Here is a 71903-nt window from a genome sequence, read left to right as displayed (position 1 = left end):
GTTGTGCTAGCCTGGTCCCAGATCTGCTTGTGCTGTTGTGCTAGCCTGGTCCCAGACCTGTTAGTGCTGTTGTGCTAGCCTGGTCCCTTACCTGTTAGTGCTGTTGTGCTAGCCTGGTCCCTTACCTGTTAGTGCTGTTGTGCTAGCCTGGTCCCTTACCTGTTAGTGCTGTTGTGCTAGCCTGGTCCCTTACCTGTTAGTGCTGTTGTGCTAGCCTGGTCCCTTACCTGTTAGTGCTGTTGTGCTAGCCTGGTCCCAGATCTGTTAGTGCTGTTGTGCTAGCCTGGTCCCAGATCTGTTAGTGCTGTTGTGCTAGCCTGGTCCCTTACCTGTTAGTGCTGTTGTGCTAGCCTGGTCCCTTACCTGTTAGTGCTGTTGTGCTAGCCTGGTCCCAGATCTGTTTGTGCTGTTGTGCTAGCCTGGTCCCAGATCTGCTTGTGCTGTTGTGCTAGCCTGGTCCCAGATCTGTTTGTCCTGTTGTGCTAGCCTGGTCCCAGATCTGCTTGTGCTGTTGTGCTAGCCTGGTCCCAGATCTGCTTGTGTTATCATGTCAAGCCATGCCAAGTGACAAGGAGTGGACATGATAGCGCAACGAGATCTGGGACCAGGCTTTTTTGAACCAGTTGAATGGATGAATCTCTTTGTCTTGGGTTGATTGTTTTTAGGGATTGAGTCCTGGATGCTATGACACCTATAATGCCGATATTGACTGCCAGTGGATTGACATTACTGATGTGACACCTGGGAAGTATATCCTTAAGGTTTGTTGCCATACTTTGTTCTATATTATTAGCTGAGGAGGTTTCTAATCCTGTTTTTATATTGTATGCCATTAAATAAACATTTTTGATATTACTGTTGTAGCAACACGATGTGAATGATTCCTAACCTAACATACTTTATGCCTTCATTTTATTATTATATATATTTTTTTACAGATCACTGTAAACCCAGGTCACCAGGTCCCAGAGTCCAACTTTGACAATAATGTTGTTCGTTGCAGTGTTCAATACAGTGGCACCTCTGTCCAGGTTTCAGGGTGTACTGTTACATCGTGAGTGCTGTCTTTTTTACAATATGGGGGGGGTATCTATGTCCTTTTTCCCCCCTTGTGTCCCGACTCATCACATCCTTCTCAAAGCACATTGTAGCAGAAGATCAGAGGTTCCGCCCCTCAGAGGAGGAACCTCAGTGCCAAGGAGAGAGAGGACACAAGGACTTAAGATTTGCCTCTGTAAAATACAATACTGAAAATGATTGCTGGCATGATGTGTTTTCCTATCTATCTATCTATCTATCTATCTATCTATCTATCTATCTATCTATCTATCTATCTATCTATCTACCTACCTCACCATCTATATATCTACCTACCTCACCATCTATCTATCTATCTATCTATCTATCTATCTATCTATCTATCTATCTATCTATCTATCTATCTACCTAACTATCTATCTATCTATCTACCTCACTATCTATCTATCTATCTATCTACCTATCTATCTATCTATCTATCTATCTATCTATCTATCTATCTATCTATCTATCTATCTATCTATCTATCTATCTATCTATCTATCTATCTATCTATCTATCTATCTATCTACCTATCTATCTATCTATCTATCTATCTATCTATCTATCTATCTATCTATCTATCTATCTATCTATCTATCTATCTATCTATCTATCTATCTATCTATCTATCTATCTATCTATCTATCTATCTATCTATCCAGGTACTAAGAACAAAGGAAACACCACCGAAGAAGCTTTACGATGATTTGCAAAACAAGACGACAACCAACATGGACGGACGATCAAATATGAAGACATTATTGTTTACAGTATTTTATGGTCTGAGTTTCCTGCAATGCGTAAAACATATTTCTTTATTTTATTTTTTACTTTATGAATATTCCTGGTTTAAACAATATCATATTACACTATTCACCTTTCTTTTTTTAAAGCATAATGTGCAAAGTTGATAGAGACAAAGGTCATGGATGAGAAAGACTGTAGTAAGTATTTCACTGTTGACGAAGCATGTGACATAACATTTGATTTTAAATTTCATCATCACAAGCATCATTTTGTTTGGAATGGTAAAAGGTTTCATTGATTTGTTGTGGTATACATTATACATAAAATGGTTGTTTCGGTGCTAATTTAAGATCGTTACTGTATGGAAGTTTTAGTATAATGGATATATTTAATCAAATGTTGCCATTTTAAACAATGTTTACAATATACGTGAAATATTGGTGCTACATTTACTTGGGTTATGTAATAAATAAAACTTCACAGTATATTCTTCTTATTGAGAGGGTTTTGAAATATATTAACTCATTTTAAAGCATATAGGCATTCACAGGAAAAGCACATGTAGATTGACTGACTTTTTATTTTACCTTTATTTAACTAGGCAAGTCAGTTAAGAACACATTCTTATTTTCAATGACGGCCTAGGAACAGTGGGTTAACTGCCTGTTCAGGGGCAGAACAACAAATTTGTACCTTGTTAGCTTGGGGATTCGAACTTGCAACCTTTAGGTTACTAGTCCAACGCTCTAACCACTAGGCTACGCTGCCACCCCGCACTGCTGAGCTGACCTGACCTGACATTTAACTCAGAGTCAATGAAAAGTCCTTTTTCCTTCATGTATTAATGGTTTAGGTCTTCTCCTCACACTGTTCCTGACCCTGGCAGTCATTATGAATGCAGGTTGTGGGTGAATACAAATTCCACCTGTTGGATATCCTAACTCAGAATAATGTGAATTGCAGGTAGGGTTAAAAAAATATATTTGAAATTTGCCAGGTTTTCCAGAGATCCCGTTTGGAAGATTCTTGGATTGATTTATTTTCCTGTATATTTTGCAACCCTACTCGCAGGCCTGATGTGACCTGTACACCATGAGTATCAAGCCATTGTATTGAGGGTAAAGCATGGCCTCAAAATATGGCCTGATGAGATATGTAATGTATTGTCACAATGAGTTGAATTGTAATGATCATGTGCCACTTGGTGAAGGAAACAGGACTGAAAATGAACCAATTCAACAACCATGTATGTCTCGGTCACTAACAAACACAGTCACCGGCAGGGAAGTGGATTATGAACAGGTTCTGAAAGAGGAAACATTAACTACTTGACAAAGGAAGGTTAGCTTATTGTAGCTATTAGAAAGCTATTCATCACGAAACTTGAACAAAAATGGATTTTCATGACATTTACTCCACAGATGGATTCTATAGAGGAAGGATTGTTGACATATTTGACATTTGTATTATTTCAACTAATTGAAGTTCATGACTCGGTCACAAACAAACACAGTCACCGGTGGCAACTCTACCATTCACTCAAAAAGGCAAGGCATAGTTTATCATAGCTGATATAACGCACACCTGGAACCCCTACATGTTCACAGCGACTATCGGTTTGTGTAACGACTACAACATCACTAGGTAACTAACTGTACTCAGATATTTTAGGTGTGAAGGGTGTGTGAAGATCAATGTCTCCCAGGGATGACTCCATGAGACTGCTGAAGTCAGAGAACAACATTGAATTTACCGATTGAGCTTTGACTTCTAGCACCACAGGGCTTTTACTCCTTATGATTAAAAACTTTTGGACACAGTAATGCACACTCGGAAACAATCCATTTTACACAGCGTGTGTGTGTGTGTGTGTGTGTGTGTGTGTGTGTGTGCATGACTGTACGTGTGTGTGTGTGTGTGTGTGTGTGTGTGTGTGTGTGTGTGTGTGTGTGCATGACTGTACGTGTGTGTGAGTGTGTGTGTGTGTGTGTGTGCATGACTGTACGTGTGTGTGTGTGTGTGTGTGTGTGTGTGTGTGTATGACTGTACGTGTGTGTGTGTGTGTGTGTGTGTGTGTGCATGACTGTGTGTGTGTGTGTGTGTGTGTGTGTGTGCGTGACTGTACGTGTGTGTGTGTGTGTGTGTGTGTGTGTGTGTGTGCATGACTGTACGTGTGTGTGTGTGTGTGTGTGTGTGTGTGTGTGTGTGTGTGTGTGTGTGTGTGCATGACTGTACGTGTGTGTGTGTGTGTGTGCATGACTGTACATGTGTGTGTGTGTGCATGACTGTACGTGTGTGTTCAGGGGAGAATGATCTACGCAAACCAAGAGACACCCAGTACCTCCAACTCAACCACACCCTGGAACTGACAGGAAACATCACCATCAACAGATATGGAGGAAAGAGATGAACAAAGAGCTCAACAACCAATCTTATGATGACATTCCACATCCACAGTTATTCTCCTTGACCATGACTTACTGGCTCTATAGCCATGTTGACTTACTGGCTCTATAGCCATGTTGACTTACTGGCTCTATAGCCATGTTGACTTACTGGCTCTATAGCCATGTTGACTTACTGGCTCTATAGCCATGTTGACTTACTGGCTCTATAGCCATGTTGACTTACTGGCTCTATAGCCATGTTGCCTTACTGGCTCTATAGCCATGTTGACTTACTGGCTCTATAGCCATGTTGACTTACTGGCTCTATAGCCATGTTGACTTACTGGCTCTATAGCCATGTTGCCTTACTGGCTCTATAGCCATGTTGACTTACTGGCTCTATAGCCATGTTGACTTACTGGCTCTATAGCCATGTTGACTTACTGGCTCTATAGCCATGTTGACTTACTGGCTCTATAGCCATGTTGCCTTACTGGCTCTATAGCCATGTTGACTTACTGGCTCTATAGCCATGTTGACTTACTGGCTCTATAGCCATGTTGACTTACTGGCTCTATAGCCATGTTGACTTACTGGCTCTATAGCCATGTTGCCTTACTGGCTCTATAGCCATGTTGACTTACTGGCTCTATAGCCATGTTGACTTACTGGCTCTATAGCCATGTTGACTTACTGGCTCTATAGCCATGTTGACTTACTGGCTCTATAGTCATGTTGACTTACTGGCTCTATAGCCATGTTGACTTACTGGCTCTATAGCCATGTTGACTTACTGGCTCTATAGCCATGTTGACTTACTGGCTCTATAGCCATGTTGACTTACTGGCTCTATAGCCATGGTTTACTTACTGGCTCTATAGCCATGGTTGACTTACTGGCTCTATAGCCATGTTGCCTTACTGGCTCTATAGCCATGTTGACTTACTGGCTCTATAGCCATGTTGACTTACTGGCTCTATAGCCATGTTGACTTACTGGCTCTATAGCCATGTTTATTTACTGGCTCTATAGCCATGGTTTATTTACTGGCTCTATAGCCATGGTTTATTTACTGGCTCTATAGCCATGTTGACTTACTGGCTCTATAGCCATGTTGACTTACTGGCTCTATAGCCATGTTGACTTACTGGCTCTATAGCCATGTTGACTTACTGGCTCTATAGCCATGTTGACTTACTGGCTCTATAGCCATGTTGACTTACTGGCTCTATAGCCATGTTGACTTACTGGCTCTATAGCCATGTTGACTTACTGGCTCTATAGCCATGTTGACTTACTGGCTCTATAGCCATGTTGTCTTACTGGCTCTATAGCCATGTTGACTTACTGGCTCTATAGCCATGTTGACTTACTGGCTCTATAGTCATGTTGCCTTACTGGCTCTATAGTCATGTTGACTTACTGGCTCTATAGCCATGTTGCCTACTGGCTCTATAGCCATGTTGACTTACTGGCTCTATAGCCATGTTGCCTTACTGGCTCTATAGCCATGTTGACTTACTGGCTCTATAGCCATGTTGACTTACTGGCTCTATAGCCATGTTGCCTTACTGGCTCTATAGCCATGTTGCCTTACTGGCTCTATAGCCATGTTGCCTTACTGGCTCTATAGTCATGTTGCCTTACTGGCTCTATAGCCATGGTTTCCTTACTGGCTCTATAGCCATGGTATATTTACTGGCTCTATAGCCATGGTTTACTTACTGGCTCTATAGCCATGGTTTACTTACTGGCTCTATAGCCATGGTTTACTTACTGGCTCTATAGCCATGGTCTCCTTACTGGCTCTATCGCCATGGTCTCCTTACTGGCTCTATAGCCATGGTCTCCTTACTGGCTCTATAGCCATGGTTTCCTTACTGGCTCTATAGCCATGGTATCCTTACTGGCTCTATAGCCATGGTCTCCTTACTGGCTCTATAGCCATGGTCTCCTTACTGGCTCTATAGCCATGGTTTCCTTACTGGCTCTAAAGCCATGGTCTCCTTACTGGCTCTATAGCCATGGTCTCCTTACTGGCTCTATAGCCATGGTTTCCTTACTGGCTCTAAAGCCATGGTCTCCTTACTGGCTCTATCGCCATGGTTTCCTTACTGGCTCTATAGCCATGGTTTCCTTACTGGCTCTATAGCCATGGTTTCCTTACTGGCTCTATAGCCATGGTTTCCTTACTGGCTCTATAGCCATGGTTTCCTTACTGGCTCTATAGTCATGGTTGCCTTACTGGCTCTATAGCCATGGTTTCCTTACTGGCTCTATAGTCATGGTTGCCTTACTGGCTCTATAGCCATGGTTTATTTACTGGCTTTATAGCCATGGTCTCCTTACTGGCTCTATAGTCATGGTTGCCTTACTGGCTCTATAGTCATGGTTGCCTTACTGGCTCTATAGTCATGGTTGCCTTACTGGCTCTATAGTCATGGTTGCCTTACTGGCTCTATAGCCATGGTTTCCTTACTGGCTCTATAGTCATGGTTGCCTTACTGGCTCTATAGCCATGGTTTCCTTACTGGCTCTATAGCCATGGTTTACTTACTGGCTCTATAGCCATGGTCTGCAATGACTTCATTGACATGGAACTGAACTGACCTCAGCTCTGATGGGGTGAGAAATGTGTAGGTGTAGGTAGGTGTGTGTGTGTGTAAGTCATCCCCTCTGCAAAACATTAAACAGTAAACTTTCTAGTGGGAATTGGGGAAGGCTTTTAAGGGCACAACGGTGGATCACAGATCAGTCCAGACATCTCATTTACACACAAGACTATGGTCTCTCACACTGAGTGCTCATGCAGGAGTCAGAACCTAACCTACACACAAGACTATGGTCTTGTGTGAGAGCATGTCTCTCATTATGTCAGAAACTAGAATAGTGCACAGTATCGGCCTACGATGGACAACATGGAGACACAGGAACTAGAATAGTGCACAGTATCGGCCTACGATGGACAACATGGAGACACAGGAACTAGAATAGTGCACAGTATCGGCCTACGATGGACAACATGGAGACACAGGAACTAGAATAGTGCACAGTATCGGCCTACAGTGGACAACATGGAGACACAGGAACTAGAATAGTGCACAGTATCGGCCTACGATGGACAACATGGAGACACAGGAACTAGAATAGTGCACAGTATCGGCCTACGATGGACAACATGGAGACACAGGAACTAGAATAGTGCACAGTATCGGCCTACGATGGACAACATGGAGACACAGGAACTAGAATAGTGCACAGTATCGGCCTAATGGACAACATGGAGACACAGAGACTAGAATAGTGCACAGTATCGGCCTACAGTGGACAACATGGAGACACAGGAACTAGAATAGTGCACAGTATCGGCCTACGATGGACAACATGGAGACACAGGAACTAGAATAGTGCACATTATCGGCCTACGATGGACAACATGGAGACACAGGAACTAGAATAGTGCACAGTATCGGCCTATGATGGACAACATGGAGACACAGGAACTAGAATAGTGCACATTATCGGCCTACAGTGGAAGTGTTTTGAATGCCCATCCGTTGTACTGTGAAGGAAATGCTGCTCTGTCATCGCTCATCCATATATTTATATGTATATACTCTTATTCCATCCCTTTACGTAGAGTTGTGTGTATTAGCTAGTTGTTGTGGAATTGTTAGATTACATGTTAGATATTGCTGCACTGTCGGAACTAGAAGCACAAGCATATCGCTACACTCACAATAACATCTACTAACCATGTGCATGTGACCAAAAAAATGTGATTTGATTTGACATGCAGGAAATAACCCGATGTAACGTGTCTGAAACCAGTATAAGGGAACTAACGGGACTGGCCCGGAGGAGCTCCTGATCGACGTGTGTACTTGGTGCATTGAGTTGGTTGGAACCTCACCAGCATGATGATAATAAACAATGATTAATTTAGGATTGACTTAGAGTGTCCCTGTGTAAGAATTTCCACGACAGTACCATTTGTAAAATAGGCAATTGCATTGGCTTTATTAGCAGGCCCGCTGACTCCTGACAAAAGCTTAAGACTACTTTTTTTTGTTATTCGTCCCAAAAACTTCACTAATGACTGTCGACTATATAGCCTTAACCATATCTACATGTACATCCACCCACCACCCACCATGCAAAACCAAGCCTCTAATTGAGGGGTAGGCCAACCTTGTGATAAACATATAGAAGAAACAAACACAGGCCCGATTCTTACCTTATCATATAGAAGAACCAAACACAGGCCCGTTCTTACCTTATCATATAGAAGAAACAAACACAGGCCAGATTCTTACCTTATCATATAGAAGAAACAAACACAGGCCAGATTCTTACCTTATCATATAGAAGAAACAAACACAGGCCAGATTCTTACCTTATCATATAGAAGAACCAAACACAGGCCCTTTCTTACCTTATCATATAGAAGAAACAAACACAGGCCAGATTCTTACCTTATCATATAGAAGAAACAAACACAGGCCCTTTCTTACCTTATCATATAGAAGAAACAAACACAGGCCAGATTCTTACCTTATCATATAGAAGAACCAAACACAGGCCCTTTCTTACCTTATCATATAGAAGAAACAAACACAGGCCAGATTCTTACCTTATCATATAGAAGAACCAAACACAGGCCCTTTCTTACCTTATCATATAGAAGAAACAAACACAGGCCCTTTCTTACCTTATCATATAGAAGAAACAAACACAGGCCAGATTCTTACCTTATCATATAGAAGAACCAAACACAGGCCCGTTCTTACCTTATCATATAGAAGAAACAAACACAGGCCCTTTCTTACCTTATCATATAGAAGAAACAAACACAGGCCAGTTCTTACCTTATCATATAGAAGAAACAAACACAGGCCCTTTCTTACCTTATCATATAGAAGAAACAAACACAGGCCAGATTCTTACCTTATCATATAGAAGAAACAAACACAGGCCAGATTCTTACCTTATCATATAGAAGAAACAAACACAGGCCCTTTCTTACATTATCATATAGAAGAAACAAACACAGGCCCTTTCTTACCTTATCATTTAGAGGGGAAAAACAGATCCAATTATGTAAAGTGATCCATAACAGCGCTTTGATCCATGATAGAAACTAGATGGAAAAGACCTGGGATATACTTGACTCCAATGCATTATGGGGAAATCATTGAGGCTGAGCTACAACCTTCTATAGCAGAGGAGACCAGAAATAGACTTGCACGTTGGGAAGTAATCTAAATCTGTCACTATCAATTGATGCCACTATTCACTTTCTGTATAGTAGAAGAGGTTTAAACCCAGACAGCTTTTGGGGAAACACTTGTGACCTCCTCTCGGGTTAAACCACAGAAGAAGAGTAGCCAGCCGTTAGTTAATAAAGCTTACATAAAGCTTACCCTGCATGGGGTGGAAAGGTGTGGCTAACTATTGAAAGTGTGTGTCAAGGTGTCATTCAAAAAAATACACCCGCCTCCCCAACTTAAAATATATTTTATTTCTGCACCAACTGTCAGAAACCGTCTCAGGGAAACTCATCTGCGCGCTCGTCGTCCGTCAGCAGGGTCTTGAGCTGACTGCTGTTCCTGCATTGTGTCCGACTTCCGTGGGATAATGCTCACCTTGATGACCACTGTCACGCTGGCGTGTGCTCTGCACGAATGAATCCCGGTTTCATCAGTAAAGGGAAGATGGTGTCGTGTGGGCGAGCAGTTTGCTGACGTCAACGTTAGAACAGAGTGCCCCATGGTGGCGGTGGGGTTACGGTATGGGCAGGCATAAGCTATGAACAAATCTGCATTTTAACGCTGGCAATTTGAATGCACAGAGATACCGTGATGAGATCCTGAGGCCCATTTGTCAGGCCATTCATCCGTGGTCACACCAGATACTGACTGGTTTTGTGATCAACGACCCTCCCTTAAAATAAAAAAGGTATCAGTGACCAACAGGTGCATATCTGTATTCCCAGTCATGTGAAACCCATAGATTTAGGGCCTCATTTATGTGTCATTAGACAGGATCTCTGTGTTTCCCTGTGTCATTAGACAGGATCTCTCTGCTAGTCCCTGTGTCATGAGGCAGAATCTCTGTTTCCCTGTGTCATGAGTCAGAATCTGTTTCCCTGTGTCATGAGGCAGGATCTCTCTGCTAGTCCCTGTGTCATGAGGCAGAATCTGTTTCCTGTGTCATTAGACAGGATCTCTCTGCTAGTCCCTGTGTCATGAGGCAGAATCTGTTTCCCTGTGTCATTAGACAGGATCTCTGCTAGTCCCTGTGTCATGAGGCAGAATCTGTTTCCCTGTGTCATTAGACAGGATCTGCTAGTCCCTGTGTCATGAGGCAGAATCTCTGTTTCCCTGTGTCATGAGGCAGGATCTCTAGTCCCTGTGTCATGAGGCAGAATCTGTTTCCCTGTGTCATGAGGCAGGATCTCTCTGCTATCCCTGTGTCATGAGGCAGAATCTGTTTCCCTGTGTCATGAGGCAGGATCTCTCTGCTAGTCCCTGTGTCATGAGGCAGAATCTCTGTTTCCCTGTGTCATGAGGCAGGATCTCTGTGTTTCCTCGTGTCATTAGACAGGATCTCTGTGTTTCCCTGTGTCATGAGGCAGAATCTGTTTCCCTGTGTCATTAGACAGGATCTATGTGTTTCCCTGTGTCATGAGGCAGGATCTCTGTGTTTCCCTGTGTCATTAGACAGGATCTCTGTGTTTCCCTGTGTCATTAGACAGGATCTCTGTGTTTCCCTGTGTCATGAGGCAGAATCTGTTTCCTGTGTCATTAGACAGGATCTCTGTGTTTCCCTGTGTCACGAGGCAGAATCTCTGTTTCCCTGTGTCATTAGACAGGATCTCTGTTTCCCCGTGTCATTAGACAGGATCTCTGTGTTTCCCTGTGTCATTAGACAGGATCTCTGTGTTTCCCTGTGTCATTAGACAGGATCTTTGTGTTTCCCCGTGTCATTAGACAGGATCTCTGTGTTTCCCTCTGTCATGAGGCAGAATCTCTGTTTCCCTGTGTCATTAGACAGGATCTATGTGTTTCCCTGTGTCATGAGGCAGAATCTCTGTTTCCCTGTGTCATTAGACATGATCTCTGTGTTTCCCTGTGTCATGAGGCAGGATCTCTGTGTTTCCCTGTGTCATGAGGCAGGATCTCTGTGTTTCCCTGTGTCATTAGACAAGTACAACAGCCCGATTTGATTTTATTCAAACCACCGGGCCATTCTAGTCAAGAACACATTTACTTGAACTTAGCAGACTCACATTATCCTATGTTTAGAAGACCAAAGTAAAGTCTCTTATTGACCAGATGCAGTATTCTCTCTTTTCAAGTCGGCTAAATATTGAGATATTTGAAGCAGTGATCTGATTGGTGTAAAGAATGATGTGTCTATTCGAATGGGGAAGGCGGCTGCTCTGGCTGTTTCTCAATACAGCCGGACAGTCCTGAAGGAACACAGCCAGACAGTCCTGAAGGAATACAGCCGGACAGTCCTGAAGGAACACAGCCGGACAGTCCTGAGGAATACAGCCAGACAGTCCTGAAGGAATACAGCCAGACAGTCCTGTAGGAATAAAGCCAGACAGTCCTGTAGGAATACAGCCAGACAGTCCTGTAGGAACACAGCCGGACAGTCCTGAAGGAACACAGCCGGACAGTCCTGAAGGAATACAGCCAGACAGTCCTGTTACAGCCAGACAGTCCTGTAGGAACACAGCCGGACAGTCCTGAAGGAATACAGCCAGACAGTCCTGAAGGAATACAGCCGGACAGTCCTGAAGGAATACAGCCAGACAGTCCTGAAGGAACACAGCCGGACAGTCCTGAAGGAACACAGCCGGACAGTCCTGAAGGAATACAGCCAGACAGTCCTGTAGGAATACAGCCAGACAGTCCTGTAGGAATACAGCCAGACAGTCCTGAAGGAACACAGCCAGACAGTCCTGAAGGAATACAGCCAGACAGTCCTGTAGGAACACAGCCGGACAGTCCTGAAGGAATACAGCCAGACAGTCCTGAAGGAATACAGCCAGACAGTCCTGTAGGAATACAGCCAGACAGTCCTGAAGGAATACAGCCAGACAGTCCTGTAGGAATACAGCCAGACAGTCCTGAAGGAATACAGCCAGACAGTCCTGTAGGAATACAGCCAGACAGTCCTGTAGGAACACAGCCGGACAGTCCTGAAGGAATACAGCCAGACAGTCCTGTAGGAACACAGCCAGACAGTCCTGTAGGAACACAGCCGGACAGTCCTGAAGGAACACAGCCGGACAGTCCTGAAGGAATACAGCCAGACAGTCCTGAAGGAACACAGCCAGACAGTCCTGTGGAACACAGCCGGACAGTCCTGAAGGAACACAGCCGGACAGTCCTGAAGGAATACAGCCTGACAGTCCTGAAGGAATACAGCCGGACAGTCCTGTAGGAATACAGCCGGACAGTCCTGTAGGAATACAGCCAGACAGTCCTGTAGGAATACAGCCAGACAGTCCTGAAGGAATACAGCCAGACAGTCCTGAAGGAATACAGCCGACAGTCCTGAAGGAACACAGCCAGACAGTCCTGAAGGAATACAGCCAGACAGTCCTGTAGGAACACAGCCGGACAGTCCTGAAGGAATACAGCCAGACAGTCCTGAAGGAATACAGCCAGACAGTCCTGTAGGAATACAGCCAGACAGTCCTGTAGGAACACAGCCGGACAGTCCTGTAGGAATACAGCCAGACAGTCCTGTAGGAACACAGCCGGACAGTCCTGTCAGCCAGACAGTCCTGAGGAACACAGCCAGACAGTCCTGTAGGAACACAGCCGGACAGTCCTGAAGGAACACAGCCGGACAGTCCTGAAGGAATACAGCCAGACAGTCCTGAAGGAACACAGCCAGACAGTCCTGTAGGAACACAGCCGGACAGTCCTGAAGGAACACAGCCGGACAGTCCTGAAGGAATACAGCCTGACAGTCCTGAAGGAATACAACAGCCCTGTAGGAATACAGCCGGACAGTCCTGTAGGAATACAGCCAGACAGTCCTGTAGGAATACAGCCAGACAGTCCTGTAGGAATACAGCCAGACAGTCCTGTAGGAACACAGCCGGACAGTCCTGTAGGAATACAGCCAGACAGTCCTGTAGGAACACAGCCAGACAGTCCTGAAGGAACACAGCCAGACAGTCCTGAAGGAATACAGCCAGACAGTCCTGAAGGAATACAGCTTCCTGTAGGAACACAGCCAGACAGTCCACAGGAATACAGCCAGACAGTCCTGTAGGAACACAGCCAGACAGTCCTGTAGAACACAGCCAGACAGTCCTGAAGGAACACAGCCAGACAGTCCTGAAGGAACATAGCCAGACAGTCCTGAAGGAATACAGCCAGACAGTCCTGTAGGAATACAGCCAGACAGTCCTGTAGAACACAGCCAGACAGTCCACAGGAATACAGCCAGACAGTCCTGTAGGAACACAGCCGGACAGTCCTGAAGGAATACAGCCAGACAGTCCTGTAGGAACAACTACCATATCTATCAGTGCTCTGGTCACTTTCAATAGACAGTAAACGTAATACCTTAACCGACGTCCTGTAGTCCACCACTCCAACGGCGCACACACACAATCCGTCTCAATTGTCTAAAGCCTTAAAACTACTTCTTAAACCCGTCTCCTCTCCTTCATCTACACTGATTGAAGTGGATTTAACAAGTGACATCAATAAGGGATCATAGGGTTCACCTGGATTCACCCAGTCAGTCTGTGACATGGAAAGAGCAGGTGTTCTTAATGTCTTGTCCACTCAGTGTGTGTGTGTGTGTGTGTGTGTGTGTGTGTGTGTGTGTGTGTGTGTGTGTGTGTGTGTGTGTGTGTGTGTGTGTGTGTGTGTGTGTGTGTGTGTGTGTGTGTGTGTGTGTGTGTGTGTGTGTGTGTGTGTGTGTGTGTGTGTGTGTGTGTGTGTGTGTGTGTGTGTGTGTGTGTGTGTGTGTGTGTGTGTGTGTGTGTGTGTGTGTGTGTGTGTGTGTGTGTGTGTGTGTGTGTGTGTGTGTGTGTGTGTGTGTGTGTGTGTGTGTGTGTGTGTGTGTGTGAGACTCTGGATGGACACTGGATGGACACTACATTTACTGAACCCCCGAGTCTCAGATTTATTTGATAATTCTACAGGTGAAACTGTTGTCAGGGTGAAAAGTTGGATGGACAACGATAAAAAGCTATTAACACATTCAATACAAACACATGTTAATAACAATAATATCAAAATCAAGACCCAGGTTTTACTCGCCAGTCGCTGAGTTTAATTTAAATACACATACTTTACCCCCCTCCCATCCCACCTCTATTTTTACCCTCCCTCCCTCTCTCCCTCCCTCACAGAGAAAGATGGTGTCTCAAATGGCACCCTATTCCCCATATAGTGCACTACATTAGACCAGGGCCTATAGGGCTCTATAGAGCACTACATTAGACCAGGGCCTATAGGGCTCTATAGTGCACTACATTAGACCAGGGCCTATAGGGCTCTATAGTGCACTACATTAGACCAGGGCCTATAGGGCTCTATAGAGCACTACATTAGACCAGGGCCTATAGGGCTCTATAGTGCACTACATTAGACCAGAGCCTATAGGGCTCTATAGTGCACTACATTAGACCAGGGCCTATAGGGCTCTATAGTGCACTACATTAGACCAGGGCCTATAGGGCTCTATAGAGCACTACATTAGACCAGGGCCTATAGGGCTCTATAGAGCACTACATTAGACCAGGGCCTATAGGGCTCTATAGAGCACTACATTAGACCAGGGCCTATAGGGCTCTATGTAGGGAATACGGGGACATTTTTAATGCAGCAAAAGCATATCTGGCTTAAAAAATAAAATAAAAACACAGTCTAATTGTGCAGCTTTTTAAGACATTTGCGAACATAAATTAAATCCTACAGCATTTTGTTTTGTTGTAGCTCATTTTCCTTCTGCTCTCATTTCAGACTGTTTTGAACAGAAATAAACCTAAAAACACAGTGAACCCTCCATCTGTCTACATGAAAGGAGGCATCCACCCCTTCCACCCACTACATGGTATATTCCCCACTTACATCCTACACAGTGATCCGTACCATGTCGCTTGAAATGGGGGAGGTTCCCTGGAACGTCTATAGGCTTCAATCAAAATACAGTACAGTTAAGTCCTGAGTGTAGCCAATTGTTTCGGCGTTTGCAGGGTGTGTCACACATCTGATGTCTTAATCTTTATTCTCCAATTGATTGAGATAAATCAGTCTTTGTTTCACTACTGCTCCTCTGTCTCTTCTTCTCTCCAGTTAAATACAGTTTGTGTTTTGTCCCTCCCCCCTTTACTGGGATGTGCTTGTTTAATGCTCTTTTACAGTCCTCTTCTCCCAATGTGTGCTCCATTAGCGGCTTGCCGGCTCCCTATTGGCTGGCTGATTGAGGTGGCAGGGTTGTCATTGGTCCACCGAGGGGGTGAGAGGGCAGGTGCAGGCAGAGTGAATGAAGGACAGTGTGTGTGAAACGAATGGCACTAGAGTACAACTGGTTTTTAGGTTAGTCACAAGGCATGTTAACACTCAACTCTAGACAGAAGAGTGGTCATGTGTACACACACACGAGATTAGCTTGGGTGCAAGTATCGATCAATGCTTGTTGTCTGTGCATGTTTGTATGTATGCATAAGTATGTGGACACCTGCTCATCAAACATCTCTTTCCAAAATCATGGGCATTAATATGGAATTGTCCCCCCCTTTGCTGCTATAACAGCCTCTACTCTTCTGGGAAGGCTTTCCACTAGATGTTGGAACATTGCTGCTATAACAGCCTCCACTCTTCTGGGAAGGCTTTCCACTAGATGTTGGAACATTGCTGCAAGGACTTGCTTCTGTTCAGCCACAAGAGCATTAGTGAGGTCGGGCGCTGATGTTGGGCGATTAGGTCTGACTCGCAGTCGGCGTTCCAATTCATCACAAAGGTGTTTGATGGGGTTGAGGTCAGGGCTCTGTCCAGGTCAGTCAAGTTCTTCCACACCGATCTCGACAAACCATTTCTGTAGGGACCTCACTTAGTGCACGGGGGCATTGTCATGCTGAAGCAGGAAAGGGCCTTCCTGAAACGGTTGCCACAAAGTTGGAAGCACAGAATCATCTAGAATGTCATTGAATGCTGTAGAGTGAAGATTTACCTTCACTGAAAAACAGCCCCAGACCATTATTCCTCCTCCACCAAACTTTACAGTTGGCCCTATGCATTGGGAAAGATAGCTTTGTCCTGGCATCCGCCATACCCAGATTTGTCCGTCAGACTGCCAGATTGTGAAGCGTGATTCATCACTCCAGAGAGCGCGTTTCCACTACTCCATAGTACAATATAGGCGAGCTGTATACCACTCGAGCCGACGCTTGGCATTGCGCGTGGTGATCTTATGCTTGTGTGTGCGGCTGCTTGGCCATGGAAACCCATTTCGTGAAACTCCTGACGAACAGTTATTGTGCTGACGTTGCTTCCAGAGGCAGTTTGGAACGGACTGTTGCAACCGAGGACAGAGGAGTTTTACACGCTACCCGCTTAAGCACTCGGCGGTCCCGTTCTGTGAGCGAGTGAGGCCTACCACTTGGCGGCTGAGCCGTTGTTGACCGGGGCTAGCTCTACCTGGGCATACATTTGACAAACTCACTTGTTGGAAAGGTGGCATCCTATGACGGTGCCACGTTGAAAGTCTCTGAGCTCTTCAGTAAAACATTGGCAGTAGAATGGCCTGTCTATGGAGAATGCATGGCTGTGTGCTCGATTTTATACACCTATCAGCAACAGGTATTGCTGAAATAGCCGAATCCACTAATTTGAAGGGGTGTCCACATACATATATACACTATATATAAAAATGTATGTATGTATGTATGTATGTATGTATGTATGTATGTATGTATGTATGTAGGTAAAGTCTATTCAAGTTTTCTCGTCGATGTACTGAACAGTCTGTCTATGCCCTATTCCGGGCTGCGTTAGGGGTCAGGGATTAGGAGCCGTAGGGTCACACACGGGGGGAGTATTTGGGGTTTCTTGGCACCTCGGTGAAAGATTTGAGCTCGTAAGGGATCCCCGTGTCCACCTCGATGGACTTGCGGGAGAAAAGCAGCCGGATATCGTTGTGCAGGTAAATGTTCCCAGATTTGGAGCTCTGGAATCTACAGAGTCAAGAGAAAACAAAGAAGAAGCCTCACCGTCAGTAGCCTGTGTAAAGCTTCTCTACTGAAACAAGGCACTGACCAGCAAACAATCCTAAAGACACTAAGTAAATGATTACTTTAGAAAACATTTTTTTTAAATCCTGCATTTGAAATGCTATAAAATGAATCGTGGTTTCGTACAAACAAAGCAATAGACGGATGAGTGGGAATAGAAGGATGAGTGGGAATAGATGGATGGGAATAGATGGATGAGTGGGAATAGACGGATGAGTGGGAATAGACGGATGAGTGGGAATAGATGGATGGGAATAGATGGATGGGAATAGATGGATGAGTGGGAATAGACGGATGAGTGAGAATAGACGGATGAGTGAGAATAGACGGATGAGTGAGAATAGACGGATGAGTGAGAATAGACGAGTGAGAATAGACGGATGAGTGGGAATAGATGGATGAGTGAGAATAGACGGATGGGTGAGAATAGATGGATGAGTGGGAATAGATGGATGGATGAGTGGGAATAGATGGATGAGTGAGAATAGATGGATGAGTGAGAATAGACGGATGAGTGAGAATAGACGGATGAGTGAGAATAGACGGATGAGTGAGAATAGACGGATGAGTGGGAATAGACGGATGAGTGGGAATAGACAGATGAGTGGGAATAGAAGGATGAGTGGGAATAGATGGATGAGTAGGAATAGATGGATGAGTGGGAATAGATGGATGAGTGAGAATAGATGGATGAGGTTGGACTGGATGGACAGACATTCCTAACAAAAGATATTGCTCACGCCATACAAACCGTACAGAAAAATACAATTCCACAACAAACTGAAACTTAAAGGGATAATCCACCCAAAACAACAAATTGTTTAAACATGGTTACATAACACTAGACTGTGAAAACAATATTTTTTGAGAACAAACGTTTCAATGAGTCATTTATTACAATATTGGTAGCAACATGTGAAAATCGGTGTTTGAAATCTATTGCTGCTCATGTTGACTACAAAACCCACAATGCAGTGCTCTCTCTCTGGGCTGGATGGCTAGTTAGCAAACGTGGCTACACACAATAATACTACACACAATAAAAGTCAATATTAGCATGTGAGGTAACTAGCTAGCTGTAAAAAAAATGAAAAAAAAGTTAATTTTTTAATTTTTTAAATCGCCCAAACAAACTGCATTATTTATCTCGCAGAGTTCAACATGCAGTTCCTCTCAGCCCAGAGCGAGCGCAGGGTATGTTGCTATGGCAACACCGGTCTTTTACCATGTTTCCCCACAGACACACAGGGTAGATTGGGAGACAGTATTTGATGGAGAAACTAAATTGAATAATTTGGGTACACCGTTTAGATTGAGCACGTCTAAGGGAAATACTGTACACATTGTCATGGCGATATAAATGGATAGATGTGTTGTAGACACACAATGTGTACATACCAAATATTGTATGATTTGGCCATCTGGAGTCCAGGTAATTGTTTTAAAAGCGTTATGACGAGAACCATGTACAGAGCCTTCAGAACCATGTACAGAGCCTCCAGAACCATGTACAGAGCCTCCAGAACCATGTACAGAGCCTCCAGAACCATGTACAGAGCCTTCAGAACCATGTACAGAGCCTTCAGAACCATGTACAGAGCCTTCAGAACCATGTACAGAGCCTCCAGAACCATGTACAGAGCCTTCAGAACCATGTACAGAGCCTTCAGAACCATGTACAGAGCCTTCAGAACCATGTACAGAGCCTTCAGAACCATGTACAGAGCCTTCAGAACCATGTACAGAGCCTTCAGAACCATGTACAGAGCCTTCAGAACCATGTACAGAGCCTTCAGAACCATGTACAGAGCCTTCAGAACCATGTACAGAGCCTTCAGAACCATGTACAGAGCCTTCAGAACCATGTACAGAGCCTCCAGAACCATGTACAGAGCCTTCAGAACCATGTACAGAGCCTTCAGAACCATGTACAGAGCCTTCAGAACCATGTACAGAGCCTTCAGAACCATGTACAGAGCCTTCAGAACCATGTACAGAGCCTTCAGAAACTATTCACAGCCCTCGACTTGTTCCACATTGTGTTGTATTACAAACTGAACTTCAAATGGATTAAATTGAGATGTATTTGTCACTGGCCTATACAAAATTGCCCTTAATAATAAAATGGAATGATGTTTTTCTAAATTTGTACAAATGAATAAAAAGCTGAAATGTCTTGAGTCAATAAGTATTCAACCCCTTTGTTATGGTAAGGAGCCTAAACGAGTTCAGGAGTAAACATGTGCTTAACAAGTCACATGGACTCACTCTGTGTATAATAGTGTTTAACATGATGTTTGAATGACTACCTCATCTCTGTACCCCAAGACATACAATTATCTGCAAGGTCCCTCAGTCGAGCAGTGAATTTCAAAACACAGATTCAACCACAAAGACCATCAACATTTTCCAATGCCTCGCAAAGAAGGGCACCTATTGGTAGATGGGTAAAAAAAACACACAAAAAAAAAACAGACATTGAACATACCTTTGAGCATGGTGAAGTTATTAACTACACTTTGGATGGTGTATCAATACAAAGTCACTTACAAAGATACAGGCGTCCTTCATAACTCTGAAACACCTCAGGGATTTCTACATGAGGACAATGATGACTTTAACATTTGTTATAGTTTAACGGGAGAAAACTGAGGATGGATCAACAGCATTGTAGTTACTCCACAATACTTAAGTCAGGAAAACCTTGTTCAGTCTAGGAGATGAATTCACCTTTCAGCAGGAAAAAACAAGGTAAAATCTACACTGGATTTGCTTACCAAGAAGACATGGATTGTTCCTGAGTGGCAGACTTACAGTTCTCCTTAAAAAGGAGAGACCTGAAAATGGCTGTCTTGCCATGATCAACAACCAATTTGACAGAGCTGGAAGAATTGTCTAAAGAATAAATTGGCAAATTTTGTACAATCCAGGTGTGGAAGGCTCTTAAGAGACGCAGAAAGACTCACCGCTGTAATCGAAGACAAAAGGTGATTCTAACAGGTGTTCATAGGGGTGTGAATACTTATGTAAATGTGGTATTTCTGTATTAAATTTTCAATACATTTGCAAAAATGTCCAAAAACATATTTTCATGATTGGATAGTGTGTAGATGGACGAGAGAAAAAAAAAATATATTGAATCCATTTTGAATTCAGGCTGTAAAACAACAAAATGTGCAATCAGTCAAGGGGTATGAATAGTCTCTGAAGACACTGTAGCTATGACACGTTCCTACACAATTTCCTGATTTCACAGACTGACCACTTAGAAGTGAAGCCAAAGGGTACATTTGTTCAACAACCACTGAGAGAACGTAGGCGTTTCATGATTTTTTGGGGGGTAAATTTGTTCAACAACCACTGAGAGAACGTAGGCGTTTCATGATTTTTTATTTCTGGGGGTGGATTAACTCTTTAAAAACAAACAGCAAATCACCAGATAGACATACCTGAGGTGTATCAAGTAGCAGAGAATCTTCTTCCTCTCTGTGGGTGTTGCCCTGGGCTCTGTAGGCCCCTCCCCCTTCCCACCTGGCCCCGCCTCCTCCACGGGAACCAGGAAGATGCGGTGACGCAGGAAGGTCATGTGATTGACGGGCATGTCCCCAAAGTTATAGGTCACGAGGAACATCTTCACCACAGTTTTATTGGGGTTGAATAAGGTCTGGAGGGAGAGAGAGAACAGTTTTATTGGGGTTGAATAAGGTCTGGAGGGAGAGAGAGAACAGTTTTATTGGGGTTGAATAAGGTCTGAGGGAGAGAGAGAACAGTTTTATTGGGGTTGAATAAGGTCTGAGGTGAGGGAGAAAGAGAACAGTTTTATTGGGGTTAAATATGATCTGAGGGAGAAAGAGAACAGTTGTATTGGGGTTAAATATGATCTGAGGGAGAGAGAGAACAGTTTTATTGGGGTTAAATATGATCTGAGGGAGAAAGAGAACAGTTTTATTGGGGTTGAATAAGATCTGAGGGAGAAAGAGAACAGTTTTATTGGGGTTGAATAAGGTCTGAGGGAGAAAGAGAACAGTTTTATTGGGGTTGAATAAGGTCTGGAGGGAGAGAGAGAACAGTTTTATTGGGGTTGAATAAGGTCTGGAGGGAGAGAGAGAACAGTTTTATTGGGGTTGAATAAGGTCTGGAGGGAGAGAGAGAACAGTTTTATTGGGGTTGAATAAGGTCTGAGGGAGAGAGAGAACAGTTTTATTGGGGTTGAATAAGGTCTGAGGGAGAAAGAGAACAGTTTTATTGGGGTTGAATAAGGTCTGGAGGGAGAGAGAGAACAGTTTTATTGGGGTTGAATAAGGTCTGGAGGGAGAGAGAGAACAGTTTTATTGGGGTTGAATAAGGTCTGAGGGAGAAAGAGAACAGTTTTATTGGGGTTGAATAAGATCTGGAGGGAGAAAGAGAACAGTTTTATTGGGGCTAAATATGATCTGGAGGGAGAGAGAGAACAGTTTTATTGGGGTTAAATAAGATCTGGAGGGAGAGAGAGAACAGTTTTATTGGGGCTAAATATGATCTGGAGGGAGAGAGAGAACAGTTTTATTGGGGTTAAATATGATCTGGAGGGAGAAAGAGAACAGTTTTATTGGGGTTAAATATGATCTGAGGGAGAAAGAGGACAGTTTTATTGGGGTTAAATATGATCTGAGGGAGAAAGAGAACAGTTGTATTGGGGTTGAATAAGGTCTGAGGTGAGGGAGAAAGAGAACAGTTTTATTGGGGTTAAATATGATCTGGAGGGAGAGAGAGAACAGTTTTATTGGGGTTAAATATGATCTGAGGGAGAAAGAGAACAGTTTTATTGGGGTTGAATAAGGTCTGGAGGGAGAGAGAGAACAGTTGTATTGGGGTTGAATAAGGTCTGAGGTGAGGGAGAAAGAGAACAGTTTTATTGGGGTTGAATAAGGTCTGAGGTGAGGGAGAAAGAGGACAGTTGTATTGGGGTTGAATAAGGTCTGAGGTGAGGGAGAAAGAGAACAGTTTTATTGGGGTTGAATAAGGTCTGAGGTGAGGGAGAAAGAGAACAGTTTTATTGGGGTTAAATAAGATCTGGAGGGAGAGAGAGAACAGTTTTATTGGGGTTGAATAAGGTCTGAGGTGAGGGAGAAAGAGAACAGTTTTATTGGGGTTGAATAAGGTCTGAGGTGAGGGAGAAAGAGGACAGTTGTATTGGGGTTGAATAAGGTCTGAGGTGAGGGAGAAAGAGAACAGTTTTATTGCGGTTGAATAAGGTCTGAGGTGAGGGAGAAAGAGGACAGTTGTATTGGGGTTGAATAAGGTCTGAGGTGAGGGAGAAAGAGAACAGTTTTATTGGGGTTGAATAAGGTCTGAGGTGAGGGAGAAAGAGAACAGTTTTATTGGGGTTAAATAAGATCTGGAGGGAGAGAGAGAACTGTTTTATTGGGGTTGAATAAGGTCTGAGGTGAGGGAGAAAGAGAACAGTTTTATTGGGGTTGAATAAGGTCTGAGGTGAGGGAGAAAGAGGACAGTTGTATTGGGGTTGAATAAGGTCTGAGGTGAGGGAGAAAGAGAACAGTTTTATTGGGGTTGAATAAGGTCTGAGGTGAGGGAGAAAGAGAACAGTTTTATTGGGGTTAAATAAGGTCTGAGGTGAGGGAGAAAGAGAACAGTTGTATTGGGGTTGAATAAGGTCTGAGGGAGAAAGAGACCAGTTTTATTGGGGTTAAATAAGGTCTGAGGTGAGGGAGAACAGTTGTATTGGGGTTGAATAAGGTCTGAGGTGAGGGAGAAAGAGAACAGTTTTATTGGGGTTGAATAAGGTCTGAGGTGAAATAAGATCTGGAGAAAGAGAACAGTTTTATTGGGGCTAAATAAGATCTGGAGGGAGAAGAGAACAGTTTTATTGGGGTTGAATAAGGTCTGAGGTGAGGGAGAAAGAGAACAGTTTTATTGGGGTTGAATAAGGTCTGAGGTGAGGGAGAAAGAGGACAGTTTTATTGGGGTTGAATAAGGTCTGAGGGAGGGAGAAAGAGAACAGTTTTATTGGGGTTGAATAAGGTCTGAGGTGAGGGAGAAAGAGAACAGTTTTATTGGGGTTAAATAAGGTCTGAGGTGAGGGAGAAAGAGAACAGTTGTATTGGGGTTGAATAAGGTCTGAGGGAGAAAGAGACCAGTTTTATTGGGGTTAAATAAGGTCTGAGGTGAGGGAGAACAGTTGTATTGGGGTTGAATAAGGTCTGAGGTGAGGGAGAAAGAGACCAGTTGTATTGGGGTTGAATAAGGTCTGAGGTGAGGGAGAAAGAGAACAGTTGTATTGGGGTTGAATAAGGTCTGAGGTGAGGGAGAAAGAGAACAGTTGTATTGGGGTTGAATAAGGTCTGAGGTGAGGGAGAAAGAGAACAGTTGTATTGGGGTTGAATAAGGTCTGAGGGAGAAAGAGAACAGTTTTATTGGGGTTAAATAAGGTCTGAGGGAGAGAGAGAACAGTTGTATTGGGGTTGAATAAGGTCTGAGGTGAGGGAGAAAGAGGACAGTTGTATTGGGGTTGAATAAGGTCTGAGGTGAGGGAGAAAGAGACCAGTTGTATTGGGGTTGAATAAGGTCTGAGGTGAGGGAGAAAGAGGACAGTTGTATTGGGGTTGAATAAGGTCTGAGGTGAGGGAGAAAGAGACCAGTTGTATTGGGGTTGAATAAGGTCTGAGGTGAGGGAGAAAGAGAACAGTTTTATTGGGGTTAAATAAGGTCTGAGGTGAGGGAGAAAGAGAACAGTTTTATTGGGGTTGAATAAGGTCTGAGGTGAGGGAGAAAGAGAACAGTTTTATTGGGGTTGAATAAGGTCTGAGGTGAGGGAGAAAGAGAACAGTTTTATTGGGGTTAAATAAGGTCTGAGGTGAGGGAGAAAGAGAACAGTTTTATTGGGGTTGAATAAGGTCTGAGGTGAGGGAGAAAGAGAACAGTTTTATTGGGGTTGAATAAGGTCTGAGGTGAGGGAGAAAGAGAACAGTTGTATTGGGGTTGAATAAGGTCTGAGGGAGAAAGAGACCAGTTTTATTGGGGTTAAATAAGGTCTGAGGTGAGGGAGAAAGAGAACAGTTTTATTGGGGTTAATAAGGTCTGAGGTGAGGGAGAAAGAGACCAGTTGTATTGGGGTTGAATAAGGTCTGAGGTGAGGGAAAGAGAACAGTTTTATTGGGGTTAAATATGGTCTGAGGGAGAAAGAGAACAGTTGTATTGGGGTTGAATAAGGTCTGAGGTGAGGGAGAAAGTTTTATTGGGGTTAAATAAGGTCTGAGGGAGAGAGAGAACAGTTGTATTGGGGTTGAATAAGGTCTGAGGTGAGGGAGAAAGAGGACAGTTGTATTGGGGTTGAATAAGGTCTGAGGTGAGGGAGAAAGAGACCAGTTGTATTGGGGTTGAATAAGGTCTGAGGTGAGGGAGAAAGAGGACAGTTGTATTGGGGTTGAATAAGGTCTGAGGTGAGGGAGAAAGAGACCAGTTGTATTGGGGTTAAATATGATCTGAGGGAGAAAGAGAACAGTTGTATTGGGGTTGAATAAGGTCTGAGGGAGAAAGAGAACAGTTTTATTGGGGTTAAATAAGGTCTGAGGGAGAGAGAGACCAGTTGTATTGGGGTTGAATAAGGTCTGAGGGAGAAAGAGAACAGTTTTATTGGGGTTAAATAAGGTCTGAGGGAGAAAGAGAACAGTTTTATTGGGGTTGAATAAGGTCTGGAGGGAGAAAGAGAACAGTTGTATTGGGGTTGAATAAGGTCTGAGGGAGAAAGAGGACCATGAGACTCACCACTTGGATGGTCCCTGCTTTGGGTACGCTGTATCCCTTCTTTCCAAGAGGCTCCAAGGAGATCACTCCCTACAACAGAGAGATGATTTTACATCATGTCACACGCAGACGCAGACGCACACGCACACGCACACGCACACAGACACACACACACACACACACACACACACACACACACACACACACACACACACACACACACACACACACACACACACACACACACACACACACACACACACACACACACACACACACACACACACACACACACACACACACACACACACTAACCAGGAAGGGTGAGGGTGCGCTGTGCTCTGAGATGTCGTAGTAGGTGACGTGTACAGGCAGAGTGGCGTGTTGAGGGCAGTAGGATCCGCTGGCACCGATCTCTGCTGTGAAGCCCTCGATACGACCCGACGGAGAGAAACGATCCTTCAAGATCGACTCCTGGAGAAGAAACCACGAGAGGGAACAGTGAGGAGGATCAACACACAGATACTTCAAAAACAACAAGAGGGAACAAAGTAAGATCCAAGATTCAACAACTGAGACATAAACTGAACACGTTCCAGACATGTGACTAACAGAAATGTAATAATGTGTCCCTGAACAAAGGGGGGTCAAAATCCAAAGTAACAGTCAGTATCTGGTGTGGCCACCAGCTGCATTAAGTACTGGAACACATCTCCTCCTCATGGACTGCACCAGATTTGCCAGTTCTTGCTGTGAGATGTTACCCCACTCTTCCGCCAAGGGCACCTGCAAATTCCCTGACATTTCTGGGGGGGGGGAAAATGGCCCTAGCCCTCACCCTCCGATCCAACAAGTCCCAGACGTGCTCAATGGGATTGAGATCCGGGCTCTTCGCTGGCCATGGCAGAACACTGACATTCCTGTCTTGCAGGAAATCACACACAGAACGAGCAGTATGGTTGGTGGCATTGTCATGCTGGAGGGTCATGTCAGGATGAGCCTGCAGGAAGGGTACCACATGAGGGAGGAGGATGTCTTCCCTGTAACGCACAGCATTGAGATTGCCTGCAATGACAACAAGCTCAGTTCGATGATGCTGTGACACACAGACCATGACGGACCCTCCACCTCCACCTCGATCCCGCTCCAGAGTACAGGCCCTGATGTAACGCTCATTCCTTCGACGATAAACACGAATCCGACCATCATCCCTGGTGAGACAAAACTGCGACTCGTCAGTGAAGAGCACTTTTTTTTGTCAGTCCTGTCTGGTCCAGCGACAGTGGGTTTGTGCCAATAGGCGATGTTGTTGCCTCATTCCAGCCTCTCTCAGCCTATTACGGACAGTGATGGAGGGATTGTGCGTTCCTGGTGTAACTCGGGCAGTTGTTGTTTCCATCCTGTACCTGTCCCGCAGGTGTGATGTTTGGATGTACCAATCCTGTGCAGGTGTTGTTACACGTGGTCTACCACTGCGAGGACGATCAGCTGTCCGTCCCGTCTCCTTGTAGTGCTGTCTTGGGTGTCTCACAGTACGGAGATTGCAATTTATTGCCCTGGCCACCTCTGCAGTCCTCATGCCTCCTTGCAGCATGCCTAAGGCACGTTCACACAGATGAGCAGGGACCCTGGGCATCTTTCTTTAGGTGTTTTTCAGAGTCAGTGGAAAGGCCTCTTTAGTGTCCTAAGTTTTCATAACTGACCTTAATTGCATACAGTCTGTAAGCTGTTAGTGTCTTAACGTCCGTTCCACAGATGCATGTTCATTAATTGTTTATGGTTCCTTGAACAAGCATGGGAAACAGTGTAAAAAAACCTTTAGAATGAAGATCTGTGATCTGATTTTTATGAATTATCTTTGAAAAACGTTTCTTTTTTTGCTGAGTTTATGTAGGAGCGTATTCAAAGTCTGGATGAGAAACCACTAGAGGAAAGAGTGAAGAAGATCAAGTACAAAGCACTGCTACTTCTATGACCAGGAGGAATTTAGAAAATATCTCTAAATATTTGGTAGAAAGTTCTGACAAAATACCTTTATACTTTACGAAACATTTTCACAAGGATGATATATGTCTTAATTGTGAACCGTCGCTTCAGGTAAGAATGTACTGTAATATGTAGTCTGTTTCCTGGATATACATTTCAGGTGTCCACAAGCATAGTAAAACAAGTATGTTATACCTCAAAGTTGCCCAGTAGTGACCGGCTGATTGAGGAAGAGGGCCGAGCAGAACGACACAAGGTGTCTGTGCGCCGTCCACTACGCAGCTGTCGACTGCACACACACACGTAAACATACACATGTAAACACACACGCAAACACACACACATACACATGTAAACACACACGTAAACACACACACGTAAACATACACATGTAAACACACACGTAAACACATAAACATACACATGTAAACACACACGTAAACACGTAAACATACACATGTAAACACACACGTAAACACACACACACACGTAAACATACACATGTAAACACACACGTAAACACACACACACACGTAAACATACACATGTAAACACACACACACACACACGTAAACATACACATGTAAACACACACGTAAACACACACACACACGTAAACATACACATGTAAACACACACGTAAACACATAAACATACACATGTAAACACACACGTAAACACGTAAACATACACATGTAAACACACACGTAAACACACACACACACGTAAACATACACATGTAAACACACACGTAAACACACACACACACACGTAAACACACACATGTAAACACACACACACACACACACACGTAAACATACACATGTAAACACACACACACACACATGTAAACACACACGTAAACACACACACGTACACACACACGTAAACATACACATGTAAACACACACACGTAAACATACACACGTAAACACACACACACAGATAAAACAACAATGGATAGTTTAGCCATGGTTACAGTCACATAAGTCACAATCAAATATGATGTTTTTAAATGATGAGTAGTAAGTAAAGGAATCAACTAAAGTAAACATACCTTTTCAGCCTCCTGCTGGTTCTGCTGACTTCTGATACACTCTGAAGGAGGACAAGAACGAGAGTGAGAGAGAGAACCAGAGAGAGACAGACAGACAGACAGACAGACAGACAGACAGACAGAGACAGACAGACAGACAGACAGACAGACAGACAGACAGAGAGAGAGACAGAGAAAGAGACAGAGACACAGAGACACACAGAGAGAGAGAGAGACAGAGAGACAGAGAGACGGACAGAACCAGAGAGAGAGAGACGGACAGAACTAGAGAGAGTGTACCAGTGTGTGTCTGTGTGTGTCTGTGCCAGTGGGTGCCTGTGTACCAGTGTGTGTCTGTGTGTGTCTATGTGTGTGTGTACCAGTGTGTGTGTGTGTACCAGTGTGTGTGTACCAGTGTGTGTGTGTACCAGTGTGTGTGTGTGTACCCGTGTGTGTCTGTGTGTGTGTGTGTGTGTGTACCAGTGTGTGTCTGTGTGTGTGTGTGTGTGCCAGTGGGTGCCTGTGTACCAGTGTGTGTCTGTGTGTGTCTGTGTGTGTGTGTAGCAGTGTGTGTGTGTGTGTGTACCAGTGTGTGTGTGTGTACCAGTGTGTGTGCATGCGTGTGTGTGCGTATGTATGTGTGTGTGTGTGTGTGTGTGTGTGTGTGTGTGTGTGTGTGTGTGTGTGTGTGTGTGTACCAGTGTGTGTACCAGTGTGTGTACCAGTGTGTGTTTGACCTGTGTAGTTTGGTAGGGGGTTCTATCGGGCGACAGCAGCACAGGCAGGCAGAACACGTAGCATAGGGAGAACAATACAGGCTCTCTCAATAGACATTCTGGAGCCACTCGGCTGTCAAATGACTGTTACATTAAAAAGGGAAGCTGCCTGCCACAATGACACGCCTGACAGCACAAACTACGAACAGGGTATAGTCTTCTGTGTGTGCTAGTCTGTACTCCTCACCTTGGCATGGTCCCGGCCCTGTGCGTTAGGCAGCAGGTGGCTCCAGAAGGAGGCAGCCTTGGCATCGGTGCCCCTGCAGGAGGCCAGCCCTAAGCCAGGGGCCAGCAGGGCCAGCCGGCTCCTCTTAGAGGTAGAGGGGCCCTCATCCTCCGAACACGACTCTGCTGTGTCGCTAGAGGATAGAAGTTTCTTCTTAGCAGGGCAGGGGACCGAGGGGACCCCACGGAACCCGCTGGTGCTGGGAGTCTTCTCCAGGGAGGCCAGCTCGTTGGTGGATGCTGTGGTACTGGGACGGGGCGGGGTGGATTCTAGTTCGGCCCCACACTCACTGCCCTCCCCGGGACCCTTGGGGTCTGTGGTGAGAAGGTAGTGGGGGGAGAGGGAGCCTGTAGGTTCGAGGGGAGGTCCAGGGGGATTTGGGGTTTCGAAGGCTCCGGGGGCCCAATAGGAACCCTCGTCACTGCAGGAGTTGGGCTGACGCTGTCCCAATGAGGAGCCACTACTGCAGCCCGTCCCGGACCCTCCAGGATCAGAAGGAGGCTCTGTGCTGGGTAAGGGGCTGCGGGAGCCAGGGGAGCTGTGGGGAGACAGCGGAGCCCACAGGTCCGGGACTGGCCTGTCGTGGTTGTGCTGGGCGGGGCGTCGGGCGGGGGTGTGGCCGGGGGAGAGGGGTTCAGGTGGGGGGGATCTAGGTGACAGGTCCCCATCTGAGTCTCTGTGATCGACCATGACGCAGGAGAATACCTGCCCTACCCCTACCCCTACCCCCATCCCAACCCCTACCCCAGGTCCTGGCCCACACAGAACCCCTTCTTCCAGGGTGTCACCATCTCTGTATGTGTCCCCAGCCAGGTGGGGCCATTTGTGGCTAAGCTTGGGCTCCTCCAGGCCCCTCTTGACCCCCTGCCTGGCTATCCGAGGGGCCTGTCCCGGCTGGGCCTCACTTGTCCTGGGGGGGTCGGAGGTTGAGAACCCCCCCAGCTGGGAGAAGATAGAGAGCTGGTAGACCTTCTGGAGACGCAGCTGCTCCTGACCAAAGTGCCTGGAAACCCCAACCATCACCCCAGGATCAGGGCCCTGTGAGGGGGCTGCAGGAGAAGACAGGTCCCCCTCGTGGGATGGAAGCTCCACAGGAGCCAGTTCCTCCTTGCTGCCGCGCGTCAGATCTACGTGAATGTGCCTCATGGCTGCTTGGGGTTCAGAGGTTAGAGGTCAGAGCCTTAAGAGTGTCTAAGAGATGTTGTGCAAGCAGCAGCAGGAAACAGGAAGTTCTAGAAAGTGCAAGGAGGCTGATGTTCTACAGGCAGAGAGGTCCTATACTTCCTTCTGTGACATCATCAGCACACGGTAAACCAGGAAGTAGAGACGCATAGCACCTGAGAAGAGGAAAAGGTGTGACACACTCAGCAACAAGTTATCAATGATGAAACAGGACATGCCCTGATAACTATCCCACTAATACAATGTGAATGTAAACACGCTTCCTGTCTCACCTCTGTGCCCGATGATACCCTCCTGACCCGTCAACACCTGGCACAACATCAGAAAGCTGTGCCCACAGACTCCTACCACGGTTACCTATCTATCACCATGGCTACGACATGTGGCAGCTAGCGCCAGTATCCCCACACAGCCACACGGGAAGGGGCGGGGCTTCAGGAAGAAGAGGAAGTGATGGAAGGTGTTGGATACAGGAACTACCTACCGCCTGGAGCACTGAGTTTTTTTTATAAAGAACTGGAAACTGTGTCCGATATCTCCGCCCGTTGTCTGAGAGGTAATCTACTCAAGTGAGCATACGCCGATTCATGGACTGTCTATATCCGGGTTGCATCCGGTTTACACAGACTAACATCACATGCACTAGCACTCAGTGTGCACAGGGAGCCGTGCGAGCAGCGACCACTTCATCACGTCATCCGAGAACATGACAATTATTTTAATAATTCAATATTGCTTTGTGCACAAAAGGGATGACGAAAGTATCTAACTGGAAATGGGTGTTTCTGGACCTGGTGTCAGTTAAACTGCAGTACCTAAACAAACCTGTAGGGGCAGTCGAAACCTTCTTCCAGACCGGAATCCTGGCACTTCGGCCTGGAGAGAGAAAATAGAGAGAGAGACAGAGACATAGCGACAGAGACATAGCGACAGAGACGGAGACAGAACAAAAGAGAGAGAGACAGAGACAGAACAAAAGAGAGAGAGACAGAGACAGAACAAAAGAGAGAGAGACAGAACAAAAGAGAGAGAGAGACAGAACAAAAGAGAGAGAGACAGAGACAGAACAAAAGAGAGAGAGACAGAACAAAAGAGAGAGAGAGACAGAACAAAAGAGAGAGAGACAGAGACAGAACAAAAGAGAGAGAGACAGAGACAGAATGAAAGAGAGAGAGAGAGACAGAACGAAAGAGAGAGACAGAGACAGAACGAAAGAGAGAGACAGAGACAGAGCGAAAGAGAGACAGACGGACAGAGAGCGAGAGAGAGACAGACGGACAGAGAGCGAGAGAGAGACAGACAGACAGAGAGCGAGAGAGAGACAGACAGACAGAGAGCGAGAGAGAGACAGACAGACAGAGAGCGAGAGAGAGACAGACAGACAGAGAGCGAGAGAGAGACAGACAGACAGAGAGCGAGAGAGAGACAGACAGACAGAGAGCGAGAGAGAGACAGACAGACAGAGAGCGAGAGAGAGACAGACAGACAGAGAGCGAGAGAGAGACAGACAGACAGAGAGCGAGAGAGAGACAGACAGACAGAGAGCGAGAGAGAGACAGACAGACAGACAGACAGACAGACAGACAGACAGACAGACAGACAATAAAAGATAGAATGGAGTTAGATTCTCTACTAAGAAGTGTTGGCTGAAAGTAGCCTACATTGATTGAGTGGCAAACTCACCAAGGGGGCGGGACGTCAGTGAGGCTGGAGGGTTCCGAGAGGAAGTATTGATGAACACAAACAGGAAGTGACTATCCTAAAGCACCTTCTGTGATTGGCCGACGGCCGGAGACACCCTCCCTCGTCACCTGGGTGCGGGGTGAGACTCAACGACTGCATCATGACACGGTCATTCCACAGAGAATCCCTAGAGACACAAGAGAGAGAGAATTAGCTTAATCAATTAACTGATTTATCACAGTCAACCTATGGACAATTCTATCAGGACCTTGCAGTGAGGGAACCCCTCAGTAGATAATTCTGGCCATCAGGGAATTCCTGAGAATGAGATTTTTTATTGCAGAGATTAACCAGTCAAATAAGCTGAACCTTTGGACCAGAACATGCTCCCATGAACAAGCTGCTTCCATGGCAACCTGCAGCCTTGACAACAGGCCCTTTGTGCTCCTCCACAGAGAGAGAAAGATACTGTTCCAAGAAAACATCCTATAACGAAACAAGATGGCCGCTGCAGAAGGTCAACGTGACATGGGCACCATAAATGTGAACAGAATATAAATGAAAAATCTTGCTGGGATTCCAACAAATGCAGAGAAATTATATTTATATTACAGTGATTCAAAATACTACCGCCAACATCTCCTATTGGCAGAGATGAAATTACCAGCAGATCAGTTTCAACTTCAGTAATGTTGCAACGAGCAACCAAGTACTGTCTTAAATGGAATATGGAACACGAGCAAGTTATCATGTGAGAAGAGAAGAGAAGAGCTGACGATGACAAGATATTTATGAACGCCTGACATATCATATATAAATAGAGAGAGAGGTAGAGAGAGAGAGAGGTAGAGAGAGAGAGAGAGAGAGAGAGAGAGAGAGAGAGAGAGAGAGAGAGAGAGAGAGAGAGAGAGAGAGAGAGAGAGAGAGAGAGAGAGAGAGAGAGAGAGAGAGAGGTAAAGAGAGGTAGAGAGAGGTAGAGGTAGAGAGAGGTAGAGAGAGAGAGAGAGAGGTAGAGATAGAGAGAGAGAGAGAGATGTAGAGAGAGAGAGGTAAAGAGAGGTAGAGAGAGGTAGAGGTAGAGAGAGGTAGAGAGAGAGAGAGAGAGAGAGAGAGAGAGGGGTAGAGATAGAGAGAGAGAGAGGTAGAGAGAGAGGTAGAGAGAGAGAGGTAGAGAGAGATAGGTGGAGAGAGAGAGAGGTAGAGAAAGAGAGAGATAAAGAGAGAGAGGTAGAGAAAGAGAGAGATAAAGAGAGAGAGAGAGGTAGAGAGAGAGAGAGGTAGAGAGAGAGAGGTAGAGAGAGAGAGGTAGAGAGAGAGAGAGAGATAAAGGTAAAGAGAGAGAGAGAGGTTTTAGAGAGAGAAAGAGAGAGGTAAAGAGAGAGAGAGAGATATCTACCTCACCTGCTTTGGCAATGTTAACACATGTTTCCCATGCCAATAAAGCTCCTTGAATTGAAGTATATATACCCCGGTACTCCCTGTATATAGCCATGTTATTACCTCGTACCCCTGGTACTCCCTGTATATAGCCATGTTATTACCTCGACCCCTGGTATTCCCTGTATATAGCCAGATTACCTCGAGGTACTCCCTGTATATAGAGCCATGTTATTACCTTGTACCCCTGGTATTCCCTGTATATAGCCATGTTATTAAAGACCCCGAGTACTCCCTGTATATAGCCATGTCTATTAGTGTTCCTGTACTCCTGCATGGCATCAGCCAGAATCACCCTGGTACTGAAAGCCATATTTGACCCTCTACAGTGTTCTACAGCTGCACCCTGTATATAGATGCATCTTGACTGGCTGGTACTCCCTGTATATAGCCATGTCAACTGCTTGGTACTCCCTGTATATAGCCATGTTATCACTGGGGCCAAGATCCCTGTATATAGCCATGTTATTACCAGGTACTCCCTGTATACCAGCATGGGTTACCTCGAGGTACTCCCTGTATATAGCCATGTTATTACACACACACCCACATCTATTCCCTGTATATAGCCACTTTTACCTCGTACCCCATATGTACTGTATATAGCCATGTTATTACCTCGTACCCCTGGTACTCCCTGTATATAGCCATGTTATTACCTCGTACCCCTGGTACTCCCTGTATATAGCCATGTTATTACCTCGTACCCCTGGTACTCCCTGTATATAGCCATGTTATTACCTTGTACCCCTGGTACTCCCTGTATATAGCCATGTTATTACCTCGTACCCCTGGTACTCCCTGTATATAGCCATGTTATTACCTCGTACCCCTGGTACTCCCTGTATATAGCCATGTTATTACCTCGTACCCCTGGTACTCCCTGTATATAGCCATGTTATTACCTCGTACCCCTGGTATTCCCTGTATATAGCCATGTTATTACCATGTACCCCTGGTACTCCCTGTATATAGCCATGTTATTACCTCGTACCCCTGCACATCGACTCAGGTATACAGTTACTGTATAAATCAATCTACACAGAATACCCCATAATGACAAATCAAAAACAGGTTTTTAGATATTTTTTGGAAAATGTATAAAAAAAAATATTTAAAAAACTGAACATTCACATAAGTATTCAGACCCTTTACTCAGTACTTTGTTGAAGCACCTTTGTCAGCGATTACAGCCTCAAGTTTTCTTGGGGACGACGCTACAAGCTTGGCACACCTGTATTTGGGAGTTTCTCCCATTCTTCTCTGCAGATCTTCTCAAGCTCTGTCAGGTTGGATGGGGAGCGTCGCTGCACAGCTATTTTCAGGTCTCTTCAGAGATGTTCGATCGGGTTCAAGTCCGGGCTCTGGCTGGGCCACTCAAGGACATTCAGAGACTTGTCCCGAAGCCACTCCTGTGTTGTCTTGGCTGTGTGCTTAGGGTCGTTGTCCTGTTGGAAGGTGAACCTTCTCCCCAGTTGGAGGTCCTGAGCGCTCTGGAGCAGGTTTTCATCAAGGATCTCTCTGTCATGTTCTTTTTACTGAGGAGTGGATTCCATCTGGTCACTCTACCGTAAAGACCTGATTGGTGGAGTTATGCAGAGTTGGCAGAACCTTCCAGCAGGACCACCATCTCCACAGAGGAGCTCTAGAGCTCTGTCAGAGTGACCATCGGGTTCTTGGTCACCTTCCTGACCAAGGCCCTTTTCCCCCCGATTGCTCAGTTTGGCCAGGCGGCCAGCTCTAGGAAGAGTCTTGGTGGTTACAAACGTAGTCCATTTATGAATGATGGAGGCCACTGTGTTCTTGGGGACCTTCAATGCTACAGACATGTTTTGGTACCCTTCCCCAGATCTGTGCCTCGACACAATTCTGTATCGGAGCTCTAAGGACAATTCCTTGGACCTCATGGCTTGGTTTCTGCTCTGACGTGCACTGTCAGCTGTTGGACCTAGGTACAGGTGTGTACCTTTTCAAATCATGTCCAATCAATTGAATTTACCACAGATGGACTCCAATCAAGTTGTAGAAACATCTCAAAGATGATCAATGGAAAAAGGATACACCTGAGCTCAATTTCGAGTCTCACAGCAAAATATCTGTAAATAAGGTATTTCTGTTTATATATTTGCAATTATGGGGTAGTGTGTGTAGATTGCTGATACATTAGAGCCTTACTCTAAAAAAAACATGGAACAAAATAGGGAAAAGGGGTCAAGGGATCAAATAATTTCCGAATGCACTGTAGGTTAGCGTGAGCCACAGTGTTAGAATGGGACGTCATCGTGAACAGGGGGAGGGAGGGATGTAATGACAGACTACAAACAGAGAGAGAGAGAACCGACAGAGCCGAGATAAAACAGAGAGAGCCGAGAGAGAACAGAACAGAGAGGAAAGATAAATATTTTTTTTTTTGTGTGTGTGTAATGTTTGTTGGCAATTTCTGGTTATTTCACTTGCTTTGACTATGTAAACATACGTTTCCCATGCCAATAAATCCTGTTTGAATTGAGAAATGGAGAGCGAGAGAGAGAGATATGGGGGTCTTAGCTAAGCCAACAGCTCAGTTGGATAGTTGCTGAGAATGCTATTTGACAGGGGTCTCTCTCACTCTCTCTTCTATGAGGCCATTTTAGGAGCTGCTGAGTGCCAGGCCTCCTGACACTGACAACACAGAAAGACAACAGGAACATAGCTAGCAGCCAAGGCTTCTCTCTCCATTATCATTCTCACCCTCACAGAGACAAAGCTAAGACGTCTCTCTCCATTATCATTCTCACCCTCACAGAGACACAGCTAAGGCTTCTCTCTCCATTAACATTCTCTCCCTCACAGAGACACAGCTAAGGCTTTTCTCTCCATTATCATTCTCACCCTCACAGAGACACAGCTAAGGCTTCTCTCTCCATTACCATTCTCACCCTCACAGAGACGCAGCTAAGGCTTCTCTCTCCATTATCATTCTCACCCTCACAGAGACACAGCTAAGGCTTCTCTCTCCATTACCATTCTCACCCTCACAGAGACGCAGCTAAGGCTTCTCTCTCCATTATCATTCTCACCCTCACAGAGACAAAGCTAAGGCTTCTCTCTCCATTATTCTCACCCTCACAGTGACACAGCTAAGGCTTCTCTCTCCATTATCATTCTCACCCTCACAGAGACACAGCTAAGGATTCTCTCTCCATTATCATTCTCTCCCTCACAGAGACACAGCTAAGGCTTCTCCCACCCCATTATCATTCTCACAGAGACACAGCTAAGTACCTCTGGTGAATGGTGTCTCTCTTTCAGCTAAGAGTTATGTATAGCAGGTCAGCTTGCCTTCACTCCCATCTCTTTATCTTCGCTATTTATTCCTTGCTTGGCCTCCTCTGCCTGAATAGGGTGTTTAAGAGAGAAACAGTCCTGTGTGAAAAAGTTGTTCCCAAGGCCAGTACTGATCAGGTTGCTCTAGTGGTGTAGAGGCTGTTTCTGCTCTCCTCCCCTCCTGTGATGTACTGGTATGCCCAACAACGTTAACTCTATCCCTCTTGCTGCCCCAGTCACTCTTTTTACACGTACACATGCACACAAACCCCCTCCCACCTCTCTTGCATGCTCACTCTACTTCCCCCTCCCCCTTCCTCCACTCGATCACACTCTCTTTCTTTCAGTCCTCCCAAATAACTTGACAACAATGAAGGCTGTTCACTGGCTCCTTCTCCTCCCCTGTAGCCTCTCTCTAACCTTCTCCTCCCCTGTAGCCTCTCTCTAACTTTCTCTTCCCCTGTAGCCTCTCTCTAACCTTCTCTTCCCCTGTAGCCTCTCTCTAACCTTCTCCTCCCCTGTAGCCTCTCTCTAACCTTCTCTTCCCCTGTAGCCTCTCTCTAACCTTCTCCTCCCCTGTAGCCTCTCTCTAGCCTTCTCTTCCCCTGTAGCCTCTCTCTAACCTTCTCCTCCCCTCTCTCTAACCTTCTCCTCCCCTGTAGCCTCTCTCTAACCTTCTCCTCCCCTGTAGCCTCTCTCTAACTTTCTCTTCCCCTGTAGCCTCTCTCTAACCTTCTCTTCCCCTGTAGCCTCTCTCTAACCTTCTCTTCCCCTGTAGCCTCTCTCTAACCTTCTCCTCCCCTGTAGCCTCTCTCTAACCTTCTCCTCCCCTGTAGCCTCTCTCTAACCTTCTCTTCCCCTGTAGCCTCTCTCTAACCTTCTCTTCCCCTGTAGCCTCTCTCTAACCTTCTCTTCCCCTGTAGCCTCTCTCTAACCTTCTCTTCCCCTGTAGCCTCTCTCTAACCTTCTCCTCCCCTGTAGCCTCTCTCTAGCCTTCTCCTCCCCTGTAGCCTCTCTCTAACCTTCTCCTCCCCTGTAGCCTCTCTCTAACCTTCTCCTCCCCTGTAGCCTCTCTCTAACCTTCTCCTCCCCTGTAGCCTCTCTCTAACCTTCTCCTCCCCTGTAGCCTCTCTCTAACCTTCTCTTCCCCTGTAGCCTCTCTCTAACCTTCTCTTCCCCTGTAGCCTCTCTCTAACCTTCTCCTCCCTGTAGCCTCTCTAGCCTTCTCCTCCCCTGTAGCCTCTCTCTAACCTTCTCCTCCCCTGTAGCCTCTCTCTAGCCTTCTCTTCCCCTGTAGCCTCTCTCTAACCTTCTCTTCCCCTGTAGCCTCTCTCTAACCTTCTCCTCCCCTGTAGCCTCTCTCTAACCTTCTCTTCCCCTGTAGCCTCTCTCTAACCTTCTCTTCCCCTGTAGCCTCTCTCTAACCTTCTCTTCCCCTGTAGCCTCTCTCTAACCTTCTCTTCCCCTGTAGCCTCTCTCTAACCTTCTCTTCCCCTGTAGCCTCTCTCTAACCTTCTCTTCCCCTGTAGCCTCTCTCTAACCTTCTCCTCCCCTGTAGCCTCTCTCTAACCTTCTCCTCCCCTGTAGCCTCTCTCTAACTTTCTCTTCCCCTGTAGCCTCTCTCTAACCTTCTCTTCCCCTGTAGCCTCTCTCTAACCTTCTCTTCCCCTGTAGCCTCTCTCTAACCTTCTCCTCCCCTGTAGCCTCTCTCTAACCTTCTCTTCCCCTGTAGCCTCTCTCTAACCTTCTCCTCCCCTGTAGCCTCTCTCTAACCTTCTCCTCCCCTGTAGCCTCTCTCTAGCCTTCTCCTCCCCTGTAGCCTCTCTCTAACCTTCTCCTCCCCTGTAGCCTCTCTCTAACCTTCTCCTCCCCTGTAGCCTCTCTCTAACCTTCTCCTCCCCTGTAGCCTCTCTCTAACCTTCTCTTCCCCTGTAGCCTCTCTCTAACCTTCTCTTCCCCTGTAGCCTCTCTCTAACCTTCTCCTCCCTTGTAGCCTCTCTCTAGCCTTCTCCTCCCCTGTAGCCTCTCTCTAACCTTCTCTTCCCCTGTAGCCTCTCTCTAACCTTCTCCTCCCCTGTAGCCTCTCTCTAACCTTCTCCTCCCCTGTAGCCTCTCTCTAACCTTCTCCTCCCCTGTAGCCTCTCTCTAACCTTCTCTTCCCCTGTAGCCTCTCTCTAACCTTCTCCTCCCCTGTAGCCTCTCTCTAACCTTCTCTTCCCCTGTAGCCTCTCTCTAACCTTCTCTTCCCCTGTAGCCTCTCTCTAACCTTCTCCTCCCCTGTAGCCTCTCTCTAACCTTCTCTTCCCCTGTAGCCTCTCTCTAACCTTCTCCTCCCCTGTAGCCTCTCTCTAACTTTCTCTTCCCAGATAGCCCCTCTTTCTCTCCCCTTTCTCTGAAATAAACAATATATATTACACTCATAGAAGTTCGTCCACACAGGGCATCTGAACACACACAATACAGTTGGATGATTTACATTACATTTTGGGTGTTTTCTTTAACTTTTGTAACACTTGTGGTGTCAAAAATGACCGGTCATTAGAAATAAAAGGGTGAGACTACAATCAATGTATAAAATTGATGTTCAGGCACATGCCCATTCATCAGATGGACACCCTTCCTCTCCCAGACCCCCAGGTGCAAGTGTGTTTGAGCACACACACACACACCTCACTCCCCTTCTTGGCTACCATGACAACCCCCACGGGAACCACACCTGTTGGCATTCTAACAATCACAACATTGTTTCAAAAATATATAGAACTTCTCTCACAGCTCTGGTATATAAAGCTTTTTTGAGGCCTTGCTCACAATTTAATTCTGTGGCAGCGCAATGACCAAACAATATACTGTATGTGAGGCTCTTGATCATATCTTTGATCATGACACTGGTGAGGAGGAGAGAGTCCTTGTTAAACTTTGACACAAAGTAGTCTGTGAAACATAGCACAATATGTTTCACCTGAGTATTTGTTATAGTCAAAATAATCCATACATTATGCTTATTTATTTATTTTTTTTACTCAAAAACGAGTTGCATGAGCTCAGGTCAATAAGGCCTACAGGCCATAAATAGCAAATAGAAGTTCAAAACTTGTAAAAACTTGATAAAAAAAGATCTAGCACAACATTAGGCGATAATATATGTATTATTATGGATTTATAATCAGCTAAAATGGGGCGGTCATTTTGGACCGGGAAGACAGAATTAATTAACATGAAATGAACGCAACAGGAGGGTTAACGAGTCTGACGAGAACAATACACTGCTTTCTCGGGAACAGGCCCAGATCCCAGTGATTTGGTGAAGAGGAGGCGGAGAAAAAGGGACCGGAGGGCGGGACTATCAAATAAACCGACCACTTCCTTCCATTCTGCTAGCAAACGTGCAATCTATGGACAATACAATAGATGACCTACGCGGAGGATTAAACCACCAACAAGACACTCAAAATTGTAATATCTTGTGTGCTTTAAAAAATATATATATTTTTTAATTTCCCCTTTATTTAACCAGTTTGGCCAGTTGAGAACCAGTTCTCATTTACAACTGCGACCTGGCCAAGATAAAGCAAAGCAGTGCAACAAAAACAACACAGAGTTACACATAAACAAACGCACAGTTACACTGAAAAATCTATGTACAGTGTGTGCAAATGTAGAAGAGTAGGGAGGTAGACTATAAATAGGCCCTAGAGGTGAAAATAATTACAATTTAGCATTAATACTGGAGTGATAGATGTGCAGATGCTGATGTGCAAGTAGAGATACTGGGGTGCAAAAGAGCAAGAGGGTAAGTAATAATATGGGGATGAGGTAGTTGGGGGTGCTATTACAGGTACAGTGATCGGTAAGCTGCTCTGACAGTTGTTGCTTAAAGAGGGATATGAGTCTCCAGCTTCAGAGATTTTTGCAATTCATTCCAGTCACTGGCAGCAGAGAACTGGAAGGAAAGGCAGCCAAAGGAAGTGTTGGCTTTGGGGATGACCAGTGAAATATACCTGCTGGAGCGCGTGCTACAGGATGGTGTTGCTATGGTGACCAGTGAGCTGAGAGGCGGGGCTTTACCGAGCAAAGACATAGATGACCTGGAGCTAGTGGGTTTTGCAATGTATATGTAGTGAGGGCCAGCCAATGAGAGCATACAGGTCGCAGTGGTGGGTAGTATATGGGGATTTGATGATAAAACGGATGGTACTGTGATAGACTACATCCAGTTTGCTAAGTAGAGTGTTGAGGGCTATTTTGTAAATGACATTGCCAAAGATCGGTAGAATAGTAAGTTTTACAAGGGTATGTTTGGCGGCATGAGTGAAGGAGGCTTTGTTTGCGAAATAGGAAGCCAATTCTAGATTTAATTTTGGATTGGAGATGTTTGATGTGAGTCTGGAAGGAGAGTTTACAGTCTAACCAGACACCTAGGTATTTGTCCACATATTCTAGGTCAGAACCGTCCAGAGTAGTGATGCTAGTCGGGCGAGAGGGTGCAGGCAGCAATCGGTTGAAGTGCATGCACTTAGTTTTCCTAGCATTTAAAAGCAGTTGGAGGCCAAGGAAGTAGTGATGTATGGCGTTGAAGCTCGTCTGGAGGTTAGTTAACACAGTGTCCAAAGAAGGGCCCGATGCATACAGAATGCAGGGTAGGTAACAACACATCTGCCACGCTGATCCTCAAACAGGGGCCCCTTAAGGGTGCGTGCTCAGTCCCCTCCTGTACTCCCCGTACACCCATGACTGCACGGCCAGGCACGACTCCAAAACCATCATTAAGTTTGGCGATGACACAACAGCGGTAGGCCTGATCACCGACAACGACGAGACAGCCTATAGGGAGGAGGTCAGAGACCCGGCAGTGTGGTGCCAGGACAACAACCTCTCCCTCAACGATGAGACAGCCTATAGGGAGGAGGTCAGAGACCTGGCAGTGTGGTGCCAGGACTACAACCTCTCCCTCAACGTGATCAAGACAAAGGAGATGATTGTGGACTACAGGAAAAAGAGGACAGAGCACACCCCCATTCACGTTTATGGGGCTGCAGTGGAGAAGATTGAGAGCTTCAAGTTCTTTGGCGTCCACATCACCAACAAACTAACATGGTCCAAGCACACCAAGGCAGTTGTGAAGCGGGCATGACAAAACCTATTCCCCCTCAGGAGACTGAAAGTATTTGGTACGGGTCCTCAGATCCTCAAAAGGTTCTATAGCTGCACCATCGAGAGCATCCTGACTGGTTGCGTCACTGCCTGGTATGGCAACTGCTCCATCTCTGACCGCATGGCACTACAGAGTGTGAACGTCCCAGTAGGTCACTGGGGCCAAGCTTCCTGCCATGCAGGAGCTCGAAACCAGGCAGTGTCAGAGGAAGGCCCTAAAAATTGTCAAATACTCCAGCCACCCTAGTCATAGACTGTTCTCTCTGCTACCACATTGGAAGTGGTACCGGAGCGCCAAGTCTAGGTCCAAGAGGCTTCTAAACAGCTTCTCCTCCCAAGCCACAAGACTCCTGAACATCTAATCAAAAGGCTACCCAGGCTATTTGCATTGCCCCTCCCCCCTTTTACACCACTGCTACTCTCTTGTTATCTATGCATAGTCACATTAATAACTCTACCTACATCTACATATTACCTCAACTAACTGGTGCCCCGCATATTGACTCTGTACCGGTACCCCCATGTATATAGTCTCGCTATTGTTATTTTACTGTTGCTCTTTAATTACTTGTTACTTTTATTTCTTATTCTTAACCATATTTTTTAGAACTGCATAGTTGGTTAGGGGCTCGTAAGTAAGCATTTCACATGTTGTATTTGGCGCATGTGACTAATAAAATGTGATTTGATCTAACTGCTGCTGTTGGCCCTCCTTGGTTGGTGACAGAAGCACCAGATCATCAAACATTTTGACTTCAGATTCTAGTAGGATGTCTCTCTCGCTCTCCTTCTCTTCCCCCGTAGCCTCTCTCCTTCTCTTCCCCCGTAGCCTCTCTCCTTCTCTTCCCCCGTAGCCGCTCTCCTTCTCTTCCCCCGTAGCCTCTCTCCTTCTCTTCCCCCGTAGCCTCTCTCCTTCTCTTCCCCCGTAGCCTCTCTCCTTCTCTTACCCCGTAGCCTCTCTCCTTCTCTTACCCCGTAGCCTCTCTCCTTCTCTTCCCCCGTAGCCTCTCTCCTTCTCTTCCCCCGTAGCCTCTCTCCTTCTCTTCCCCCGTAGCCTCTCTCCTTCTCTTCCCCGTAGCCTCTCTCCTTCTCTTCCCCGTAGCCTCTCTCCTTCTCTCTTCCCCCGTAGCCTCTCTCCTTCTCTTCCCCCGTAGCCTCTCTCCTTCTCTTCCCCCGTAGCCTCTCTCCTTCTCTTCCCCCGTAGCCGCTCTCCTTCTCTTCCCCGTAGCCTCTCTCCTTCTCTTCCCCGTAGCCTCTCTCCTTCTCTTCCCCCGTAGCCTCTCTCCTTCTCTTCCCCGTAGCCTCTCTCCTTCTCTTCCCCGTAGCCTCTCTCCTTCTCTTTCCCCGTAGCCTCTCTCCTTCTCTTTCCCCCGTAGCCTCTCTCCTTCTCTTCCCCGTAGCCTCTCTCCTTCTCTTCCCCGTAGCCTCTCTCCTTCTCTTCCCCCGTAGCCGCTCTCCTTCTCTTCCCCGTAGCCTCTCTCCTTCTCTTCCCCGTAGCCTCTCTCCTTCTCTTCCCCGTAGCCTCTCTCCTTCTCTTCCCCGTAGCCTCTCTCCTTCTCTTCCCCCGTAGCCTCTCTCCTTCTCTTCCCCCGTAGCCTCTCTCCTTCTCTTCCCCCGTAGCCTCTCTCCTTCTCTTCCCCCGTAGCCTCTCTCCTTCTCTTCCCCCGTAGCCTCTCTCCTTCTCTTCCCCCGTAGCCTCTCTCCTTCTCTTCCCCCGTAGCCTCTCTCCTTCTCTTCCCCCGTAGCCTCTCTCTTTCGTCAGGCCTCTATCTCAGCCCGTCTGTCCTTTTCTCTATCTCTGCTTCTCCTCACTCTTCCTCCCAGCTGGTAGTTCCAGTCAGCACTGAACACATATAGAGGAGAAGGGGGAGAGGAGCTGGCTTCTGATTGGCTGGGAGACGGGGGGTTCAGCTGGAGTAGCCGAGGCTCTGATTGGCTAGGGAAGCCGATGTTTCCCGCCCACCTGCCCGGCCTGTTTTGCAGAAACAGAGAGAGAGCAGAGAACGCTCCTAAAACAGCATTTCTCTGTGTGTGTGTGGAAGGGGTAAGTATATTTGAATCTTCATTCTCTTAGGCACCAGACAGCATCTATGTAGGAATGGTTACTTTTAAAAACACACAAACGGTGTCAATCATCTGTTACACTAAAACAGCTCTACCCTGACTCCTAGCTATTGTTTAGGGAGGTTTGCAGAAGGGGTGAGAGTGTGTGAGAGTGAGAGTGTGAGAGAGAGTGTGTGAGAGAGAGAGTGTGTGAGAGTGAGAGTGAGTGAGAGTGTGAGAGAGTGTGTGAGAGAGAGAGTGTGTGAGAGTGAGAGAACATGTGAGAGTGGGTGTGAGTGAGTGTGTGAGAGTGAGTGTGAGTGTGAGTGTGAGAGTGAGTGTGAGAGTGAGTGTGAGAGTGTGTGTGAGAGTGTGTGAGAGAGTGAGAGTGAGTGAGAGTGAGAGAGAGAGTGTGTGAGAGAGAGTGTGTGAGAGTGAGAGTGAGTGAACATGTGAGAGTGAGTGTGAGTGAGTGTGAGAGTGTGTGAGAGTGAGTGTGAGTGTGAGTGTGAGAGTGAGTGTGAGAGTGAGTGTGAGAGTGAGTGTGAGAGTTTGTGTGAGAGTGAGTGTGAGAGTGAGTGAGTGTGAGAGTGAGTGTGAGTGTGTGTGAGAGTGAGTGTGAGAGTGTGTGTGAGAGTGTGTGTGAGAGTGAGTGAGTGAGTGTGAGAGTGAGTGTGAGTGTGAGTGTGTGTGAGAGCGAGTGTGAGAGTGTGTGTGAGAGTGTGTGAGAGAGTGTGTGAGAGAGTGAGTGTGAGAGTGTGTGTGAGAGTGTGTGTGAGAGTGAGTGTGAGTGTGAGTGTGAGAGTGAGTGTGAGAGTGAGTGTGAGAGTGTGTGTGAGAGTGTGTGAGAGAGTGTGTGAGAGAGTGTGTGTGAGAGTGTGTAGGAGCTGAATTAATAGAAGCTTGCGAAACAGAAGCTGTTATTTCCTGAAACAGTGTGTTAGGCCTCAGTTGTTATTTGTACATGGAAAGGATGTGACAGTGTGTGTGTGTCTTGCAAAACAAGAAGCTTCTTCACCTCCAAATATAGAGAGAAGGGAGGAGAGTCGAGAGGGGGAAGACAGACAGACAGACAGACAGACAGACAGACAGACAGACAGACAGACAGACAGGTCTTCTGTTTCCAGTAGAGGTTCAAGTGTGTCAAAAACTCATGTTATTGTCTGCTCTTGTCTTCTGCTTGTATTTTTGTACTCGGGTCTCATTATATTCCATGAAACATATTTCACCTCAGCTGAGAAAACAATTAAATAGGAACTGTTGTATTTCACTAGACAACGCTGTTATTTAGGATCAAACACACACACACACACACACACACACACACACACACACACACACACACACACACACACACACACACACACACACACACACACACACCTGCCCCTTTAAGAACCCTTGTTAACTTCCATATAATGAAAACGGGGTGTGGCCTCTTCTCTCAAACGGGGTGTGGCCTCTTCTCTCAAACGGGGTGTGGCCTCTTCTCTCAAACGGGGTGTGGCCTCTTCTCTCAAACGGGGTGTGGCCTCTTCTCTCAAACGGGTGTGGCCTTCTTCAAACAGGGTGTGGCCTCTCAAAACAGGGTGTGGCCTCTTCTCAAACGGGTGTGGCCTCTTCTCTCAAACGGGGTGTGGCCTCTTCTCTCAAACGGGGTGTGGCCTCTTCTCTCAAACGGGGTGTGGCCTCTTCTCTCAAACGGGGTGTGGCCTCTTCTCTCAAACGGGGTGTGGCCTCTTCTCTCAAACGGGGTGTGGCCTCTTCTCTCAAACGGGGTGTGGCCTCTTCTCTCAAACGGGGTGTGGCCTCTTCTCTCAAACGGGGTGTGGCCTCTTCTCTCAAACGGGGTGTGGCCTCTTCTCTCAAACGGGGTGTGGCCTCTTCTCTCAAGTCCCTCCCCTGTTTAAGGGTGTCTGAGTACAGCTGAAAAAAAAGCTAAGAATAGAAGTCTGTTCTCTCTCTCACACACACACACACACACACACACACACACACACACACACACACACACACACACACACACACACACACACACACACACTAGGGTTCCCCAACTGGCAATGGTTTTATTTGCCCCCCCTCCCTCCCAGTTTTCTGAGCAGAAAGGTATTCCCATGCATAATAGAGACTTACGAGGTTCGAAATGATGTTTTAGTCAAATATATCCGTTTGGGATTCTTGCGGTTAATTTACAGTCTACAAATGATATGTAATTGTGTTCTGGCCCACCCGACCATCCGCTCCAGAAAAGAAATTGGCCCGCGGCTGAATATAGTTGATGATCCCTGCATTAGGGCGTCCGCCCACGATGTTTAGAATGACACTCTGTCTCGATGGCAACAACAAGGGCCTGTCTAGCTGTGTGTGTGTGTGTGTGTGTGTGTGTGTGTGTGTGTGTGTATGACAGTGTGTGTGTGGTTAGGATTAACCATACTGTTCCTTTGCTAGAGCTTCCACAGACCCTCACCTCTCCTGACTGTCCCCCAAGCTAACATGGATAAGCCCCAATGATGTGTCTGTGTGTGTGTCTGTGTCTGTGTGTCTGTGTCTGTGCGTGTGTGTGTGTGCGTGTGTCTGTGTCTGTATGTCTGTGCCTGTGTGTGTGTGTCTGTGTGTCTGTGTGTGTGTGTCTGTGCCTGTGTGTGTGTGTCTGTGCCTGTGTGTGTGTGTCTGTGTGTCTGTGCCTGTGTGTGTGTGTGTCTGTGCTTGTGCGTGTGTGTGTGTGTCTGTGTGTGTGTGTGTGTCTGTGCCTGTGTGTGTGTGTGTGTGTCTGTGCCTGTGTGTGTGTGTGTGTCTGTGCCTGTGTGTGTGTGCCTGTGTGTGTGTGTCTGTGCCTGTGTGTGTGTGTCTGTGCCTATGTGTGTGTGTGTGTGTGTGTGTGCCTGTGTGTGTGTGTGTCTGTGTGTGTGTGTGCCTATGCGTGTGTGTGTGTGTGCCTGTGTGTGTGTGCCTGTGTGTGTGTGCCTGTGTGTGTGTGCCTGTGTGTGTGTGTGTGCCTGTGTGTGTGTGTGCCTGTGTGTGTGTGCCTGTGTGTGTGTGTGTGCCTGTGTGTGTGTGTGTGTGTGTGCCTGTGTGTGTGCCTGTGTGTGTGTGTGTGTGTGTGTGTTTATGTTCACCTTAGTTCCTCTCTACCAGTTATAGGTACAGTATGTATTCCAGGGTATCTGGTTCCTGTGATATAAGACCTTTGACTGCCAAGTCCTTTAACCCCCAGAGAAAAGTGATGTACTTTTATCAACGTAGAAAACGGATTTCATTTTCAAAAAGTCATCGTCTTTTCTTTATCCAACTTTAAAACCTAAATCCAAGCACATAAAAACACAACGTAAACCAGACGTTGAACTGACGCCCAGCGAGGAACAAATCAGCAACGTTTGAGATTACACTGACAACCATACACACTGATGATACCATGTGTCTCTCACACACACACACACACACACACACACACACACACACACACACACACACACACACACACACACACACACCGTTTCCAGTGTCACAACCCTTTTCCAATGACAAAAAAAAAAACACGAAGCAGACTAAACACTTTGGTTATTTAAAACCTGCTGTACGTAACATATTGTGTGCATTAACTTGGAGAAATAAATACATGCGACTCTAGATGACAACATAATGATGTTTGTTTCCAACATCAGGGCTGTTTTCATAAAGAAGTGAAGTCTGCTTCATGTTTTATTTTCCTTGCCACGATACTAACAAGTACAGCGATACTGGTACCGTCCAGGCCCTACACACTCGTCCTGGTGTCGTCCCAGCGTTTTTAGTGCACTTTCAAAAAAAAAAGGTGCCACCTTGGACCTATAAAATGGTTCTCCACCTGTCCCCCATATGAGAACTCTTTGAAGAACCCTTCTTGATTTAGGTAGAACCCCTTTTGGTTCCAAGTAGCACTGTTTTGGTTTACACGTTGAACCCTTTCCACAGAGGGTTCTACCTGGACCCGAAACGTGTACTCCTATGGGGACGGCTGAATAAGTGAATAAGTATGTTGTGTGTCCTCGCAAGGTGACTTCTGCCATTCCGTATATCCTGGCCTTCTGCCATTCCTATTTCGTGGCCTTCTGCCATTCCTATTTCCTGGCCTTCTGCCATTCCTATTTCCTGGCCTTCTGCTATTCCTATTTCCTGGCCTTCTGCCATTCCTATTTCCTGGCCTTCTTCCATTCCTATTTCCTGGCCTTCTTCCATTCCTATTTCCTGGCCTTCTGCCATTCCTATTTCCTGGCCTTCTGCCATTCCTATTTCCTGGCCTTCTGCCATTCCTATTTCCTGGCCTTCTTCCATTCCTATTCCTCCTGGCCTTCTGCCATTCCTATTTCCTGGCCTTCTGCCATTCCGTATTTCCTGGCCTTCTGCCATTCCGTATATCCTGGCCTTCTGCCATTCCTATTCCTATCCTGGCCTTCTGCCATTCCTATATCCTGGCCTTCTGCCATTCCGTATATCCTGGCCTTCTGCCATTCCTATTTCCTGGCCTTCTGCCATTCCGGCCTATTCCTATCCTGGCCTTCTGCCATTCCTATTTCCTGGCCTTCTGCCATTCCGTATATCCTGGCCTTCTTCCATTCCGGCCTATATTTCCTGGCCTTCTGCCATTCCTATTTCCTGGCCTTCTGCCATTCCGTATATCCTGGCCTTCTGCCATTCCTGGCCTTCTGCCATTCCGTATCCTGGCCTTCTGCCATTCCTATTTCCTGGCCTTCTGCCATTCCGTATATCCTGGCCTTCTGCCATTCCTATTTCCTGGCCTTCTTCCATTCCTATTTCCTGGCCTTCTGCCATTCCTATTTCCTGGCCTTCTGCCATTCCGTATTCCTCCTGGCCTTCTGCCATTCCGTATATTCCTGGCCTTCTGCCATTCCTATTTCCTGGCCTTCTTCCATATTTCCTGGCCTTCTGCCATTCCCTGGCCTATATCCTGGCCTTCTGCCATTCCTATTTCCTGGCCTTCTTCCATTCCTGGCCTTCTGCCATTCCTATTTCCTGGCCTTCTGCCATTCCTATTTCCTGGCCTTCTGCCATTCCGTATATCCTGGCCTTCTGCCATTCCGTATATCCTGGCCTTCTGCCATTCCGTATATCCTGGCCTTCTTCCATTCCTATTTCCTGGCCTTCTGCCATTCCTATTTCCTGGCCTTCTGCCATTCCTATTTCCTGGCCTTCTGCCATTCCTATTTCCTGGCCTTCTTCCATTCCTATTTCCTGGCCTTCTGCCATTCCTATTTCCTGGCCTTCTGCCATTCCTATTTCCTGGCCTTCTTCCATTCCTATTTCCTGGCCTTCTGCCATTCCTATTTCCTGGCCTTCTGCCATTCCGTATATCCTGGCCTTCTGCCATTCCTATATCCTGGCCTTCTGCCATTCCTATTTCCTGGCCTTCTGCCATTCCTATTTCCTGGCCTTCTGCCATTCCTATTTCCTGGCCTTCTTCCATTCCTATTTCCTGGCCTTCTGCCATTCCTATTTCCTGGCCTTCTGCCATTCCGTATATCCTGGCCTTCTGCCATTCCTATTTCCTGGCCTTCTGCCATTCCTATTTCCTGGCCTTCTGCCATTCCGTATTTCCTGGCCTTCTGCCATTCCTATTTCCTGGCCTTCTGCCATTCCGTGCCATTCCTATTTCCTGGCCTTCTGCCATTCCTATTTCCTGGCCTTCTGCCATTCCTATTTCCTGGCCTTCTGCCATTCCTATTTCCTTCTGGCCTTCTGCCATTCCGGCCTTCTGCCATTCCTATTTCCTGGCCTTCTGCCATTCCTATTTCCTGGCCTTCTGCCATTCCTATATATCCTATTTCCTGGCCTTCTGCCATTCCTATTTCCTGGCCTTCTGCCATTCCTATTTCCTGGCCTTCTGCCATTCCGTATATCCTGGCCTTCTGCCATTCCTTGCCATTCCTATTTCCTGGCCTTCTGCCATTCCTATTTCTGGCCTTCTGCCATTCCTATTTCCTGGCCTTCTGCCATTCCTATTTCCTGGCCTTCAGCCATTCCTATTTCCTGGCCTTCAGCCATTCCTATTTCCTGGCCTTCAGCCATTCCTATTTCCCATCTAACTTCAAGATGGAGCGAGTCGCTCTACTCCTCAAGAAACCAACACTACTCCTCCGACATCAAAAACTACAGACCTGGATCTCTTCTTTCCAAAACACTTAAGGGTGATGTATGTATGTATGTATGTATGTATGTATGTATGTATGTACAGTGGGGCAAAAAAGTATTTGCAAATAAATTCATTAAATGTCCTACAATGTGATTTTCTGGATTTTTTTTCTCCCTCATTTTGTCTGTCATAGTTGAAGTGGACCTATGATGAAAATTACAGGCCTCTCTCATCTTTTTAAGTGGGAGAACTTGCACAATTGGCGGCTGACTAAATACTTTTTTGCCCCACTGTATGTATAATATATCTCCACTACCTTCAACACAGTGAACCATCACATCCTCCTCTCCATGTATAATATATCTCCACAGTGAACCATCACATCCTCCTCTCCATGTATAATATATCTCCACGGTGAACCATCACATCCTCCTCTCCATGTATAATATATCTCCACAGTGAACCATCACATCCTCCTCTCCATGTATAATATATCTCCACTACCTTCAACACAGTGAACCATCACATCCTCCTCTCCATGTATAATATATCTCCACAGTGAACCATCACATCCTCCTCTCCATGTATAATATATCTCCACGGTGAACCATCACATCCTCCTCTCCATGTATAATATATCTCCACTGCCTTCAACACAGTGAACCATCACATCCTCCTCTCCATGTATAATATATCTCCACAGTGAACCATCACATCCTCCTCTCCATGTATAATATATCTCCACTACCTTCAACACAGTGAACCATCACATCCTCCTCTCCATGTATAATATATCTCCACAGTGAACCATCACATCCTCCTCTCCATGTATAATATATCTCCACAGTGAACCATCACATCCTCCTCTCCATGTATAATATATCCCTCTTTATAATATATCTCCACAGTTAGTGAACCATCACCCTTTTTTAGATCCTCCTTCTCCATGAAACTGAACCTGCAGGCAATTCACATCCTCCTGGGGTCCACACAAAGCATGACATAATACAGAACATTAATAGACAAGAATAAAACATATTTAAAAGACAGGACATCACATCCTCCTCATGTATAAACATCACACACACACACACAGTGAACACACACACACACACACCATGTATACACACACACTACACAGTGAACACACATCATGTATACATATCACACACACAACACAGTGACATCACATGAACCTCACACATGTATAATAGGAGGGGCTTTATGATTCCTTTGGAAAATACTGCAACACTTTGTAGAAAGCACCTTCAGAACACATTGACCCTCGTTGACGATCCCTCACCTGCAAAAAGGTTTCAGAACAGATAGACATTTCAAGTGTTGTAGTATGAATAGTAGGGGATAGTGTGTGTGTGTGTGTCTCTCTCCCCACTTGTTTTCTTCTCTGCGTTCTCTCTCAGTATGTCTGACAGTCGAAGGGGTTTGGTACTGTATGTTATTGAACAAGAACCACAGACAAAGAGGACTGTGTGTGTGTGTGTGTGTGTGTGTGTGTGTGTGTGTGTGTGTGTGTGTTGTCCTCACATACGTTTTGTTGAGTCAAAGCAAAAGGGGCATGTCAGAACTAGCCAGTGGAGAGTTTTTAACTTTGGTAGTGTGTGATTTTTGTATGTATACTAGTCACGAGCCTGGTTCCATAATGTGTGTGTGGCGTTTAAGAGCTATTTAAAGAGCGAAGGAGGAAGTGGTTATTCAAACAGGATCTCCAACCTCTTTTACGCTGCTGCTACTCTGTTTATCATATATGCATAGTCACTTTAAACATACTTACATGTACATAAAACCCTAAAATCAGCCCGACTAACCAGTGCCTGTACATAGCATCTCTACTGTATATAGCCTCTCTACTGTACATAGCCTCTCTACTGTACATAGCCTCTCTACTGTACATAGCCTCTCTACTGTATATAGCCTCTCTACTGTATATAGCCTCTCTACTGTACATAGCCTCTACTGTACATAGCCTCTCTACTGTATATAGTCTCTCTACTGTATATAGCCTCTCTACTGTATATAGCCTCTCTACTGTATATAGTCTCTCTACTGTATATAGTCTCTCTACTGTATATAGCCTCCCTACTGTACATAGTCTCTCTACTGTACATAGCCTCCCTACTGTACATGTACATAGTCTCTCTACTGTATATAGCCTCTTTACTAATATATAGCCTCCCTACTGTACATAGCCTCTCTACTGTATATAGCCTCTCTACTGTATATAGCCTCTCTACTGTATATAGCCTCCCTACTGTACATAGCCTCTCTGTACTGTATATAGCCTCTCTACTGTACATAGTCTCTCTCTACTGTATATAGCCTCTCTACTGTATAGCCTCTCTACTGTACACTGAACATGTCTCTCTACTGTATATAGCCTCTCTACTGTATATAGCCTCTACTGTATGTAGCCTCTCTACTGTATGTAGCCTCCCTACTGTATAATAGCCTCTACTGTACATAGCCTCTCTACTGTATATAGCCTCCCTACTGTACATAGCCTCTCTACTGTATATAGTCTCTCTACTGTATATAGCCTCTCTACTGTACATAGTCTCTCTGTACATGTATAATAGCCTCCCTACTGTACATAGCCTCTCTACTGTATATAGTCTCTCTACTGTATATAGCCTCCCTACCCTGTACCCTATAGTCTCTCTACTGTATATAGCCTCTCTACTGTCTCTCTATATAGCCTCCCTACTGTATATAGCCTCCCTACTGTACATAGTCTCTACTGTACATAGCCTCTCTACATAGCCTCTCTACTGTATATAGCCTCTGGTGTTTTAACACACACCACATTGTGTACATAGCCTCTGGAAAATACTGCACTTTGTAGAGCATAGCCTTGACTACTGTATATAGCCTCCCTGCTGTACATAGCCTCTCTACTGTACATAGTGTGTGTGTGTGTGTCTCTCTACTGTATATAGCCTCTACTGTATGTAGCCTCCCTACTGTACATAGCCTCTACTGTACATAGCCTCTCTACTGTATTCAGCATTTCACTGTAAGGTCTACTACACCTGTTGTATTCAGTTTCACTGTGGTCTACTACACCTGTTGTATTCATACTGTATCAAAGCCTCTCTACTGTACATAGCCTCTTTACTGTATATAGCCTTCTCTACTGTATATAGCCTCTTCTACTGTACACCTGTGGCGTTTAGCCTCTTTACTGTATATTTCATAGGATCTCTACTGTTACATACTGTGTCTATACACCTGTATATAGTCACTTCTACTACATGTATATAGCCTCCCTACTGTACATAGCCTCTCTACTGTATATAGCCTCCCTACTGTACATAGTCTCTCTACTGTATATAGCCTCCCTACTGTACATAGCCTCTCTACTGTATATAGCCTCCCTACTATATTTCATAGTCTCTCTACTGTATATAGCCTCCCTACTGTACATAGTCTCTCTACTGTATATAGCCTCCCTACTGTACATAGTCTCTCTACTGTACATAGTCTCTCTACTGTACATAGTCTCTCTACTGTATATAGCCTCCCTACTGTATATAGCCTCTCTACTGTATATAGCCTCCCTACTGTACATAGCCTCCCTACTGTATATAGCCTCCCTACTGTACATAGTCTCTCTACTGTACATGGTCTCTCTACTGTACATGGTCTCTCTACTGTACATGGTCTCTCTACTGTACATGGTCTCTCTACTGTATATAGCCTCCCTACTGTATATAGCCTCTCTACTGTATATAGCCTCTCTACTGTACATAGTCTCTCTACTGTATATAGCCTCCCTACTGTACATAGCCTCCCTACTGTACATAGTCTCTCTACTGTACATAGTCTCTCTACTGTACATAGCATATAGCCTCCCTACTGTATATAGCCTCTCTACTGTATATAGCCTCTCTACTGTACATAGCCTCCCTACTGTATATAGCCTCCCTACTGTACATTTCAGTCTACTGTACATGGTCTCTACTGTATATGGCACTGTGAGGTCTCTCTACTGTATATAGCCTCTCTACTGTATATAGCCTCCCTACTGTACATAGCATTTCTGTATAGGTCTCTACTGTATATAGCCTCCCTACTGTACATAGTCTCTCTACTGTATATAGCCTCCCTACTGTACATAGTCTCTCTACTGTACATGGTCTCTCTACTGTACATACACCTCTCTACTGTACATGGTCTCTCTACTGTACATAGTCTCTCTACTGTATATAGCCTCCCTACTGGACATAGCCTCTCTACTGTATATAGCCTCTCTACTGTACATAGTCTCTCTACTGTATATAGCCTCCTACTACTGTACATAGCCTCCTACTACTGTACATAGTCTCTCTACTGTACATGGTCTCTCTACTGTACATGGTCTCTCTACTGTACATGGTCTACTCCCTACTGTACATAGCCTCTACTGTATATAGCCTCTACTGTACATAGTCTCTCTACTGTACATAGTCTCTACTGTTATTTTTCACTGTCTTTTAACTGGTGTTTTAATTTCTTTACTTACCCATTGTTCACCTAATACCTAAATTAAATAAAAAATGGCACAATTAGTTAGAGCCTGTAAGTAAGCATTTCACTGTAAGGTCTACTACACCTGTTGTATTCAGCATTTCACTGTAAGGACTACTACACCTGTTGTATTCAGCATTTCACTGTAAGGTCTACTACACCTGTTGTATTCAGCATTTCACTGTAAGGTCTACTACACCTGTTGTATTCGGCATTTCACTGTAAGGTCTACTACACCTGTTGTATTCAGCATTTCACTGTAAGGTCTACTACACCTGTTGTATTCAGCATTTCACTGTAAGGTCTACTACACCTGTTGTATTCAGCATTTCACTGTAAGGTCTACTACACCTGTTGTATTCGGCATTTCACTGTAAGGTCTACTACACCTGTTGTATTCAGCATTTCACTGTAAGGTCTACTACACCTGTTGTATTCAGCATTTCACTGTAAGGTCTACTACACCTGTTGTATTCAGCATTTCACTGTACGGTCTACTACACCTGTTATATTCGGCATTTCACTGTAAGGACTACTACACCTGTTGTATTCGGCATTTCACTGTAAGGTCTACTACACCTGTTGTATTCGGCATTTCACTGTAAGGTCTACTACACCTGTTGTATTCGGCATTTCACTGTAAGGTCTACTACACCTGTTGTATTCGGCATTTCACTGTAAGGTCTACTACACCTGTTGTATTCGGCATTTCACTGTAAGGTCTACTACACCTGTTGTATTCGGCATTTCACTGTAAGGTCTACTACACCTGTTGTATTCGGCATTTCACTGTAAGGTCTACTACACCTGTTGTATTCGGCATTTCACTGTAAGGTCTACTACACCTGTTGTATTCGGCATTTCACTGTAAGGTCTACTACACCTGTTGTATTCGGCATTTCACTGTAAGGTCTACTACACCTGTTGTATTCGGCATTTCACTGTAAGGTCTACTACACCTGTTGTATTCGGCATTTCACTGTAAGGTCTACTACACCTGTTGTATTCGGCATTTCACTGTAAGGTCTACTACACCTGTTGTATTTGGCATTTCACTGTACGGTCTACTACACCTGTTGTATTCAGCATTTCACTGTAAGGTCTACTACACCTGTTGTATTCATCATTTCACTGTGAGGTCTACTACACCTGTTGTATTCAGCATTTCACTGTAAGGTCTACTACACCTGTTGTATTCAGCATTTCACTGTAAGGTCTACTACACCTGTTGTATTCAGCATTTCACTGTAAGGTCTACTACACCTGTTGTATTCAGCATTTCACTGTAAGGTCTACTACACCTGTTGTATTCAGCATTTCACTGTAAGGTCTACTACACCTGTTATATTCAGCATTTCACTGTAAGGTCTACTACACCTGTTGTATTCAGCATTTCACTGTCTACTAGGTTTCTACTCTACACACCTGTTATATTCAGCATTTCACTGTAAGGACTACTACACCTGTTGTATTCAGCATTTCACTGTAAGGTCTACTACACCTGTTGTATTCAGCATTTCACTGTAAGGTCTACTACACCTGTTGTATTCAGCATTTCACTGTAAGGTCTACTACACCTGTTGTATTCAGCATTTCACTGTAAGGTCTACTACACCTGTTGTATTCGGCATTTCACTGTAAGGTCTACTACACCTGTTGTATTCGGCATTTCACTGTAAGGTCTACTACACCTGTTGTATTCGGCATTTCACTGTAAGGTCTACTACACCTGTTGTATTCGGCATTTCACTGTAAGGTCTACTACACCTGTTGTATTCGGCATTTCACTGTAAGGTCTACTACACCTGTTGTATTCGGCATTTCACTGTAAGGTCTACTACACCTGTTGTATTCGGCATTTCACTGTAAGGTCTACTACACCTGTTGTATTCGGCATTTCACTGTAAGGTCTACTACACCTGTTGTATTCGGCATTTCACTGTAAGGTCTACTACACCTGTTGTATTCGGCATTTCACTGTGAGGTCTACTACACCTGTTGTATTCAGCATTTCACTGTAAGGTCTACTACACCTGTTGTATTCGGCATTTCACTGTAAGGTCTACTACACCTGTTGTATTCAGCATTTCACTGTAAGGTCTACTACACCTGTTGTATTCAGCATTTCACTGTAAGGTCTACTACACCTGTTGTATTCAGCATTTCACTGTAAGGTCTACTACACCTGTTGTATTCAGCATTTCACTGTAAGGTCTACTACACCTGTTGTATTCAGCATTTCACTGTAAGGTCTACTACACCTGTTGTATTCAGCATTTCACTGTAAGGTCTACTACACCTGTTGTATTCGGCATTTCACTGTAAGGTCTACTACACCTGTTGTATTCGGCATTTCACTGTAAGGTCTACTACACCTGTTGTATTCGGCATTTCACTGTAAGGTCTACTACACCTGTTGTATTCGGCATTTCACTGTAAGGTCTACTACACCTGTTGTATTCGGCATTTCACTGTAAGGTCTACTACACCTGTTGTATTCGGCATTTCACTGTAAGGTCTACTACACCTGTTGTATTCGGCATTTCACTGTAAGGTCTACTACACCTGTTGTATTCAGCATTTCACTGTAAGGTCTACTACACCTGTTGTATTCAGCATTTCACTGTAAGGTCTACTACACCTGTTGTATTCAGCATTTCACTGTAAGGTCTACTTCACACCTGTCTACTACACCTGTTGTATTCAGCATTTCACTGTAAGGTCTACTACACCTGTTGTATTCAGCATTTCACTGTAAGGTCTACTACACCTGTTGTATTCAGCATTTCACTGTAAGGTCTACTACACCTGTTGTATTCAGCATTTCACTGTAAGGTCTACTACACCTGTTGTATTCAGCATTTCACTGTAAGGTCTACTACACCTGTTGTATTCAGCATTTCACTGTAAGGTCTACTACACCTGTTGTATTCAGCATTTCACTGTAAGGTCTACTACACCTGTTGTATTCAGCATTTCACTGTAAGGTCTACTACACCTGTTGTATTCAGCATTTCACTGTAAGGTCTACTACACCTGTTGTATTCAGCATTTCACTGTAAGGTCTACTACACCTGTTGTATTCAGCATTTCACTGTAAGGTCTACTACACCTGTTGTATTCAGCATTTCACTGTGAAGGTCTACTACACCTGTTGTATTCAGCATTTCACTGTAAGGTCTACTACACCTGTTGTATTCAGCATTTCACTGTAAGGTCTACTACACCTGTTGTATTCAGCATTTCACTGTAAGGTCTACTACACCTGTTGTATTCAGCATTTCACTGTAAGGTCTACTACACCTGTTGTATTCAGCATTTCACTGTAAGGTCTACTACACCTGTTGTATTCAGCATTTCACTGTAAGGTCTACTACACCTGTTGTATTCAGCATTTCACTGTAAGGTCTACTACACCTGTTGTATTCAGCATTTCACTGTAAGGTCTACTACACCTGTTGTATTCAGCATTTCACTGTAAGGTCTACTACACCTGTTGTATTCAGCATTTCACTGTAAGGTCTACTACACCTGTTGTATTCAGCATTTCACTGTAAGGTCTACTACACCTGTTGTATTCAGCATTTCACTGTAAGGTCTACTACACCTGTTGTATTCAGCATTTCACTGTAAGGTCTACTACACCTGTTGTATTCAGCATTTCACTGTGAGGTCTACTACACCTGTTGTATTCGGCATTTCACTGTAAGGTCTACTACACCTGTTGTATTCAGCATTTCACTGTGAGGTCTACTACACCTGTTGTATTCGGCATTTCACTGTAAGGTCTACTACACCTGTTGTATTCGGCATTTCACTGTAAGGTCTACTACACCTGTTGTATTCGGCATTTCACTGTAAGGTCTACTACACCTGTTGTATTCAGCATTTCACTGTAAGGTCTACTACACCTGTTGTATTCAGCATTTCACTGTAAGGTCTACTACACCTGTTGTATTCGGCATTTCACTGTAAGGTCTACTACACCTGTTGTATTCGGCATTTCACTGTAAGGTCTACTACACCTGTTGTATTCAGCATTTCACTGTAAGGTCTACTACACCTGTTGTATTCAGCATTTCACTGTAAGGTCTACTACACCTGTTGTATTCGGCATTTCACTGTAAGGTCTACTACACCTGTTGTATTCAGCATTTCACTGTAAGGTCTACTACACCTGTTGTATTCGGCATTTCACTGTAAGGTCTACTACACCTGTTGTATTCGGCATTTCACTGTAGGTCTACTACACCTGTTGTATTCAGCATTTCACTGTAAGGTCTACTACACCTGTTGTATTCAGCATTTCACTGTAAGGTCTACTACACCTGTTGTATTCAGCATTTCACTGTAAGGTCTACTACACCTGTTGTATTCAGCATTTCACTGTAAGGTCTACTACACCTGTTGTATTCAGCATTTCACTGTGAGGTCTACTACACCTGTTGTATTCAGCATTTCACTGTAAGGTCTACTACACCTGTTGTATTCAGCATTTCACTGTGAGGTCTACTACACCTGTTGTATTCAGCATTTCACTGTAAGGTCTACTACACCTGTTGTATTCAGCATTTCACTGTAAGGTCTACTACACCTGTTGTATTCAGCATTTCACTGTAAGGTCTACTACACCTGTTGTATTCAGCATTTCACTGTAAGGTCTACTACACCTGTTGTATTCAGCATTTCACTGTAAGGTCTACTACACCTGTTGTATTCAGCATTTCACTGTAAGGTCTACTACACCTGTTGTATTCAGCATTTCACTGTAAGGTCTACTACACCTGTTGTATTCAGCATTTCACTGTAAGGTCTACTACACCTGTTGTATTCAGCATTTCACTGTAAGGTCTACTACACCTGTTGTATTCAGCATTTCACTGTAAGGTCTACTACACCTGTTGTATTCAGCATTTCACTGTAAGGTCTACTACACCTGTTGTATTCAGCATTTCACTGTAAGGTCTACTACACCTGTTGTATTCAGCATTTCACTGTGAGGTCTACTACACCTGTTGTATTCAGCATTTCACTGTGAGGTCTACTACACCTGTTGTATTCAGCATTTCACTGTAAGGTCTACTACACCTGTTGTATTCAGCATTTCACTGTAAGGTCTACTACACCTGTTGTATTCAGCATTTCACTGTAAGGTCTACTACACCTGTTGTATTCAGCATTTCACTGTAAGGTCTACTACACCTGTTGTATTCAGCATTTCACTGTAAGGTCTACTACACCTGTTGTATTCAGCATTTCACTGTAAGGTCTACTACACCTGTTGTATTCAGCATTTCACTGTAAGGTCTACTACACCTGTTGTATTCAGCATTTCACTGTAAGGTCTACTACACCTGTTGTATTCAGCATTTCACTGTAAGGTCTACTACACCTGTTGTATTCAGCATTTCACTGTAAGGTCTACTACACCTGTTGTATTCAGCATTTCACTGTAAGGTCTACTACACCTGTTATATTCAGCATTTCACTGTAAGGTCTACTACACCTGCTGTATTTGGACGTTACAAATAAACTTTGATTAGTATTATAGTTAGTTATAATTATCTCATAATATCCTTTGAAATTTGACGTATTATGGACAAACCTCTATTTTTTAATTCATTAATTCCACGTGGTTACAGGGTTAATTCCACATGGTTAATTCCACATGGTTACAGGGTTAATTCCACATGGTTACAGGGTTAATTCCGCGTGGTTACAGGGTTAATTCCGCGTGGTTACAGGGTTAATTCCGCGTGGTTACAGGGTTAATTCCGCGTGGTTACAGGGTTAATTCCGCGTGGTTACAGGGTTAATTCCGCGTGGTTACAGGGTTAATTCCGCGTGGTTACAGGGTTAATTCCGCGTGGTTACAGGGTTAATTCCGCGTGGTTACAGGGTTAATTCCGTGGTTACAGGGTTAATTCCGCGTGGTTACAGGGTTAATTCCGCGTGGTTACAGGGTTAATTCCACAGGGTTAATTCCGCATGGTTACAGGGTTAATTCCACATGGTTACAGGGTTAATTCCACATGGTTACAGGGTTAATTCCACATGGTTACAGGGTTAATTCCACATGGTTAATTCCACATGGTTACAGGGTTAATTCCACATGGTTACAGGGTTAATTCCACATGGTTACAGGGTTAATTCCACATGGTTACAGGGTTAATTCCACATGGTTACAGGGTTAATTCCACGTGGTTACAGAATAAATTATGCATGGTTACAGGGTTAAAAACAGGGTTAAAACAGAAACAACTCATTCTGAGTGGTTAAGATTAGGGCTACGGTTTTGGATTCGATTTTTATTAGGATCCCCGTTAGCCGACGGAGACAGCTAGTCTTACTGGGGTCCAACACAACGGAAAGACATTACAGACAAAATACTTTACAATTGACATACAGTACCAGTCAAAAGTTGACACATCTACTCATTTTTTATTTATTTACTATATTCTACATTGTAGAATAATATTGAAGACATCAAAACTCTAAAATAAACATATGGAATCATGTAGTAACCAAAAAAAAAGTGTTAAATCTAAATATATTTTATATTTGAGATTCTTCAAATAGCCACCCTTTGCCTTGATGACAGCTTTGCACACTCTTGGGATTCTCTCAACCAGCTTCATGAGGTAGTCACCTGGATTGCCTTTCCAACAGTCTTGAAGGAGTTCACACATATGCTGAGCACTTGAATTGGGTTGAGGTGGGATGATTGTGGAGGCCAGGTCATCTAATGCAGCACTCCATCACTCCCTTTCTTGGTCAAATAGCCCTTACACAGCCTGGAGATGTGTTTTAGGTCATTGTCCTGTTGAAAAACAGAGGATAGTCCCACTAGGCGCAAACCAGATGAGATGGTGAATCGCTGCAGAATGCTGTGGTAGCCAAGCTGGTTAAGTGTTGCCTTGAATTCTAACTAAATCACTGAGATTGTCACCAGCAAAGCACCCCCACATCATCACACCCCCTCCTCCATGCTTCACGGTGGGAACCACACATGTAGAGATACGTTCAACTACTCTGCGTCTCACAAAAACACTGCAGCTGGAACCAAAAATCTACAATTTGGACTCATCAGACCAAAGGACAGATTTCCACCGGTCTAATGTCCATTGCTCGTGTTTCTTGGCCCAAGCAAGTCTCTTCTTCTTATTGGTGTCCTTTAGTAGTGGTTTCTTTGCAGCATTTCAACCATGAAGGCCTGATTCACACAGTCTCTGAACAGTTGATGTTGAGTTGTGTCTGGTACTTGAACTCTGTGAAGCATTTATTTGGGCTGCAATCTGAGGTGCAGTAAATTGCCGATTTCTGAGTCTGGTAACTAATGAACTTATCCTCTGCATTAGAGGTAACACTGGGTCTTCCTTTCCTGTGGCGATCCTCTTGAGAGACAATTTCATCACAGCGCTTGATGGTTTTTGCAACTGCACTTGAAGAAACATTTTCTGGATTGACTGACCTTCATGTCTTAAAGTAATGATCAATTGTTTGTTACTTTTTTACATAACTTATTTTTTCTAAAAACTGCATTGCTGATTAAGGGCTTGTAAGTAAGTATTTCACTGTAAAAGGTCTACCTACACCTGTTGTATTCGGCTCATGTGACAAATTACATTTGACATGACTGTCATTTCTCTTTGATTATTTGAGCTGTTCTTGCCATAATATGGACTTGGTCTTTTACCAAATAGGGCTTGGTCTTTTACCAAATAGGGCTATCTTCTGTATCCCACCCCTACCTCGTCACAACACAACTGATTGGCTCAAATTAATTAAGAAGGAATGAAATTCCACATATTAACTTTTAACAAGGCACACCTGATAATTGAAATGCATTCCAGGTGACTACCTCATGAAGCTGGTTGAGAAAATGCCAAGAGTGTGCAAAGCTGTCAAGGCAAAAGGGTGGCTACTTTGAAGAATCTCCTATATAAATATTTTGATTTGTTGAACACATTTTTGGTTACTACATGATTCCATGTGTTATTTCAGAGTTTTGATGTCTTTACTATTTTCTACATTGTAGAATAATAGTGAAAACAATTGAACGTGTAGGTGTGTCCAAACTTTTGACTGGTACTGTACATTTAAAAACATTAACGTGTGTGTGTGTGTGTGTGTGTGTGTGTGTGTGTGTGTGTATATCAGTTACACATACACACAGAAATGAGGTCATCTGGGGGAGAGGAGTTGTGGTGAGGTGTTGCTGTTGTTTAAACCAGGTTTGCTGTTCACTTGAGTAATATGAGATGGAATGGAGTTCCATACAGTAATGGCTCTATATAATACTGTAGGCTTTCTTGAAGTTGATCTGGATTTGGGGACTGTGAAAAGATCCCTGGTGCCATGTCTGGTGGGATAAGTGTGTGTGTGTGTGTGTGTGTGTGTGTGTGAGTTGACTATGCAAGCGATTTGGAATTTCCAACACGACTGTTTCTTGCAAAACAAGAAGTGAAGCAGTCAGTCTTTCCTCAACCTCTTAGGCAAGAGAGACTGTCATGCAAAGTATTGATATCAGCCAAATGATTACAATGTGTTGCTCTGTTCTGGGCATTGTAGATAACACCAGAGCCTGCAGGACTTGCTTTGTGGAGTGTGATGTCAAGAAAAGCTGAGAATCTCTATCACGGACAGACCGGCAGGTATCCTAGTGGTTAGAGTGTTAGGTCAGTAACCAAAGGTTGCTTGATAGAATCCCCGAGTGGTAAAAAAATCTGTCATTCCTCCCCTGAACAAGACAGTTAACCTACTGTTCAGTAACGTTGTAAATACAAATTTGTTCTTAACTGACTTGCCTAAATAAAAAAGGTCAAATAAAAACAGACAGACCTTTGAGAAAAGGCTTGCAAGAAAGGTTGCACAATTAATATTCCACAAGTCCAATATAACCAATCTAAAATCATCTTTACGGAAAAATAATTACTCAATGTATTTTCACAATTACAATCACATTAATAACAAACTCATTCACCAACAATACATCGCAGCTTGGGACGTCAAGAAAGGAATGACCTGCTGGTGGCGTCGGTGACTGAGGCCAATCGGGTAAGTAAGTAAGTAAGTAAGTAAGTAGGTAAGTAAGTAAGTAAGTAGGTAAATAAGTAAGTAAGTAGGTAAGTAGGTAAATAAGTAAGTAAGTAGGTAAATAAAGTAGGTAAGTAGGTAGATAAGTAGGTAAGTAGGTAAGTAAGTAGGTAAGTAAGTAGGTAAGTAAGTAGGTAAGTAAGTAGGTAAGTAAGTAAGTAAGTAGGTAAGTAAGTAGGTAAGTAAGTAGGTACTAAAGTGACCTAAAGAATTTGTCATGTTATGTCGCTCGTAAATTATTATTTTTTTGAAACGAAGAGAGCCAGCTATCTAAGTGCATTGGGCCATGAAAAACGAACTGGCCCACTCTGATCTAGCATGGTGTTTTTGGGATGGAATAACCTAGCTACCTACCTACCGAGCAAGCTACAACAACTCTATCAACACTGCACTGTTTTGCAGAATTGAATGGTCAAATACCAAATCGGATGAATTATTGTGTATTTCAAGGTAGGTCTTTATTTGTGCAGAACTGCCTGATATTTACTGGCTGACATAACAGGATATCATAGTAGCCAAAGTTTGTGTTAGCCATTATACCTGGATGTACTGTTACTGTTGCTAGTAATGTTAGTACTCAGGTTAGCATGTGCCTAGCTGTAGCGACCATCGGCCAAACAACAGAATTTTAGCCAGTTTGGTTATAGACATTCAACTATTGTGATAAAAATAAACATTTCTGACAAAATACAAAATCTAAAGTGACATGTCGTATTGGGACTTTTATTTTGAAGGATGAAACCAAGCAGAACATTTAAGAGCAACCTAATTCTGCAATCTTCCCTTTAAAACAAAAATAATTAAAAACAATGTGCTGTTTGCATCAACTATCATCAAGTATTTTCACAGCTCACTAGAGCATTGTGAACTGTGGTGATGCAGCAGCCTAAGGTCAGGTTGAGGTCAGGGCTGTGTGAAGGCCAGTTAAGTTCTTCCAAACCAATCTCAACAAACCAGAACTGCGGTGATGCAGCAGTCTAAGGTCCGAGCATCATGAGTTTGCGCCCAGTGTTTTGTGTCAGATGTTTTCCTTTTATTGTGAGCACCGAGGAAGGTATACACGACATGACCAAAAGTATGTATGTGAACTTCTGACCCACTGGGAATGTGATAAAATAAATAAAAGCTGAAATAAATCATTCTCTGTCCTATTATTCTGACATTTCACATTCTTAAAATAAAGTGGTGATCATAACTGACCTAATACAGGGAATTTTTACTAGGATTAAATATCAGGAATTGTGAAAAACTGAGTTTAAATGTATTTGCCTAAGGTGTATGTAAACTTCCGACTTCAACTTTAGATATAGCTCCTATGTGTGTATATCGAAGTTCTTAGGACCTTTTCAAATGTTCAAATGCTGAGGACAATGTCCACTGGTTTTAACATGATAAAAGAAAGAGAAGGAGAGATGGAAATTGAGTGAGAAAGCATGTGAGAGAGGAGACAATGCAGGAAGGGCCTTCTATACCATCAAAAGGAACATAGAATTCAACATACCAATTAGGATCTGGCTAAAAATACTTGAATCAGTTAAAGAACCCATTGCCCTTTATGGTTGTGAGGTCTGGGGTCCGCTCACCAACCAAGAATTCACAAAATGGGACAAACACCAAATTGAGACTCTGCCTGCAGAATTCTGTAAAAATATCCTCGGTGTACAACGTAAAACAACAAATAATATATTCAGAGCAGAATTAGGCCGATACCCACTAATTATCAAAATCCAGAAAGGGGCCGTTAAATTCTACAACCACCTAAAAGGAAGCGATTCCCAAACCTTCCACAACAAAGCCATCACCGACAGAAGCGTCCCGCTAAGCAAGCTGGTCCGGAGGCTCTGTTCACAAACAGACCCCACAGAGCCCCAGGACTGCAACACAATTAGACCCAACCAAATCATGAGAAAACACAAAGATAATTACATGACACATTGGAAAGCATAAACAAAAAAAAACAGAGTAAACTAGATTGCTATTTGGTCCTAAACAGAATACCTGACCACTGTGACTGACCCAAAATTAAAGAAAGCTTTGACTATGTACAGACTCGGTGAGCATAACCTTGCTATTGAGAAAGCATATCTTCTCTTGAGAGCCAGGTCTGCCTATGTACACACTGCCCACAAAATGAGGTGGAAACTGAGCAGCACTTCCTAACTTTCTGCCAAATGTATGACCATAGAGACACATACTTCCCCCAGATTACACAGAAACACAAAGAATTCAGTTCCACAAAGAATTCCAGTTTTGATAAACTCCCACATCTATTGGGTAAGATAACAGTGTGCCATCACAGAAGCAATATTTGTGAGAAAATGGAAACCAGTGAAGATAAAAAAAAACATTTTAATACAACCCATATTTAATGTTTATTTATTTTCCCTTTTGTACTTTAACTATTTTCATATAGTATGACATTTGAAATGTCTTTATTCTTTTGGAACTTTTGTAAGCGTAATGTTTACTGTAAACACATTTTTGATGATCTATTTCACTTGCTTTGGCAATGTAAACATCTGTTCCCATGCCAATAAAGCCCCTTAAATTGAAGTTGAATTGAAAAGAGAGGGAGGAGGTGCTTGTCTCAGTGCTGCATGTGCAGGTCAGATAAGAAAGTGCACAGAGGTGTGTGTGTGTGTGTGTCAAGGGTGTAGACCCTGCCAGGCCCACCCAATCAGATTGAGAGAGAAAAAAGTACATTATTTTTGCATAGTTGAGTGTGCATTGTATATGAGTATAGTTTTTACTGTGTGTGTGTGCCTGCATGCTGTGTCTTTGAATGTTGGTACTGTAAAGACTGTGCGCGTGTGTGTGTGTGTGTGTGTGTGTGTGTGTGTGTGTGTGTGTGTGTGTGTGTGTGTGTACACACATGTAATGTGTTTGCCAATGCTATCTTGCCCTGTTGGTGAATACAAAGAGAAGGGCCCTGCAGCTGTGCTCAATCACACACCTCTACGTCACCACACTTCTTATCACAGTAGCAAAGGCTACTAGCCTACTGCAACAATGCAGTCATACAACATAGCAGCAGTAATAACTGTGGCATTGTAGCTCGGGTCAGTACATTGGACCACAGGTACGGTGTCCCAGTGGACAGCCTCCCTCCAATGCATTTCCATCTATCTAGCTGCATCTCCTCTTAGGGAACAATGAAACCAGGGGGAATACCCTTCCCTCGCCTATGCTGCTAGTTATAGTAATATTATTAAGGTTATTCCACCGCCATGATACCATCATCAACTCAAACAGATGTATGGCATGTGTGTGTGTGTGGTGGGTGAGTTTCACGCCCCCCCCCCCTCGCGCACATAGGCTACGACTTACAGACAGTACTAGGCAAAATCCATTGCATCTGTATGTAGTTAAGGCAAGGCATGCAGACTGTGTCCTTTACACTCACGCGCACACACACAAACACTCACGCGCACACACACAAACACTCACGCGCACACACACACACACACACGGGATGGGACTTCATCTCCTTGTTCTTATTCTGCACACGCTTTGTTGTTTGTTAAGGAAGACGATGGCAAACAAAGCAGAGGAACGCCCCTTTGGCAGACGTACAGTGTGTGTGTCATGACATTGTATTCTGGGCTTGTCTGGTATTTCAAATGGCAAAGAAAATAATGCAATAGTAAAAAGTTATAAACTACCATGTAGCCAGCTGCCTTGATGTATTGCATCATTTTGTCTGTTTTTACACAAAGACCACTGTTCACATTTATAACCATGAAATACAAAAAGGTGGTTATTATAAAGTCATTACAATAGTACAATATCGACAGTGTTTTTACACGATAAATCCTAAACGTAAGCCTTTAAACAAGCGTTAGCCACCTAGTTTCCAGCATAGGAAAATAATAAGATTCACTGAACATGAAAACGGGTTGTTTACTCACCAGCGCAGTAACTAGCACCTACACGAAGGGAATGACAGGCTTGACACGTACAGAGATGTTAATTAGACATTCCCTTCGTCTCAGAAACGCAGTTTTGGCCTTTTATTTTCGCTCCAGGACAACCCTGGCCGACTTCACATCAAACGTCTCTGTTTAAATTCAAAGATCGGATTGATATATAAACGTTAGCTAGCTTTGAAGAAAGGATAATTGCAGCGTCTGTCATCGAAAATACATTTTTTTTTTTTTTTAAGCAGTCTCGTCGTCACTCCTCTTCTCTCTGAACACAACTAGCTAGCTTTTTTGCCTGCTGTCTGGCGACGTCGCTCGTATTTGCTTTTCTGCGCTTCAGCTGTGCTCATCGAAGACCTCCGCCATGAAATAGATCAGTGTCCCTTTAAAGAACGATGTTTCCGGGGTTTGCTGAAAAATCCATAGGAGGCGGGGTTTTCCAGCCAGCTGGGCACCTGTCATTTAAGCGATTGGTCAGTTGGACTTCCACGAACCAACCAGAGCTCAGTATTCAGACGAATTTTGATTAAACAAATATGTTAAAATCTCTCATAATATCATTGGCTTAGGGGTTGGCGACGTTTGGCTAAGACACGCCCAGTACACGTGCTATTTGTCCCTTTCCCCTCCTGGTTGCAGAAAGCAAACTAGAGAGAAATAGAGTTTGTCTTCTAGGTTCCAAAAAGTTGGACCTGGACTGACCCAGGACAATCCGAACCGGAACCGAATAGACCCAATATATATTTTTAAAAGGGTACCTGGACCCGAACGACCTCTAGCTTGAGGCCTCAACACACAGAGGCCTATGTCAATCCTTTCACAAAAGCCACTTTAAGTCTTTAAATCCTTGAAAGTACTAACCATTATACAATTAACGTTTCTGATAGCCTTCGAACGTTTGCTGTCTCAAAGCGCTCAATGACTTGACAGTTAACTGATGATGACAGAGTCCTACTGTCACTGCACAATTTAATCCTGGCTGTTTTCAACAGCGATTTTTAAAGGAGCTACTGTAGGAGGGTTCAGGAACCATTGCCATGTTCTCATACAGCTAAGAATAGATCATCAGGAGCAGCCAGTAAGCAGCCCAATACGGACTGGGCTCAGTCGGCTTAGTCATTTCCACCACGCCCTTGACTGGGCCCTGGCATAAGGGTTATCTGGGATTCTTAGGACGTCCTTACTCTGAACCCTAACCTTATCCCTTACCTAACCCTAACCATTTTAAATTACAACTTCAATGGGGTACAGGGACGTCCCAAGGATTCCGAATAGCAAGGACCATGGCACAAGGCCCTGGTTACCAGGCCCAAGGCGAGCAAGCCCAGCTGGCCTATTTGCCTCAGGCCCCATCACTACAGGCCTGCCTGGCCTGGAGCATAGGCCTAGCCTTCAACATATTTGACATATTCTGGAATTGTATAGCCTGGTCCCAGATCTGCCAATTCAATTGATGTCATTCTCATGACAACCACGTTTGGCATGAAAATTATTGACAAGGAGTTGGAATGATTTCACAACGGAGCTTCACCCGGGCTTGGAATGGTATCTAATTTGCAGACAACTCCAGTGGGCCTTCTGGGCCAACTCAGTTTTACTTGTCTAATAGCACAACAATAAAAAATGCTGCTGACCTTGCCTGGTCTGCCTACTTGAAGAATTGGCCTACTTGACATACTTTGTTGTGCTGTACTTGAATTTGTGTTGTACTTTTGGGACTATTCCATTGGTTCGATTGCACATAGCATACCCTTGTTGTGATATGGGATAGATCATTGCCTGTGTCTTTAAAAAAAACATCAGAAATTATTTAAAAATTGTATTTATTGTGAAGGAATGGCTTTTGATTATTGTAAAATGCAAAAAAAATCCTGTCCCACATTCAGCTTGGTAACTTGCCAGCAGTGTTTTTGAGTTTGGGAAGGATGTGTTTGTAGCACCCTCTCCTGGATAATAAATGTACTGTTGAGATCTCCGTTAGTACTGCTACTGACACATACAATATCTGTCTGTCATGTGGCTGTGTTGGAGTTCTGAGCTGTCTGAGCTAACGTTGTGTCTGTCTATTGTTGCTTTCATGTGAATGCGTCAGACATGGTTTCGAGCACTAAAACCCTGTCTAATACGTTCACATGGGAGCACAATCAGTGTTCAGTTCCTTTTTTCACCTTTTTATTCAACACTTGACTGACATCTAGCACTTGTTCTAAATCAATGGATATACATGTAATCTCTTTTCTATTATAGCTCTCGGATCAGATTCCATTTCCTCTTAGTTTAGAGAAGCTATTTCAATCTGATATTTCTCCTCTGGTCTAAAATAGACGTGTATAGAGGACTCCTCTCTAATATAACATATCACTAAAGACCAAACAAACTGGTGCAATGTTAATTTACACATTGTAAAAGTCTAACATCTTTCTTTATTACCAACCGTGTTTCAAATACATAGAAATGACAAAACAGTAGACATAATATTACAATGGGTGTTTATTCTTTATTTTTATGAATAATGAAATATTGAAATAAGTGTAAAAAAAGACTGGCCAGCTCTGTCCGGGGGTTTGAAACAGCAACCTTGTGTCTACCGTCTAAATGTCTCTTCATCCGAGGGCCGCTGCTCCATGGCTGTCCCTGTGCCTCTCAACTGATGTCGTTATGTTGTATTGGGACCTACAGGTAACTACCAAAATAAAAGAGACACCAACATAAAGTGTCTGAATAGGGTGTTGGGTCACCACGAGCCAGAACAGGTTCAATGCACCTTGGCATAGATTCTACAAAGTGTCTAGAACTCTATTGGAGGGATGCGGCAATATTCTTCCACAAGAAATTCCATAATTTGGTGTTTTGTTGATGGTTGTGGAAAACGCTGTTTCAGGTACCTCCCCAGAATCTCCCTTAGTGTTCAATTGAGTTGAGATCTGGTCATGGCCATCCTGAAACGGTCTATGGTTTACGTAGTTTTCATGCTCATCAAACCATTCAGTGACCCCTCGTGCCCTGTGCAACCTATGGGGACATAGCCATGGTAGCCAGAATAATGGCCTGCGCAGCATTTTTATACATGACCCTAAGCATGATGGGATGTCAATTGATTCATTTACTCAGGATCCACACCTGTGTGGAAGCATCAGCTTTCAATATACTTTGTATCCCTCATTTACTCACGTGTTTCCATTATTTTGGAAGTTACCTGTCGTTGGTCCAGAGGCTAATGGCTAGCATGCTAACGTTGTCACAATCCCATTCAGCATCAACACTGTTGGATGAGGGCTACATTAGTGAACAGAAGATCTATTCTCTCTATTATCTCCTCCATTAAAAAAACACAAATGTCTTATATTATCTAATCAGGCCCACGGGTAGTTTTGAATTGAAATGTGTATAAAAGGAATGAAAAACAGGTTTAAAGGACAAGAACACTTCATCATACAATCGGGATTCTGCTGGAGATGCCCTCCATCTCCCACAATCCATCTTGGCCAGACAGGATGTAGACCCATAGACATGATGATGTGACTCCCTCTCCCTCCATGGGTAGTGTTGAAGTGAACAGTACATCCCTTCACCTGTGTGATTGAATAAGGGTATCATCACAGTGGAGGAGTAGAGGGCTGGTTGCGCTTGGAAGAAACTAGCCTTGTTCTAGCATCCTGATTTCGCAAGTTTACATTCCGTTTCACTACACAGATTGAATCCATGATCAGGATGGTCTTACGGAGGCTAGGAATTAGGCAAGAAACCTACATCTCTGAGATGTTTGGTGTGGCCTTTGGTTTTCTCCTTCCCTACGGTGTCACAGCACTGAGTGAGTATAGTCTATTCTCCTTACACAGCTTGAGAGAATCTCACAGTCAATCTGTCCTCACACAGGGCTTTAACAGTATACAGTTGATATGTAGAGGCACATTTCCCCACGAGAGGAGACTTGATGGGACACAAGGCCAAGGAGTGGAACAGGAGACAGAGTGAGGCAGGAAAAAGGAGAAACAGAGGGTTTCATATTTCTGATGGTGTTACAGTATTTGATGTGATTTATTAGCCGACGCCCATTAGCCGACGCCCATTAGCGACAGTCTTACAGGGATTCGACACGTAACAAAAAAAGACATTAGAGACAAAAGACATTAGAATTGACATGCATTTAGAAACATTAACATGTAGTGTG

The 71903-nt window shown here is 44.5% G+C and overlaps 3 protein-coding genes and 2 long non-coding RNA genes across 58 annotated transcripts in view; 2 read left to right on the top strand and 3 right to left on the bottom strand.

Annotated features, from left to right (window-relative positions):
* LOC127907191 (uncharacterized) overlaps window positions 1–659 on the bottom strand; it is a 3117-nt gene extending 2458 nt beyond the window's left edge. For 34 of the 48 annotated variants that reach the window (XR_008063618.1, XR_008063623.1, XR_008063630.1 and 31 more), the window contains exon 1: window positions 1–659. This exon is cut by the window's left edge and continues 11 nt beyond it. This is a non-coding gene — a long non-coding RNA (uncharacterized LOC127907191). The other 14 variants (XR_008063650.1, XR_008063651.1, XR_008063663.1 and 11 more) reach the window with 6 other exon arrangements.
* Window positions 1–2312, top strand: part of LOC118392843 (protein-lysine 6-oxidase-like) — a 9831-nt gene extending 7519 nt beyond the window's left edge. The window contains exons 5-7 of the mRNA XM_035784808.2: window positions 666–761; window positions 939–1054; window positions 1743–2312. Of these exons, the coding sequence (XP_035640701.1) occupies window positions 666–761; window positions 939–1054; window positions 1743–1749 (219 nt within the window). The 3' untranslated portion in view covers window positions 1750–2312. The remainder of the gene's footprint in view (window positions 1–665; window positions 762–938; window positions 1055–1742) is intronic.
* Window positions 2313–15842: 13530 nt separating this feature from the next.
* LOC118392842 (protein FAM214B) lies at window positions 15843–68106 on the bottom strand. Its single transcript, XM_052460973.1, has 10 exons — window positions 67721–68106; window positions 32123–32309; window positions 31265–31315; window positions 29219–30594; window positions 28277–28317; window positions 27415–27508; window positions 25549–25707; window positions 25255–25323; window positions 20940–21154; window positions 15843–17433 (listed from the first exon to the last, which is right to left on the bottom strand). Exons 4-10 carry the CDS (start codon window positions 30401–30403, stop codon window positions 17280–17282), a joined length of 1917 nt encoding a protein of 638 aa, XP_052316933.1. The 5' UTR covers window positions 30404–30594; window positions 31265–31315; window positions 32123–32309; window positions 67721–68106; the 3' UTR covers window positions 15843–17279.
* LOC127907190 (uncharacterized) lies at window positions 22469–24994 on the top strand. The gene is made up of 3 exons (XR_008063616.1): window positions 22469–22825; window positions 23519–23742; window positions 24930–24994. It is a non-coding gene; the product is annotated as an uncharacterized LOC127907190 (long non-coding RNA).
* LOC127907189 (serine-rich adhesin for platelets-like) lies at window positions 32317–36807 on the bottom strand. 7 transcript variants are annotated; one of them, XM_052460974.1, is made up of 4 exons: window positions 34547–36807; window positions 34342–34464; window positions 34178–34300; window positions 32317–33663 (listed from the first exon to the last, which is right to left on the bottom strand). In XM_052460974.1, the coding sequence occupies exon 4, from the start codon at window positions 33612–33614 to the stop codon at window positions 32469–32471; it is 1146 nt and encodes a 381-aa protein (XP_052316934.1). In that variant the 5' UTR covers window positions 33615–33663; window positions 34178–34300; window positions 34342–34464; window positions 34547–36807; the 3' UTR covers window positions 32317–32468. The 7 variants fall into 7 exon arrangements, with proteins under 7 accessions (XP_052316934.1, XP_052316939.1, XP_052316937.1 ...); XM_052460979.1 differs by having other exon boundaries at window positions 34424–34464; XM_052460977.1 differs by having other exon boundaries at window positions 34342–34423.
* Window positions 68107–71903: the final 3797 nt, after the last annotated feature.

This window comes from Oncorhynchus keta, chromosome 14, assembly GCF_023373465.1.
Source record: "Oncorhynchus keta strain PuntledgeMale-10-30-2019 chromosome 14, Oket_V2, whole genome shotgun sequence".
NCBI lineage: Eukaryota > Metazoa > Chordata > Actinopteri > Salmoniformes > Salmonidae > Oncorhynchus > Oncorhynchus keta.
The sequence above is the reverse complement of the archived record's forward strand: the minus strand, read 5'-3'. Positions and strand labels throughout refer to the sequence as shown.

Coding starts and splice junctions, on each gene's coding strand:
- LOC127907189 (XM_052460974.1), bottom strand. CDS start 33,614: ATGGCTATATACAGGGAGTACCGGGGTATATATACTTCAATTCAAGGA.
- LOC118392842 (XM_052460973.1), bottom strand. CDS start 30,403: ATGAGGCACATTCACGTAGATCTGACGCGCGGCAGCAAGGAGGAACTG. Junction 28,318..29,218: donor AGGGCCGGGACCATGCCAAG/GTGAGGAGTACA, acceptor GTCCTCCTTCAG/AGTGTATCAGAAGTCAGCAG. Junction 25,324..25,548: donor GCGCACCCTCACCCTTCCTG/GTTAGTGTGTGT, acceptor TCTCTGTTGTAG/GGAGTGATCTCCTTGGAGCC.